Source organism: Triticum dicoccoides, chromosome 2B, assembly GCF_002162155.2.
Source record: "Triticum dicoccoides isolate Atlit2015 ecotype Zavitan chromosome 2B, WEW_v2.0, whole genome shotgun sequence".
In the NCBI taxonomy this organism is placed as follows: domain Eukaryota; kingdom Viridiplantae; phylum Streptophyta; class Magnoliopsida; order Poales; family Poaceae; genus Triticum; species Triticum dicoccoides.
The window spans coordinates 677,965,225-678,037,313 of NC_041383.1; the positions used below are offsets into that span (position 1 = coordinate 677,965,225).

Genomic DNA, 72,089 nt, shown 5'->3' on the forward strand with positions numbered 1-72,089 from the left:
GGTTTTACCTCCATCGAGAGGGCCCGAACCAGGGTAAAAACATCGTGTCCCTTGTCTCCTGTTACCATCCGCCTAGATGCACAGTTCGGGACCCCCTACCCGAGATCCGCCGGTTTTGACACCGACATTGGTGCTTTCATTGAGAGTTCCTCTGTGTCGTCACCTTTAGGCTCGATGGCTCCTTCGATCATCAACCACGACGCGGTCCAGGGTGAGACTTTTCTCCCCGGACAGATCTTCGTATTCGGCGGCTACGCACTGCGGGCCAACTCGCTTGGCCATCTGGAGCAGATCGAAAGCTACGCCCCTGGCCATCAGGTCAGGTTTGGAAGCTTAAATTACACGGCCGACATCCGCGGGGACTTGATCTTCGATGGATTCGAGCTACGGCCGAGCATGCCGCACTTTCCTAATGGGCATGATCTAACTCTGCCGCCGGACAGCGCCCAGAGTGCCGCTCGGGTGTCCGCTTCGATCATTAGCTCGGAGCCGACTGCGCTAGTCGGGGATGGACGGTTGGACGCCACCCCGGGAGCCGCAATCTCTACGGCGATAGAGCCAAATACCAGCCTAGTCCTTTGTAGGGCCCGTGACTCCAAGGTGCCGGACTCCACTCCAGACTCCGTACATTCCGCACCTCTTCCGATCGAACCCGATCGGGCTCCGGTCATGGAGTTCACCGCCGCGGACGTCTTTTAGCGCTAGCCCTTTGGCGATATCCTGGATTTACTAAAGTCTCTCTCCTTGTCAGGAGAGCCCTGGCCGGATTACGGTCAGCATGGTTGGGATACGGATGACGAAGAAATTCGAAGCCCACCCACCACCCACTACGTAGCCACTGTCGACGATTTAACAGACATGCTCGACTTCGACTCCGAAGACATCGACGGTATGGACGCCGATGAAGTAGACGACCAAGAACCAGCACCTATAGGGAACTGGAAAGCCACCTCGTCATATGACATATACATGGTGGACACCCCCAACGCAGGGGATGGCGATGAAAAAACGGAGGACGATCCCTCCAAGAAGCAACCCAAGCGCCGACGTCAGCGGCGCCGCTCTAAATCCCGCCAAAGTAAAAACGGCGATTCCGGCACCGGAGATAACAACACGCCGGACAGTGCCGAAGACAACCCCCTCTAGCAGGATTCAGTGCAGGAGGACGAAGGAGCCAGCCCTCATGAGAGAGCGAACGACAGAGAGGTCGAGGATGACAATTATATGCCTCCCTTCGAAGACGAGGCAAGCCTCGATGATGACGAATTCGTCGTGCCAGAGGATCCCGCCGAACAAGAGCGTTTCAAACACAGGCTTATGGCCACGGCAAGCAGCCTCAAGAAAAAACAGCAGCAGCTTAGAGCTGACCAAGACTTGCTAGCCGATAGATGGACCGAAGTCCTGGCGGCCGAAGAGTATAAACTCGAACGCCCCTCCAAGAGCTACCCAAAGCGCAGGCTGCTACCCCAACTTGAGGAGGAAGCAACTAAACCTACATCACCAGCGTACGATGCGCCCGATCGGCCACCCCGTGGCCATGACAGAGAGGCCTTCAGGCCCTCAACCCAAGCCGCACCCCGGCACCGCTCAAAAAATACCAGAGTGCGGGGAGACGCAATAGACCTGCAAGACATATTGGAGAATAAGGCAAGGCAAACAAGATCGATCTACGGATCGCGTGGGCACCCCGCCTCATGTGACGATAACCGTCACGTCGGATATGATAAATACGGCCAGGCTGAATACAACAGACCAAGCTCATCCGAGTTGCATCGTGATATAGCCCAGTATAGGGGCGCCGCACACCCACTATGCTTCACAAACGAAGTAATGGATCATCAAATCCCCGAGGGCTTTAAACCCGTAAACATCGAATCATACAATGGCACAACAGATCCCGCGGTATGGATCGAGGATTATCTCCTTCATATCCACATGGCCCGTGGTGATGATCTACACGCCATCAAATACCTCCCGCTCAAGCTTAAAGGACCAGCTCGACATTGGCTTAACAGCTTGCCAGCAGAGTCAATTAGTTGCTGGGAGGACCTGGAATCCGCATTCCTTGACAACTTCCAGGGCACTTATGTGCGACCACCAGACGTCGATGACCTAAGCCACATAATCCAGCAGCCAGAGGAATCGGCCAGACAATTCTGGACACGGTTCCTAACCAAGAAAAATCAAATAGTCGACTGTCCGGATGCCGAGGCCCTTGCAGCCTTCAGGCACAACATCCGAGACGAATGGCTTGCCCGGCACCTAGGACAGGAAAAGTCGAAATCTATGGCAGCCCTCACAACACTCATGACCCGCTTTTGTGCGGGAGAAGACAGCTGGCTAGCTTGTAGCAATAACATAACCAAGAGCCCTGGCAATTCGGATACCAAGGACAACAATGGCAGGTCACGTCGCAACAAGCACAAGCGCCATATTAACGGCGACAATACTGAAGATACGGCAGTCAATGCCGGATTCAGAGGCTCTAAACCCGGTCAGCGGAAGAGGCCATTCAAGAGAAACCCTCCGGGCCCATCCAGTTTAGACCGGATACTCGATCGCTCGTGCCAGATACACGGCACCCCCGAACAACCAGCCAACCACACCAACAGGGATTGTTGGGTGTTCAAGCAGGCAGGCAAGTTAAGTGCCGAAAACAGAGACAAGGGGCTGCATAGCGATGATGAGGAGGAGCCCCGGCCGCCGAACAACAGAGGACAGAAGGGATTCCCCCCGCAAGTGCGGACGATGAACATGATATACGCAACCCACATCCCCAAAAGGGAGCGGAAGCATGCTCGCAAGGACGTCTATGCGTTGGAGCCAGTCGCCCCAAAGTTCAACCCATGGTCCTCCTGCCCGATCACTTTTAATCGAAGGGACCACCCCACTAGCATCCGTCATGGCGGATTCGCCGCATTGGTCCTAGACCCAATTATCGACGGATTTCACCTCACCAAAGTCCTAATGGACGGCGGTAGCAGCCTGAACCTGCTTTATCAAGATACAATGCCAAAAATGGGTATAGATCCCTCAAGGATTAAACCCACAAAGACAACCTTTAAAGGCGTCATACCAGGTGTAGAAGCCAGTTGTACAGGCTTGGTTACACTCGAAGTGGTCTTCGGATCCCCGGATAATTTCCAAAGCGAAGAGTTAATCTTCGACATAGTCCCATTCCGTAGTGGTTATCACGCCCTGCTCGGATGAACCGCATTTGCAAAATTCAATGCGGTGCCGCACTACGCATATCTCAAGCTCAAGATGCCAGGCCCTAGCGGAGTCAGCACGGTAAATGGAAACACCGAACGCTCTCTCCGAACGGAGGAGCACACGGCGGCCCTGGCGGCGGAAGTACAGAGTAGCCTCTCAAGGCAATTCTCCCATCCAGGTGTTAAACGTCCAGACAACGTCAAGCGAGCCCGAAGTAACCTACAACAAAGCCGACTGGCACGTTCCGAGCAAGCATAGCAGTGTGGCCCCAACCCCAGCCCGCGCCAGATGGTGATATCAGTACCACGCGTACATAATTACGCTTTAGAAATACCATGGGCATAAGGGGAGGGTCACAACTACGGCACGCCCAGAATGCGGCTCAACCGCACGCAGGGGCTCCCTCTTCCGCCGTTTCCTTTTTTTATATACTTTCAGGACCCAACTATTCGGAAGGCCTGTCCGGCAATACACTCGCCGAACACACGATGCAACAGCCAGGGAGAGAACAAGCCGCGTCAAATGTCCAGGTGGTCTCTATAATGAGCTTAATACCTGTTTTACTTAAAGTCCCGCAGCTTGCCCCTGGAGGGGGAAATGTCAAATAATCCCATCTCTTGCTTATCGCACTATTTGTATCGTTCTGCTTTCATAGCAGCCCTTTTTTAATAAACAATACATAGCTCTTATCTATTATTGTACTCATCTATTTTTTATACAAATATGTTCAGTCATGACATTATGCAACCGTACACTTTGGTACGGCCAATACACCAGGGGCTTAAGCACCCCATAACATGGTATGAGAAGACCGAACACTCTCATGAGTGCGGCACCCCGAACTTATAGCACTATATGCATCGGCTCCGAATCATGTCTTTGGTCAATAGTTGAGTTTGCCCGGCTCCCATGTTTTGGTACCTTATGTTCCGCAATGTTGGCTAAGGTAGCTGAGGGAGTCCCGGATTAGGGGGTGTCCGGATAGCCGGACTACCATCATCGGCCGAACTATAATCGGCCGGACTATCATCATCATCGACCGGACTCCAAGACTATGAAGATACAAGATTGAAGACTTCGTCCCGTGTCCGGATGGGACTTCCCTTGGCATGGAAGGCAAGCTTGGCGATACGGATACATAGATCTCCTACTATTGTAACCGACTCTATGTAACCCTAGCCCTCTCCGGTGTCTATATAAACCAGATGGCTCTAGTCCGTAAGACACAACAACAACCATTACAATCATACCATAGGCTAGCTTCTAGGGTTTAGCCTCCTTGATCTCGTGGTAGATCCACTCTTGTAAACATCCACAATATCAATATCAATCAAGCAGGATGTAGGGTTTTACCTCCATCAAGAGGGCCCGAACCTGGGTAAAACATCGTGTCCCTTGTCTCCTATTACCATCCGCCTAGACGCACAGTTCGGGACCCCCTACCCGAGATCCGCCGGTTTTGACACCGACATTGGTGCTTTCATTGAGAGTTCCTCTGTGCCATCACCGATAGGAAGGATGCCTCTTCCCGTCTTCAAGGATGGCATCTTCGCCGATGGAGCCTTAGCTGCCGGCCAAACTATCCGGCTAGGAGGTTTTTTTATGACCGCCTGCCCGGCCACCGCTTCAACGATGACCTCTTGTGTCATCGAGAGCAATCCTCACGTCAACTCGGAATTCGCCGAGCAGTTAGATCCAGCAGAGCTCTCGTCTGTAAACGAACTCTTGGATCGGATCGCCGCCCTAGGAGTCGCTACAGACTACAATCGGATCGGGCTTAAAACCGATCTGAGAGAGATTAACTCTCCCCAGGTTACCCACCACATCACGGTGGTAGAGGAACATCGCGACGATCCTTCTCCCATATTGAAAACTAGTCGTGTCCGGGCTACCGAACCCTCCATGCCCGATTCCCGCGGAGGAGCGGATTCCGATCAAGCACTGAACATAAAGTCAGTCATCGGACCGGACTCGTTGGACAACATTCCACTTTCCAAGCTTCCAAATTCGGAAACTTCTCGGCCCTTGAGCCTCGAGATGGGCAGGGTCCCGGACTCAATTAGGCCCGCCCGTCCAGATATATGCGATCTATCTCTAATCCGGCAAGAGCCAGCCGAAACAATACATCATTACTGGGCCAGATTCCTCCTGGTCATGGACCGGATAAAGGACTGCCGAGAGGAAAACGCAATCTCGATCTTTTGCAACAATTTCACGGACAGGGGAATCTTGAACGTCGTCAGCTATCGTGAAATCACGCGTTTCGCCGACTTGGCATCCATAGTGCGAAAGTACTGTGCCATAGAAAGTTTCCGGAAAACCGAAGATAGGTTTTGGGATAATCCGGCCCCGAACATAGCCCCAGTCCGCAACAAAAGGGTGCATTACACTCAGGCACCAAGTACAAGAACCAGAAAACAGAAGCCCCTTAAAGGGAACGGAACCGTACTGGAGGGATGGCTCAGCAAACCCTGTACAATTCACAGTACCAAGGGCGCCACCCCAACACATAGCCTTCGTGCATGTTGGATATTACGGCAGGTGGCCAAAAGTGGCGAGGAGCTTCTAGCCCGCGAAACCACACCAACAATACCGGAACGGTATCAACCGTCTTCGAGACTTTCGCATCAAACAATATGCGGAAACGAACGATCCACAGTCTTGCCGAAGTCTACCAAGTAGCAACAACAAATCCTTGGAGCGACGCGGCCATCACCTTCAACACCAGCGACGAACCTAAATTCCGAATAGCCCGAGCACCAGCCGCATTGGTCCTCAGTCCAATAGTGGACGGCTTTCGACTTACCAAGGTACTCATGGATGGCGGCAGCGGATTGAACCTCATTTACGAGGAAACTCTTCAAAAAATGGAAATAGACTGGAGCCGCATTGAGCGAAGCAGCACAACCTTCAGAGGAATAATCCCTAGCCGGGAAGCACGCTGCACCGGAAAAATCACACTCGATGTGGTGTTCGGCTCGCCGGACAATTACAGGTCTGAAGAAATCACGTTCCAAGTGGCCCCGCTCAGCAGCGGATACCACGCTACATTAGGACGAGAGGCATTCATGATTTTCCAAGCCGTACCCCATTACGGGTACATGAAGCTCAAAATGCCTGGGCCCGGCGGGATAATCACTCTCGTTAGTGATCCGGACATAGCACTCCGCACCGAAAACAAAACAGGCGCATTAGCCCTGGAGGCACTATCCGAAGCCCTAGCGGCAGAGGAACTCACCGTGCTGCATGTTGTGGTGCACGGAGACGACGTGATACTCGATAAGAGATCCAAGTCCACCTCCTTTAAACCAGCGGACGAAATTATAAAATTCCAGGTCCACCCAACGGACCCGACAAAGACGGCCTCCATCGGGGCACAGTTGAACCCTGATGTAGACGCCGCGCTGCGAGAATTCCTTTGGGAAAATTGGGACATTTTCGCCTGGCATCCTTCAGATATGCCAGGAATCCCTCGCAGGCTGGCAGAGCATAGCCTAAACATCCTAAAAGGGTTCAAGCCAGTCAAACAGGCTCTTCGACGATTTTCCGAACCCAAAAGATAGGCAATGGGAGAAGAACTAGCCAAACTATTGGAAGCCGGATTCATCAGAGATATCAAACATCTGGATTGGCTAGCAAACCTGGTAATGGTACCAAAGAAGGAAAGATCCTGGCGCCTATGTGTCGATTTCAAAGACCTAAATAAAGCCTGCCCAAAGGATCCCTTCCCCCTCCCCCGCATCGACCAAATCATCGATGCCACTGCAGGGTACGATTCATTGTGCTTCCTGGACGCATACTCCGGCTATCATCAAATCAAGATGGCAGAAGCAGATCAAGCCGCAACGGTGTTCATTACTCCATATGGACCATTCTGCTTCAACACGATGCCCTTCGGACTTAAAAACACCGGCGCAACATATCAGCGCATGATTCAGACATGTCTGGCTACCCAGATCGGCAAAACAGTAGAGGCATACGTAGACGACGTAGTCGTCAAAACCAAACACATCGAAACTCTAGTAGACGACTTGAGGGTCACATTCGACAACCTCCGAGCATATGACATCAAGCTGAATCCGGAAAAATGCGTTTTCGGCGTACCAGCCAGAAAGCTCTTGGGCTTCATTGTATCCGGTAGAGGAATTGAAGCAAATCCGGCCAAGATCCGAGCCCTATCGCAGTTGGATATTCCAAAAAACCTCAAACAGATCCAGAAATTGACTGGATGCATGGCGGCTCTCAGCCGCTTTATCTCCCGCCTAGGAGAAAAGGCATTGCCCCTCTATCGCCTCCTCAGGCACACCGAACACTTCGAGTGGACGGATGCTGCCACTGCCGGACTCGAAGAAATAAAGGCCATATTGGCAACGAATCCGGTCCTGGCTACGCCCAACCTGGGCGAACCTATGTTGTTATACATCGCGGCAACACATCAAGTAGTAAGCGCGGTGCTTGTCGTAGAACGAGAGACAGAAGGGCATAAATTCCCTCTTCAAAAACCAGTGTACTACGTATCCACTGTTTTAACCCCCTGCAAGTCCCGTTACCCGCACTATCAAAAGATAGCGTATGCGGTGTTCATGGCATCCCGGAAGCTTCGACACTACTTTCAAGAGTGTTCGATAACATTGGCCTCTGAAGTACCCCTAAATGACATTATAAATAACCGCGACGCAACGGGCAGGATTGCAAAATGGGCCATTGAGCTCCTACCATTCGACATAACTTACAAACCCCGGCGAGCTATAAAGTCACAAGTTTTGGCTGACTTTGTCGCTGAGTGGACTGAAGCCGAACTCCCTAAAGAGTACGGCGCATACTCCAATTGGATTATGCATTTCGACGGCTCCAAAATGTTGGTCGGATTGGGGGCTGGCATCGTACTAACGTCCCCAACCGAGGATAGAGTCCAATACGTACTCCAGATAATGTACACGGACTCCAACAACGCAGCCGAATACGAGGCCCTCTTACATGGCCTCCGGATGGCAATCTCCATGGGCATCCAACGCTTAGAGGTGCGCGGGGACTCAAACCTCGCAATATCCCAAGTAAATGGAGACTTTGACGCCAAGGATCCAAAAATGGCAGCCTATCGCAACGCCGTCCTTAAAATGTCAGCTCGGTTCGAAGGACTTGAATTCCACCACGTAGCCAGAGATAATAACCAAGCGGCCGACGTATTGGCACGCATCGGCGCAAAACGTGACGTTGTCCCTCCAAATATCTTCCTAGAACGGCTGTTCAAGCCATCCGTACTATGGGAAGAGGAGTCCGGAAATAACAAACCGGAGGTAGCCGCAGAACAATCTGACATAACCGGCGATCCAGCCGACGAAACAACACCCTCAGCTCACGACATAATGGCAGTAATCGCCCCATGGACAGAGCCGTTCCTAGCCTACTTGCTTAGGCAGGAACTCCCCGAAGACCATAATGAGGCCCGCTGCATAGTCCGGCGATCTAAAGCCTACAAGGTCCATGAGGGAGAACTCTATAAGAAAAGCACAACCGGAGTCCTTCAAAGGTGTATCTCCGAAGAGGAAGGGCGAGACCTTCTGGCTGAAATTCACGCCGGACTAGGCGGACACCACGCCGCAGCCCGGGCCCTTGTAGGAAAGGCATTCCATACAGGATTTTATTGGCCGATGGCTCGGGCAGATGCTCAGCACTTAGTCTGAAGATGCATCGGTTGTCAGCTCTTTGCTAATCAGAGCCACATGCCACCCACCGCCCTCAAAACTATACCCATTACCTGGCCGTTTGTGGTCTGGGGGCTTGACATGGTTGGACCACTTAAAGGGGGAACCCACAAGAAAAGGTACCTATTGGTCATGGTGGATAAATTCACCAAATGGATAGAGGCCAAGCCAGTTAAAACGGCAGAGTCCGGACCAGTGATAGACTTTATATCTGGGGTAGTACACCGTTATGGTGTCCCCCACAGCATCATCACCGATAACGGCACGAACTTCACGGCCGATGAGGTTAAATCATGGTGCAAAAATAGGGGCATCAAGCTCGATTACGCTTCAGTCTATCATCCTCAAACCAACGGTCAAGTGGAACGAGCAAATGGTCTAATAATGAGCGGCATCAAACCCAGACTAGTGCGGTCCCTTACGAAATCTGACACGCACTGGCTAGAGGAGCTCGACTCCGTACTCTGGGGGCTGCGGACAACGCCTAACCGTACTACCGGATTCACACCATTTTTTATGGTATACGGCGCAGAAGCAGTTTTGCCCTGCGACATAATTCATGACTCACCTCGAGTGCGCATGTACGAAGAAAGAGAAGCCGAGTTGGATCGGCAGGACAGCTTGGACGCATTGGAGGAAGAACGCGACGTCGCCAAGGCTCGTTCCGCATTTTATCAGCAGCAGGCTCGAAGATACCAAAGCAGAGAAGTACGGGCCAAGACTTACAATGTTGGCGAACTGGTTCTACGCCAGCCGGACAAGAAAAAGGACAAGCTCAAGCCCAAATGGGAAGGCCCCTTCATCATCGATAAAGTCTTGACCGGCGGAGCGTACCGTCTACGAAATGCGTCGGATAACCGACTCGAGCCGAACCCATGGAACGCAGCCCGCCTCCGAAGATTCTATGCCTAGCGCCGGACTAAGAGTTCGTCCCTTTCCCCCCGTCCAATTTTTTTTACTTCAGCTGCCTTTTGTTTATCTTTTTCTTCCCAACCCTATTCATCAAAGCCTTAAAAGGCATACTTGCGCATCGTTCGCGCGCAATTGATGTGCTATCCGCACTCATTATACCTGGGGGCTTCTTTACCAGAAGCATAATTATAAGGGCTTCATGCCCAGCACATGTGTCAAGCCTCCACATGTACCTTTTATTCACCATTATATGCATCGATATGACCTAAGTTTTGGCCAAGCTGGGTTGCCTGGCTCCTGTGCTTACCCCTACGTTCCCGATTGTTCGGCTAGGAGGTAAAGGGAGCACCTCTGCGATTGTTACTACCGGGTCAGCCGGATGTGTAGCTCAGACTGGGTGAAGCCGAAAGCTAGCGTTCTTAAGGGAATATTTGGTCGGTGACTTAAAAGATGGTTTTTATCCACTTATTTATCTGCCCCCAGATGTTTTTTGTGCTTTTGTCGCAGTCCGGACATGCACTTTAGGGCATGCCACCCCCAGAGGAAAGGAACCCTTAACGGAACTATTCTCCCTGGAAGATGTTTCTTACTACCCATGTAATATAACATAACTAGTTGGGCACTTGTCTGATAAAGCACTAATGACCCCTACGCCTGGTCTCCATGCATACCCTGGTTGTTTCATAACCGAGAAGGTATTCGGACACACTCCAGACTCTAGGGTCCCGAGGTCGAAGCGAAAAGGTCGGCAAAGACAAACGATCTACAATCCGGCTAGAAGGCATTTTATATGTCATTTTATAATACATTGTCAAATCGACTGATTGTATTCTTCCTCAATCCCGTCTAACAGGTTGTCTAATTTACAGTCCTGTTGGGAAAATTCAGCGGCCAACTCTACTTGGCCGTATACTAAACTCACAGGGATCTCCTTCCCATCGGGCCCCACAGGTCCGACTTCGGCCATGTGGTTGGGATCCGCCTTCTTGTACCGCGTCTTTACCATGGCCCAGGCCTCCCTGGCACCTTGGCGGCAGGCCGAAATCTTCCATAAATGGAAGCGCTGCCGCACTCCCTGAAGCTTCTCCGCAAGCTCCCCAAGACCCTCGGGTAAGGAGAAGGCTGGCCATAAAGCCTGGATGACGCCGCTCATTGCCTGCCGAACTCGTTCGATCAGTTGCAACAATTCGGGAAGTTGATCACCCGTTGATACGGGCATCTCCTACGCAGGGCGACCTGTGAGCATACCTGCAGACATATTCTGTCAAATCGACTTCCCCGCCAAACTCTTCTTTTCAAAGGAGTTCGCTCAAGCACTTACTATAGATGCCGCGACGAAGCCACTGATTCTCCTTAACGGAGCCCGACAGCTCGGCCCGAACGCCTTTCAGCTCTTCTCCAAGCTGGGCATAGGCATCCTGGAGCTTGTTCCTTTCATGCTGCACCTTATGCAGCACCCTCTCGCCGGCCCTCAGTTGGCGCAGAAGTTCTTGCCTGTCCTGATCTTGTCCGACAGCACCTGCAACGTCATTTTTTAGACTTGCACAAAGGCCAAACACTACTTATCTTTCTAAAATAATGTGTTACCAGGAGAGGTCCCTGTGTTTCCTCCTGCGCTAGAGAGTGCGGCCTCAAGTTGGGACTTGCACTCCTGCAGCTCCTGAGACAGTTGGGTATTCTTCTCGATAAGATCCTATGTTTCATATGATCCTTAAATCAGTTAATATAACTACTTTAAGTCTCGGGGGCTACTGGCATATACAACTATTAAATTCTCTTACCCGTATGTCTTTTACATACTGCTCCGTGGCTCTGGTAAAACCATCTTGAGCAGCACGAAGGTGCGCGTCCCCCGCGTTAAAGGCATTCAACGCCTCGGGGGAGAAGCACGCGTCACGAAATACTGTCCGGCGGCGCCTGTGATTCATGGCACTCTCCACCTCAGACTTGGTGGCGGACAGTCTGTCGGCATCCTCCGTCGGAGGAACGTCCGGCTCGCGCCTTGCGTACGCCTCCCCCTCCAGACCAGGTGCTGGAGCCTGGCTGGTAGAGGTTGGATTGGCAACCTCCATGCCCGCAGTCCGGCGGGCGCTTTTTTCCCTACAAAAGTCATGAGCACTCAAATGCTTCCTAGGAACGTTGCTCTAAATAATGAATTGTGAGCTACACCTTTGTGGCGACGTTTCAGTCCGCGCCGCGCTCCTCTTCCGCTTACTGGTCCGAACTGGCGTTTGTTGGTTAGCCACCACGGGCTCGGCTTCTCGCCCTAGGGGCGCCTCCTGCACGGCGCCATCATATACGGTGGTCAAAAATAAGCAAGGAAGGAATGACGGTGTCAGGACTTCGGTCGCAATCACCTGGGAAGCCGGATATAGTCCGGGATAGTCGGCCGTGATGGCGACTAAGGCATTGTCCATGCTGAGCTGGTGGAACACCCCGTCGATTAGCTCCACCTTTATGTCTGGATCCTCTTCGGAGGCCGGATCCCGGGATCTCTCTGGATCCTCGAGTTGCGGAGCTGGACTTAGCATGTCCTCCACGATCCGGCGCAGTTCCTGCGTCGAAAGAAGAACACAATATAAGAAACTTAAGTTTCAAAAAGCATGGGTCGAGCACGCAGAGTGTTCGCTTACCCAAGGCCGGGGATTATTCATGGAGAACCCATTTAACGGGTTCATCCAAAGGAAATCCTCCTTCTCCCCCTTATACAGGCCGGACAGGATCGTCACCAGGTCTTCGACCGAATCCGGCCCTTTACGGCCATGACGGGTGGCATCGTCCTCCCCGTTGAAATCCCACATGGGGTGGCCCCTGTATTGTAGTGGCTGCACCCCCCGCATAATGCATGTTGCCATGACTCCAATCATGGTCAACCCGGAATGGGCCAGTAACCTTATTCGGCCCATCAAATAATGGACGCTCTTGTCTTCCTCCAGTTGGGGGATCCGCGGACGCCAACTAAGGCGTTTCTTCAGAGGAGCATTGCTGAACTCCGGGAGGCCGAGCCGAACAGGGTCCGGCAGCGGAGCGTCTTCTATATAAAACCATCCTGAAGGCCAGTCTTCGGACGCCTTCTTAGGGGTTCCGGATGGATATCCGGTCCCGGCAATACGCATATTTCGGCGCCGCCCACTTGATATATGGACCCCTCGTGAGAGCGGGGTACAAGGCAGAACAACCTCTTCCACAGCGCAAAATGGGGCTCGACGCCCAGGAATAGCTCGCAAAGAGCTACGTAACCCGCAATGTGCAGGATTGAGGCGGGCGTGAGGTGATGAAGCTGGAGTCCGTAGAACTCCAGGAGCCCGCGGAGGAATGGATGTACAGGAAATCCGAGCCCCCTTATCAGATAGGGGACGAAGCATACCCGCTCCCCTTTGTTGGGACTTGGGGTAACCTCCGCTTGCTTCCCACCTTTGTAGGTGGCCAGCCCGGCTCGAACCGGAACCATAAAGGCCGGAGGGAGATATCCCCCCGCTTGGAGCTTCACCAGCTCATTGTGCGGAACAAAGCATCTCCTCCAATCTCCTGGCAAAGGGCTGGGAGCGCGAGAAGAGGAGCCGCGTTGACGGTCCATGATGGAATGGATTCTTGGTCGAAAGCGCTCCGATGAGTATTTGCGGGAGGAAGATGGCGATTTGGATCTGGATTCTTGCCTCCCTTATAGGCAGATTATTCGCACAACTAGGGGGTAAAACATAAAAGACACCCTGGCTTTTCGCATTCGCGCGACGCGTGGAGAAAGGCCATTATTGGGCGTGGAAGCCAAGACGCGCAACATTGATGAGGAAGCCGGACACTGTTCGGCAGGTACGTAGAACTTGAAGGAGAACCCGCCTTGCAACGCCGAAGACTACACACACGCTGGACTTATCGTCATTGAAGCCTGGTTCGGGGGCTACTGAGGGAGTCCCGGATTAGGGGGTGTCCGGATAGCCGGACTACCATCATTGGCCGAACTATCATCGGCCGGACTATCATCATCATCGACCGGACTCCAAGACTATGAAGATACAAGACTGAAGACTTTGTCCCGTGTCCGGATGGGACTTTCCTTGGCATGGAAGGCAAGCTTGGCGATACGGATACGTAGATCTCCTACTATTGTAACCGACTCTATGTAACCCTAGACCTCTCCGGTGTCTATATAAACCGGATGGCTCTAGTCCGTAGGACACAACAACAACCATTACAATCATACCATAGGCTAGCTTCTAGGGTTTAGCCTCCTTGATCTCATGGTAGATCCACTCTTGTAAACATCCACAATATCAATATCAATCAAGTAGGACGTAGGGTTTTACGTCCATCAAGAGGGCCCGAACCTGGGTAAAACATCGTGTCCCTTGTCTCCTGTTACCATCCCCCTAGACGCACAGTTCGGGACCCCCTACCCGAGATCCGCCGGTTTTGACACCGACGGCAGCGCTGGGAGAACTACTGCGATTGTGCCCCAGTTGAGCTGGGTTAACACCTCAGTAGAGAAAGCTAAAACTGACTGTCATGATAGTGCGAGAGACCGGTCGCTGTTCGTGAGGTTTTTCGAGTCCTTAAAGACTTATGCCGCTTAGAGCGAGGAGCCGGACTTATCCGGCCTAGGCGTGGATAGCTCCCCGAACTCGGTCTTCCGAATACTAGGGGCTTCGCAGAAATTTAAAATTATAGAATTCTATGGCTAAGTGAGAGTGATAAAGCATTATAAGTCCGATGGCCTGGTTCGTTGTGCTGAGCGCCTCCCTAGATGGACCCAAGAATGGGAACAAGAGCGCTCAGGTTTATCCCGAACGCCCCAACACTCGTGGCATGGGGGTACAAGCCGACGACTTGCATCTCTCAGATTTGATAAATGGCCGCACAGAAGGTAATATTTTAAATTAACAAAGCGTTGCTTAACGCATATGAACAAAGTTTTCAGCGTACAGGATAACAGATGCGAGTCTACTCAAAAATTACATCTTTGGAGCATTCGTCTGCTATAAGGCGAGCACCCTTCAGGATGCCCTTATAATACATCTCGGGCGTGCGATACTCCTTGCCCGGCGGTGGCGCGTTCGTCAAAAGCTTCTCAGCGTCCAGCTTGCCCCAGTGCACTTTAGCATGGGCAAGGGCCCGACGGGCACCTTCGATACAGATGGAGCGCTTGATGACCTCAATCCACGGACACGCGTCCACCAGCCGCCGCACCAGACCAAAGTAGCTCCTAGGCATGGCTTCTCTAGGCCACAGCCGAACTATGAGGCCCTTCATGGCCTGTTCGGCCACCTTGTGGAGCTCGACCAGCTGCTTCAGCTGGTCGCTCAGGGGCACCAGATGTTCGGCCTCAGCATACTGAGACCAGAACACCTTTTCCGTCGAGCTCCCCTCTTTGGCTCGGTAGAATGCGGTAGCATCAGACACACTACGGGGTAGATCGGCGAACGCTCCTGGAGAGCTCCGGATTCGGGTAAGTAACAGATAATTTACTTTTATATTCTTGCTTTGCATAAAGAATGCCTTACCCGCCGCTATCTTCTTCATCGCCTCGATCTCCTGGAGGGCCTTCTGGGCTTCGGCCTTAGCGGTCTTGGCACTCTCAAGAGCCAAGGCGAGCTCGGACTCTCGAGTCTTCGAGTCACGCTCCAAACTCTCGTGTTTTCCACGAGAGCCTGGAGCTCTTGCCGCACCTCCGCCACCCGCGCCTCCTGCTTCTCTCGCTCGGTGCGCTCCAAGGCCACAATGTTTTCGGCTTTGGACACCGCTTCCTTTCAGGGTCGCCACCTCGGTCGTGGCCCCTGCAACATTTACGTTGGTCCTGTCATTATTTGCAACCAAGCATTTCTATATACATTTATATACAGTACTACATACCCTCCTTGTCCTCGAGCTGCTTCTTGGCACGGTCGAGCTCGTTCTCGGACCGCTCGAGGTTCTCCTTCAAGGCATTGACCTCCGCAGTCAGTGCGGCAGAGGTCAGCAGCGCAGCCTGCATTCCCATATTGACATATTTTTGTTAGACTCCTGCGTATATCTTTTTAGATCCTCAGCTCGGCTTTTCTTTCCGAACGCCGAACTGAGCATCAGGGGCTACTGTCTATGCGGTAACATTTTTATATGTTTTTGAACACATACCTCAAAGCCTGTTAACAGACTTGTACAGGCTTCTGTCAGCCCGCTCTTGGCGGACTGAACCTTCTGAATCACCGCACTCATAACAGTGCGGTGTTCCTCGTTGATGGAGGCGCCGTTAAGCACCTCCAACAAATTGTTCGGCGCCTCTGGATGGACGGAGGTCGCCGGCGTCATAGGCTTTCCCTTCTTATGAAGGTGCCGCCTGTCGTACTCTGGAGCCGTTGATGGCTCTGGAGCAGTGTCCGGGCCAGGGCCGGACTTGGATCCCTCTGGGGCTTTACCCCCTTTGGGCCTAGAGTCCGGGAGGTCGCCTTGTGGCGCCTCCAGGACCACCTCCTCCTGGTTTAGTCCCTTTCGGGACTCCACCTCGGCGTCGTCCGTAGGGACAGGGGAGGAGGCCGTCGGAAGTGAAGCACTATTCACATCTGACGAATCCAAGGAGCCGCCCGTTGAATCGTCGAGCTGAGCTCTGGGCGGACTGCACAATTAAATTTGGTGTCAGAAGCTACCGAATAATAAAGGAGCGCCATAAGTCATTCGGGTAACCGGACACTTACGATTTTGCCAGGGGCTTGACCCTGGATGGCCATTCCTCCCCGCCGTCTTCGGCATCGGAGGCGTAGTCCGGCAGAACGGTCTTCCCCTTCTTGGACCCTCCGGCCTCCCCAGTTGGGGCGGCCTTCCTTTTCTTTCCTTCCCCCGTTGGAGGGGGAGAGTCTTCTTATTCTTCCTCCTCCTCCTCCTCATAGGCGGAGGGTGCTTCGGGGTTGTTCGGCGATGAATCCGACACCACCAGGCGCCGAGAACTCTTTCGGGTCCCCGTGGCCTTCTTCTTGGCCTTCTTCTCCGGCACCACGTGAGGTGCCGGAACCAGCAGCTTCGTCAAGCGAGCGTCCGCTGGGTCTTCGGGCAAGGGAGACGGACAATTGATCTGTCCGGCCTTCTTCTGCCAGTCCTGTTAAAGAGATGGGGGTTTAGATCCCGCATAGAATCAAATCTATGAAAAACAAATACCTCGTAAAGGGAAAATTAAGCTCACCGCGCTGGCTTGGCGCCTGGCGCAGAATCCGCGATCCTCGGTGATGGGAGGGGAGACCTCGGAGCTCTTGAATAGCACCTTCCAGGCATCCTCGTGCTTTGTTTCGAAGAGCCGGGACAGGGTCTGGTGCTGGGCCGGGTCGAACTCCCACAAGCTGAAAGCCCGTCGTTGACACGGGAGAATCCGGCGGAAGAGCATGACCTGGACTACGGTGACAAGTTTAACCTTCCCGCCGATCAGGTCTTTGATGCGGGTTTGAAGTCCGGTCACTTCTGCCGAATTACCCCACAACAGGCCCGTCTCTTTCCAAGACGTGAGCCGTGTGGGGATGCCAGATCAGAATTCGGGGGCTGCTGCCCATTCAGGGTCACGCGACTCGGTGATATAGAACCACCCCAATTGCCACCCTTTGATGGTCTCTACGAAGGCGCCCTCGAGCCATGTAATGTTGTCTATCTTGCCTACCATGGCACCTCCGCACTCCGCTTGGCGGCCGCCCACAACCTTCGGCTTGACGTTGAAGATCTTCAGCCATAGGCAAAAGTGAGGTTGGATGCGGAGGAAGGCCTCGCACACGACGATAAAGGCCGAGATGTTGAGGATGAAGTTCGGGGCCAGATCGTGGAAGTCCAGGCCGTAGTAGAACATGAGCCCCTAGACGAACAGGTGAAGAGGAAAACCCAGTCCGCGGAGGAAATGGGGGAGAAATACAACCCTCTCATGGGGCCCAGGGGTGGGGATGAGTTGCCCCTCATCTGGAAGCCGGTGCGCGATGTCGTCAGACAGGTATCCAGCCTTCCTCAGCTTTTTGATTTGCCCCTCCGTGACGAAGGAGGCAATCCATCTACCTCCCGCTCCGGACATGATTGGAGAAGGTTGAGGTGGGAAGTGCGGTCTTGGGCGTTGGAGCTCGAGCGCGCAGGGACGAATAAGCAAAGGAGGAAGAAGGCGTAAATGGAAAGGGTGGATTCTTATCCCCTTATATGGGCGGCCGAAACTACGAGCCCCCACCAGTCTAATAAAACTTGCTTATCTCCCAAGCGCCGCGGTTAATGGCGCGGTTGGGTTACCCACGCCCGTATTTATGAGAATCCCGGAATAAGGGGACACGATCTCTGCTTTGACAAGACGTGCCAAGGAAACTGCCTCGCTAAACGCGCTGAGGTGGAACAGTAAAATGATTCGAATAAAGGCTTGGCCGTGGCGTGATGTCACGCTGCGGAGTACATCAGCAGATTAGATTTGTGCAAATATTATTCTCTCTACGGTGGCATGTGGAACTTATTTTGCAAAGCCGGACACTATCCTTGTGTTCAACATCTTCTATGAAGTATTCGGAGGAGGAACCCGCCTTGCAATGCCGAAGACAATTTGGGCGTCGGACCCGTCGTCATTGAAGCTTGGTTCAGGGGCTACTGAGGGAGTCTTGGATTAGGGGGTGTCCGGATGGTCGGACTATGACCTTTGGTCGGACTCCCGGACTATGAAGATACAAGATTGAAGACTCCGTCCCGTGTCCGGATGGGACTTTCCTTGGCATAGAAGGCAAGCTTGGCGATACGATATGAAGATCTCCTCCCATTGTAACCGACTCTGTGTAACCCTAGCCCTCTCCGGTGTCTATATAAACCGGAGAGTTTTAGTCCGTAGGACGAACAATAATCATACCATAGGCTAGCTTCTAGGGTTTAGCCTTTCTGATCTCGTGGTAGATCCACTCTTGTACTACCCATAACATCAATATTAATCAAGCAGGAGTAGGGTTTTACCTCCATCGAGAGGGCCCGAACCTGGGTAAAAACATCGTGTCCCCTGTCTCCTGTTACCATCCGCCTAGACGCACAGTTCGGGACCCCCTACCCGAGATCCACCGGTTTGGACACCGATAGTGATCGAAGCAACCATCCCTTGGCTTTGGCTTGGTGGTGCAGTAGGGGTAGTGCCACTTCTTGGTCTTGCGGTTGTAGAAGGAAGCAACTTCCCTTAGCCTTGATCTTCACCACCTCCTTGGCTGTGAAGGATGCGACGTTTCCCTTGTACACTTCTTCTCCAGAATCATACTATGCACATGAATGAGTTACATTAATACATTGTAGATTCATGGATACACTATGTCAAAGGAACTAAATGAACAATCTAAATTTCAAGTAGGCTTACCTCATATTCTTCATCATCACTTTCCTCTAGATCATATGGGTCGTACTGGGCCAGCTTCCTCTTACTACCCCCCCCCCCCCACCATCATCCTCCTGAACATACAATTACATCCATCACTAGTAAATACGGAAGCCAATTGAAAATTTAGATATGCTCACATGACATATTGATCATAGGGCTAATATACTCCCAATATACTATGATCATTGTTTTGCATTTTCCATTGTCATGCACACAAATTGAACGACAGAGCTAATATAACTACATATTGTGGACAAATTTATATACTAATGAATCAAGGGTTACTTTTGGTTATGACATTCAAATTTATATTGTGATTCATACAGTAGGATTGTGATTCTAAACATAACTAACTTCTTAATCAATGGATTCCATTTGGGCATATGACATTCAAAACCCCAATCTAAGTAGCATTCAAAAACAAATCTAATAGGGACCCAATCTAAGGCAACGAATCTGAGTAGCATTAAAAGCCCCAATCTGTGAGCACTAAAAACAAATCTAATAAGCATGCATCTGTTCACAACATCTAGCATTTTTGCAACGAATTTATCCAAATCTAAAAACCCCAATCATTGTAGCACCTAAAATCATAGTTCACGACATCTAGCATTTTTGCAACGAATTTATCCAACAAACCCTGGTCCAAAAACCCCCACACCCCAACCCATACAAAAAAACCCGGCCCATCCGTCAAACCAACTACTCTAACCATCTGAACTACCTTATGAATCACAATCTAACCAAAGCAACTAGGGAGCAACTAACTCTACAAGCTAAGCAAGTGCAAATACCTGCAGGTCCACGGCAGGCGGCGCATCGGGGGTATCGGGATGGACTGCGCCGCTCGACGCCGTCACCTTTTGCAGCGATGAGGAGGAGCCTGCCACATACACAGCGGTTGCAAGTTTCCCCGCACCGATGCGGACGCCGCCAACATCCGCGGTCATCGCGCCCTGACCCTGCAGCTCCACCACATCTCTGCCCGCTGCGCCGGTGTCGCCAGGAGCGTCGGCCATCTAATAGATGGAGGCGATGAAGGTAAGGAAGAGGATGTGATGAGGGAGAGCGAGACGGTGCGGTGGAGGCAGTGGAGGAGAGTGAGACGACACCGGTGGGGGAGAGGAAGACGATGCGACAGGGAGAGGATTTGGGGGGAAATGGTAGGGGCGATGGAGGTGGTTGCCCTTCTTTATATGACGAGACGTTTCGGGCATGTCCATGGATACATGCTACCCCACGACCGCGCACGCACGACCTCGTTCTTGCATGCACCCACGTATGCATGGCCCCACTCATCAGAGTTAACGGTCAAAGGCATTGACCCGACGGAAACGTCCGTTATGACCTATTCTGAGGGTTTCAGGCAAGGGAGTGGGGAAAGTGAGAAAAAATTAACCGAGTGGGGATGAATGAGTAGAGCTAAGGAACCAGGGGCACAGAAATAAAAAAACCTTTTCAATATAAGCGGTGGGATCAACTGGATCAACATTGTAAATAATGGTTTCTTCTTTAGCTTTTACCGGTTCTTTAATTTCTTCTTTAATTGGTGGGTGATATTTAAACCACTTCTCCTTAGGGAGATCAACATGAGTAGAAAAAGATTCACAGAAGGAAGCTACTATCTCAGAATCAAGTCCATATTTAGTGCTAAACTTTTGAAAAGCATCGATATTCATAAAAGATTTAACACAATCAAACTTAGGTTCAATATCTGACTCTTTACCTTTGTCGAGCTCCCAATCTTCAGAGTTGCGTTTAATTCTTTCTAAAATATCCCACCGGAATTCAATATTCTTCTTCAAAAGAACCAGTACAGGAAGTATCGAGCATGGATTGATCATTATGAGAAAGCCGAGCATAAAAATTCTGAATAATAATTTCTCTTGAGAGCTCATGATTGGGGTATGAATATAACATTGACTTAAGCCTCCCCAAGCTAGAGCTATACTTTCTCCTTCACGGGGCCAAAAATTATTTATATAATTCCGATCACGATAAACTAGATGCATAGGATAAAATTGCTGATGAAATTCCAATTTCAAACGGTTCCAGTTCCAAGATCCAATATCATCGCATAGCCTATACCATGTCAATGATTTTCCCTTCAAAGAAGGGAAAACCTTCTTAGTTTCATCTCCGGGCAAACCTGCAAGCTTAAATAATCCACAAATTTCATCCACATATATCAAGTGCATATCAGGATATTTGGTTCCATCTCCCACATAAGGATTAGCTAGCACTTGTTCTAACATACCTGAACGAATTTTATATTCAATATTTTCAGTAGGTGTAGTAGGTTGAGGGGCAACTAATTGTGGTTCTGTTCGAGGTGAAGATACCCCGAACAAACCCCTCAAAGGATTGTTTTCCATAGTAGCAAGTGACAATAAATTTCAGCACGTAGTAATAATGTTTCCTTACCAATTTCCACTTACCAAGAGCGCTTCACTCCCTGGCAACGGTGCCAGAAAATAGCCTTGATAACCTACAAGTATATGGGGTCAATTGTAGCCTTTTCGATAAGTAAGAGTGTCGAACCCAACAAGGAGTAGAAGGAAATGACAAGTGGTTTTCAACAAGGTATTGTCTGCAAGTGCTAAAATTATAAGTAGCGGAGTGGTTTGATAGCAAGATAATTTGTAACGAGCAAGTAATGATAGTAGTAGCAAAACTGCAGCAAGGTAGAACAATCCTTTTGAGGCAAAGGACAGGCCAAAACGGTTTCTTATGATAAACAAAGTGTTCTTGAGGGTACACAGAAATTTCATCTAGTCACTTTCATCATGTTGGCTTAATTCGTGTCCGGTACTTTGATAATTTGATATGTGGGTGGACCGGTGCTTAGGTGTTGTTCTTACTGAACAAACCTCCTACTTATGATTAACTCTCTCGCAAGCACCTGCAACTACGAGAAAAGTATTAAGAATAAATTCTAACCATAGCATTAAACTTTTGGGTCCAACCGGTCCCTTACAGAATAGCGCATAAACTGGGGTTTAAGCTTTTGTCACTCTCGCAACCCACCATCTAATAAATACTCCACAATGCATTCCCTTAGGCCCAAATATGGTGAAGTGTCATGTAGTCGACGTTCACATGACACCACTAAGAGAATGGCAACATACATATCATCAAAATATCGAACACATATCAAGTTCACATGATTACTTGCAACATGATTTCTCCCATGACCTCAAGAACGAAAGTAACTACTCACAAATGATAAACATGCTCAAGATCAGAGGGGTATTAAATAGCATAATGGATCTGAACATATAATCTTCCACCAAATAAATAATATAGTAATCAACTACAAGATGTAATCAACACTACTGGTCACCCACAAGCACCAATCTATAGTTTTGATACAAATATTAAACACAACAGATGAACTAGGGTTTGAGAGGAGTTGGTGCTATGAATATGTTGATGAAGATAGCCCTCCTCAAGATGGGAGAGTTGTTGGTGATGATGATGACGATGATTTCCCCTTTCGGGAGGGGAGTTCCCCTGGTGGAATCGCTCCACCGGAGGGCAAAATTGCTCCTGCCCAAGTTCCGCCTCGAGGCGGCGGCGCTTCGTCCTGAATGTCCTCTCCTGATTTTTTTTCTAGGTCAAAATGACTTATATACCAGAAGATGGGAACCGGAGGTGGGTTGAGGAGGGCAGCACCCACCAGGGCGCGCCTGGGCCTCCTGGCACGCCCAGGTGGGTTGTGCCCACCTGGTGGCCCTCCTCTAGTACTTACTTGCTCCAATATTTATTATATATTCCATAAAAATTCCTCGAGGAGTTTCAGCTCATTTAGAGTTGTGCAGAATAGATAGCTTGACGTAGATTTTTTAGGCCCAGATTTCCAGCTGCCGAAATTCTCCCCCTTGGTGCATACCTTGCATCTTATGAGGGAAAAGGCATTAGAATTACTCCAAAGAGCATTATTATACAATAAAACAACATAAATAACAGTAGGAAAAGCATGATGCAAAAATGATGTATCAGACATCAAGTTTGGTTCTTTGGTAGAGTTCAAGATATGGTTGTGTGACTACACCATTAGGAACCATAGCTGTTTGTTGTTGATCATTCCAATCAAAATGTTCGATACACAGTCAAATGCGACCAAGAAGATTGCCCTTGGAGGGTCCGTGGTAGAAAAATCAAAGAAACCGGGCAATGGGTGTTGAAGAGTTGCGTTGCCACTCACACGTGTGTACCCCCGACAAGGTCGACCGGAGCAAAGGACACAGTCAACTCACGTCTGAGTATCTAGGCTACAAATTTTTGAATCAAATAGCACATGATTCAACCATCAAGGTCAAGTTTCTCATGACTTTGATTGAGGAACTGATACGTCCATTTTGCATCATGTTTTCCTACTGTTATTGATGTTGTTTTACTATATAATAATGCTTTTTGGAGTAATTGTAATGCATTTTCTCTCATAGTATGCAAGGTATGCACAAAGGGGGAGAATTCTCACAGCTGGAAATCTGGACCTGAAAAAGCTACGTCAAGCTACCTATTCTGCACAACTCCAAATGAGCTAAAACTTCCCGAGGATTTTTTTATGGAATATTTAAGAATTATTGGAGCAAATAAGTACCATAGGGGGGCCACTAGGTGGGCACAACCCACCTGGGCATGCCAGGAGGCCCAAGCGCGCCCTGGTGGGTGATGCCCTCCTCGGCCCACCTCCGATGCCCATCTTCTGGTATATAAGTCATTTTGACCTAGAAAAAATCATAGGAGGACTTTCGGGACGAAGTGTCGCTGCCTCGAGGCGGAACTTGGGCAGGAACACTTTTGCCCTCCGTAGAGCGATTCCGCCGAGGGAACTTCCCTCGCGGAGGGGGAAACCATCGTCATCATCATCACCAATAACTCTTCCATCTTGGGGAGGGCTATCTTCATCAACATCTTCAACAGCACCAACTCCTCTCAAACCCTAGTTCATCTCTTGTGTTCACTCTTTGTATCAAAACTATAGATTGGTGCTTGTGGCTGACTAGTAGTGTTGATTACATCTTGTAGTTGATTACTATATGGTTTATTTGGTGGAAGATTATATGTTCAGATCCATTAAGCTATTTAATACCCCTCTGATCTTGAGCATGATTATCATTTGTGAGTAGTTACTTTCATTCTTGAGGTCACGGGAGAAATCATGTTGCAAGTAATCATGTGAACTTGATATGTGTTCGATATTTTTGATGATATGTATGGTGTCATTCTCTTAGTGGTGTCATGTGAACATCGACTACATGACACTTCACCATATTTGGGCCTAAGGGAATGCATTGCGGAGTAGTTATTATATGGTGGGTTGTGAGAGTGACAGAAGCTTAAACCCCAGTTTATGCGCTATTCTGTAAGGGACCGATTGGATCCAAAAGTTTAATGCTATGGTTAGAATTTATTCTTAATACTTTTCTCATAGTTGCGGATGCTTGCGAGAGGGTTAATCATAAGTAGGAGTTTTGTTCAAGTAAGAACAGCACCTAAGAACCGGTCCACCCACATATCAAATTATCAAAGTACCGAACACAAATTAAGCCAACATGATGAAAGTGACTAGATGAAATTCCCGTGTACCCTCAAGAACACTTTGCTTATCATAAGAAACCGTTTTGGCCTGTCCTTTGCCTCAAAAGGATTGGGCTACCTTGCTGCACTTTTGTTACTACTATTATTACTTGCTCATTACAAATTATCTTGCTATCAAACTACTCCGCTACTTACAATTTTAGCACTTGCAGACATTACCTTGCTGAAAACCACTTGTCATTTCCTTCTGCTCCTCGTTGGGTTTGACACTCTTACTTATCGAAAAGGCTACAATTGACCCCATATACTTGTGGGTCATCAGAAACTATTCGGACCCGGTCAAGTATGGGAAGGCATGGATGGCCAAGGCAAACACTATTAGGATATTGCATGGTGACTATGAGGGCGCATATAACATTCTGCCAAAGATGTTGGCAGCCATTGCTCATCGGAACCCAGGCATGCACCATCGTGTTGAGTCAATTGACAGAGTGTTTTGTCATGCCTTCTGGAGCTTTGGACAATGTATCGAGGCATTCACGTATTGTCGGCCACTCTTGTCTGTAGATGGTACATTCTTTACCAGTAAATACAAGGGCACATTGATGGTGGCGATGGTCCACTCGTCAAATGATAACATGTTGCCGGTGGCATTTGCCTTGGTGCCTTCGGAGCACGATGACAATTGGGAGTGGTTCATGGAGCATGTGAGGACAAAGGTGATTGGCAAGAGAGAGGTATGCATTATATCGGGTCGCCATCATGGGATTCTCGAAGTAATAGATGTTGATATTGTAGGTCTTCCAAAGCTACAACATGGTTGGTGCATGAGACACTTTGTCGCGAACTTTTACCGGGCATGCAAGAGCAAGGAGGTTCGCAAAGACCTTACCCATGTTTGCGTTGCATTCAACATTGACACATTCAAAAGCTGATATGATAAACTCCTCAAGGCGTTGGAGAAGAACAAAGGGGGGAAAGAATTCTTGATTAGGCATGAGCCGGATAAAGAAAAGTGGTCACGCTCTTACGATGAAGGAGGTATGCGATATGGAGACATGGCAAGCAACATGTTGGAATGCTTCAACAATGTGTTGAAGGGTGTCCGTTCCTTGCCGGTGACCGCAATACTCAAGTACACTTTCATCAAGCTCAGCGAGTACTTCCTAAAGCATTCCAAAAGCACGGCCAAGTGGATTGGCAAAAAGATGGAATATCCATTGAAGGTTCAGGATTGGTTGTTGCATCAAGCGCACAAGTCTTCCCATCAACAAGTGATCAAATACAATGAAAAAGAAATGATCTATCAAATCAATAAGCCGGGTGGGACAACAAGGGACAGTGTGTCCTATGGTGGACTTGCGTACGAGGTGCACATCAAAAACCGGTGGTGCCAGTGTGAGATGCCACACAAGTATCATTGGGTGTTCTCGCATTTGATGACCGCAACACGGGCGAGATACTTGCCTGTATCCGATGGTACAATGGTGCAGTTGCACGAGTTCACATTGGAATGAACGAGGTTGACGTGGGTGCCTCGGTTTAATCCTTTTCTTGATCCGTCGTAGTGGCCTGAGTATGATGGCCCACACATTGTGCCTGATCCCGCACTCATGGTGCCTATGAGGGGAAGAAGAAGAAAGAAGAGGTTCAAGAGTAACATGGATGATCTAGCTGGATACAGCGGAATGAAGCAATTTGGTAGTGGTCATTTCATGGAGGCACCGGACACCAACAATTGTGGAGAATGCAACGAGACGAGACACAACATTAGGATATGCACAAAAAGACCTAGAACCAACACGAGCACTAGTCAAACACGTGGTGGTAGAGGAGGTTTCGCCAGCACATGAGGAGGAAGGACTAGTCTTGGAGGGGGCCTGGAGGAACGACTAGTCTTGGAGGGGTTCGTGGAGGAAGGACTAGTCTTAGAGGGGGCCGTGGAGGACAGACGAGAGGTGGTGGTCGTGGATCTGGTGGTTCTAGGACATGTCGGGTTGATAGAGGAAGGCCTATCGATGTGTTGCTAAATCGGTATGGTTGAAATAATGTGAATTGTACTACTTGTCTCCTTCCATGTCAATTTGTTGATATATTTGCTTAACATCTTTAATTGTTTGTTTCTTTACATGTCAATGTGTTCATATGTTTGACTTATCATCTTTAATTGTTGTAAGCATGGCTTCACCCGGTTCCATGACGAGGCCACCTGTGCTAACCAAGAAGACATGCCGAACAAGTGGGAGAACGCATCTTTGGACAAGGTGAAGGAGAAAGATGTGAAAATCCCACCATGTTGGTGTGGAGATGTTTGCAAGGTGAAGGTTTCCACCGACCGAAAGAAGTCATGGACGGAGGGAAGGAGATATTTTGTATGCCCCAACTATGCCCAAGATCATGCGCTTCCAACTAACCCCTATGACCAACCGTCGGTATGTCTTAAAAGTAACATGTTGCTTTCAAATTTGTGTGGGCACTAACGAATTTTGTGTATGCAGTCATCGCCTCCCCTATGCAAGTACTTCACATGGATAGATCATGAAGTGCCAGATGTCCAAAAGGACCAATATCAAGATTATCTTAGGCGTCAACGGCGGTTCAAAGAATCGCTTCGAAGAGGTTTGGAGGAGGAGCGTCGTTAGAAGGAGAGGTTGGAGCGAAAGAAACAAGAGGTGGAGAGGGCCTTCGCTTCGGTGGACTCGTCATGTAACCGGATGAAGCCATGCCACATTTATCATGAACTATCTAGTACTAAGGCAAGAAGCCATGTGTCATGAACTACCTCGTAGACCTAAATTTGACATTTGTAATGAATTTGTCGTCAGAACTATCTCGTAGACCAACGTTTGTCTGGAATTTCTTTGTTATTGTCATGAATTTCTATGATAAACTGTTGTGCGTTGTGTGATATCAACAAAAAATAGAGTGTGTGCTCTGATTTTTAACCTACCGCCAGAGGCCCTGGCGGTAGGGTGTAGGACCCTACCGCAAGACTATCTGGCGGTAGGGTGTCCCCTTCAAATTTAGTTTGTTGTAACAGACCTAGAGGTTTTTTTGTCGGTAGGGTTGGCTAGCCTACCCCCAGACCCCCAGCGGTAGGGTGCCAACCCCCTCAATTAGTTGTTGTGACAGACATGGGGTTTTTCGGTAGGGTTGGCTAGCCTACCACCACACACCCCGATGGTAGGGTGCCAACCCCCTCAATTAGTTGATGTGATGGACATGGTTTTTTTTGGTAGGGTTGGCTAGCCTACTGCCAGGCCTCCCGACGGTACGGTGCCAACTGAAGGAAATATGCCTTAGAGGCAATAATAAAGTTATTATGTATTTCCTTAATTCATGATAAATGTTTATCATTCATGTTAGAATTGTATTAACCAGAAACTTAGTACATGTGTGAATACATAGACAAAGCATATAGTCCCTAGTATGCCTCTACTTGACTAGCTCGTTAATCAAAGATGGTTATGTTTCCTAACCATAGACATGTGTTGTCATTTGATGAACGGGATCACATCATCAGGAGAATGATGTGATGGACATGACCCATCCGTTAGCTTAGCATTATGATAGTGTTAGTTTCATTGCTACTGCTTTCTTCGTGACTCATACAAGTTTCCTCAGACTATGAGATTATGCAACTCCCAAATACCGGAGGAACACTTTGTGTGCTACCAAATGACACAACATAAATGGGTGATTATAAAGGTGCTCTACAGGTGTCTCCGAAGGTGTTTGTTGGGTTGACATAGATCGAGATTAGGATTTGTCACTCCATGTTTCGAAGAGGTATCTCTGGGCCCTCACGGTAATACTCATCACTATAAGCCTTGCAAGCATTGTAACTAATGAGTTAGTTGCGGGATGAAGTATTATGGAATGAGTAAAGAGACTTGCCGGTAATGATATTGAACTAGGTATTGAGATACCGACGATCGAATCTTGGGAAAGTAACATACTGATGACAAAGGGAACAACGTATGTTGTTATGCGGTTTGACCGATAAAGATCTTCATAGAATATGTAGGAACCAATATGAGCATCCAGGTTCTGCTATTGGTTATTGACTAGAGACGTGTCTCGGTCATGTCTACATAGTTCTCGAACCCATAGGGTCCGCACGCTTAACGTTCGATGACGATTGGTATTATGAGTTTATGTGATATGATGTACCGAAGGTTGTCCGGAGTCCCGGATGTGATCACGGACAAGATGAGGAGTCTCAAAATGGTAGAGACATAAAGATTGATATATTGGCCGACTATATTCGGACACCGGAAGTGTTCCGGAGAAGTTTCGGATAAAACCGAAGTGCCGGAGGGTTACCGGAACCCCCTGGGAAGTAATGGGCCTTAGTGGGCCTATAGGGGAGAGAGAGGGACGCACCAGGAGGTGGCGCCCTGATAACCCAAAAGTATACAGGATAGTTGTAGCCTCTTTCGATAAGTAAGAGTGTCGAACCCAACGAGGAGCTAAAGGTAGAACAAATACTCTCTCAAGTCCTATCGGCCACTGATACGACTCTAGCACGCTTGACGTTCGCTTTACCTAGAACAAGTATGAAACTAGAAGTACTTTGTAGGTGTGATAGGATAGGAGATAACCCGCAAGTATACGGGATAGTTGTAGCCTCTTTCGATAAGTAAGAGTGTCGAACCCAACGAGGAGCTAAAGGTAGAACAAATATTCTCTCAAGCCCTATCTGGCACTGATACGACTCTATGCACGCTTAGTATTCGCTTTACCTAGAACAAGTATGAAACTAGAAGTACTTTGTAGGTGTGATAGGATAGGTTTGCAAGATAATAAAGAACACGTAAATATAAACTAGGGGCTTGTTTAGATAAAGAAGCAAGAAAGTAAATATAGCGAGTGTGGAAAAGTGGTGGTAGGAGTTGTGAAATTGTCCCTAAGCAATTGACTACGTTACTAGACCGGTAATCACTATTGCAATTCTATTTGAGGTAGAGGCATAAGATAACATACTTTCTCTTCTTGGATCATATGCACTTATGATTGGAACTCTAGCAAGCATCCGCAACTACTAAAGATTCATTAAGGTAAAACCCAACCATAGCATTAAAGCATCAAGTCTCCTTTATCCCATACGCAACAATCCCCTTACTCGGGTTTGTGTTTAAGTCACTCACGCAACCCACTATAAGCGAATCATGAACGCATTGCAACACCCTACAGCGGGAATCCCTCACGCTTGCGTGACACGGAGGGCACCATAAGACAGCACCAATAATAAAACATGCAACTCAAACAAATCATAGCAATTCATCAATCACCGATAGGACAATGGAAATCTACTCAGACATCATAGGATGGTAACACATCATTGGATAATAATATGAAGCATAAAGCACCATGTTCAAGTAGAGGGTACAGCGGAATGCGGGAGAGTGGACCGCTGGATATAGAAGGGGGAAGGTGATGGAGATGTTGGTGAAGATGACGGCGGTGTTGGTGAAGATCGCGGTGATGATGATGGCCCCCGGCAGCGCTCCGGCGCCACCGGAAGCAAGGGGGAGGGAGGCCCCCTTCTTATTCTTCTTCCTTGACCTCCTCCCTAGATGGGAGAAGGGTTTCCCCTCTGGTCCTTGGCTCCCATGGCTTAGGAGGGGCGACAGCCCCTCCGAGATTGGATCTATCTCTCTGTTTCTGCGTTCCCTGATTCTGCCCTTCACCGTTTCCTTTATATCTGGAGATCCGTAACTCCGATTAGGGTGAATCTTTCGCCCAGATCTTTCTCGTAAAATTAGCTTTCTTGCGGCAAAAGAAGAGCATCAACCGCCTTACGGGTGGCCCACGAGAGCCCAGGCCGCGCCTAGGGGGGAGGGCGCGCCCCCCTATCTCATGGCCACCCCGGACACCGTTTCGCGTTGATTCTTCCTCCGAAAAATTCCAAATATTCCAAAATAATTCTCTATCCATTTTTATCCCGTTTGGATTCCGTTTGATATGGGTTTCCTGTGAAACATAAAATATGCAACAGACAGGAACTGGCACTGGGCACTGGATTAATATGTTAGTCCCAAAAAATAGTATAAAAAGTTGCCAAAAGTATATGAAAGTTGAATAATATTGGCATGGAACAATCAAAAATTATAGATACGACGGAGACGTATCACGCCCCCTCCCCCCAAGGGGAGTCCGAATAGGACAAGGGGAGGGGGGGCGCGGCCCCTCTTTCCCTCTCCCTCTCCCTCTCCTTCCTTCTCCTAGTTGGACTAGGAAAGGCGGGAACCAACTCCTACTTGGAGTAGGACACCCCCCCTTGGGTGCACCCCTTGTGGCCGGCCAGCCCCCTCCTCTCCTCCTTTATATACGGGGCAGGGGGCACCCCATAGACACACAAGTTGATTTTTTAGCCGTGTGCGGTGCCCCCCTCCACAGATTTCCACCTCGGTCATATCGTCGTAGTGCTTAGGTGAAGCCCTGTGCCGGTAACTTCATCATCACCATCACCACGCCGTTGTGCTGACGAAACTCTCCCTCGACCTCAGCTGGATCTATAGTTTGTGGGACGTCACCGAGCTGAATGTGTGCAGATCACGGAGGTGTCGTACCTTCGGTTCTAGATCGGTCGAATCGTGAAGATGTACGACTACATCAACCGTGTTGTCATAACGCTTCCGCTTTCAGTCTATGTGGGTACGTAGACAACACTCTCCCCTCTCGTTGATATGAATCACCTAGAGATAGATCTGGCATGATCGTAGGAAAATTTTGAAATTACCGCGTTCCCCAATAGTGGCATCCGAGCCAGGTCTATGCGTAGATGTTATATGCACGAGTAGAACACAAAGAGTTATGGGCAATAATAGTCATACTACTTACCATCATGTCATACTTTGATATGATGGTATTGTTGGATGAAGCGGCTCAGACCGACATTACGTGTACGCTTACGCGAGACTGGTTCTACCGACGTGCTTCACCCATAGGTGGCTTGTGAGTGTCTGTTTCTCCAACTTTAATTGAATCGAGTGTGGCTACGCCCGGTCCTTGTTGAAGGTTAAAACATCACACTTGACAAAAAATTATTGTAGGTTTGATGCGTAGGTAAGAACGGTTCTTGCTAGATGCCCGTAGCAGCCACGTAAAACTTGCAACAACAAAGTAGAGGACGTCTAACTTGTTTTTGCAGGGCTTGTTGTGATGTGATATGGTCAAGGCATGATGTGATATAAACTGTTGTATGAGATGATCATGTTTTGTAACAAAGTTATCGGCAACTGGCAGGAGCCATATGGTTATCGCTTTATTGTATGCAATGCAATCGCCATGTAATTGTTTTACTTTATCACTAAGCGGTAGCGATAGTCGTAGTAACAATAGTTGGCGAGACGACAACGATGCTATGATGGAGATCAAGGTGTCATGTCGGTGATGATGGAGATCATGATGATGCTTCGGTGATGGAGATCATGAGCACAAGACGATGATGGCCATATCATGTCACATATTTTGATTGCATGTGATGTTTATCCTTTATGCATCTTATTTTGCTTAGAACATCGGTAGCATTATAAGATGATCCCTTACTAAATTCCAAGGTACAAGTGTTCTCCCTGAGTATGCACCATTGCTATAGTTCGTCATGCCGAGACACCACGTGATGATCTGGTGTGATAAGCTCTACGTTCACATACAACGGGTGCAAGCCAGTTTTGCACACGCAGAATACTCGGGTTAAACTTGACAAGCCTAGCATATGCAGATATGGCCTCGGAACACTTAGACCAAAAGGTCGAGCATGAGTCATATAGTAGATATGATCAACATTGTGATGTTCAGCATTGAAAACTACTCTATATCACGTGATGATCGGACATGGTTTAGTTGATTTGGATCACGTGATCACTTAGATGATTAGAGGGATGTCTATCTAAGTGGGAGTTCTTAAGTAATATGATTAATTGAACTTTAATTTATCATGAACTTAGCACCTGATAGTATTTTGCATGTCTATGTTGTTGTAGATCAATGGCTCGTGCTACCGTTCCTTTGAATTTTAATGCGTTCCTAGAGAAAGCTAAGTTGAAAGATGATGGCAGCAACTACACGGACTGGGTCCGTAACTTGAGGATTATCCTCATTGCTGCACAGAAGAATTATGTGTTGGAAGCACCGTTGGGTGCCAGGCCTGCTGTAGATGCTACTGATGACGTTAAGAACGTTTGGCAGAGCAAAGCTGATGACTACTCAATAGTTCAGTGTGCCATGATTTACGGCTTAGAACCGAGACTTCAATAACATTTTGAATGTCATGGAGCATATGAGATGTTCCAGGAGTTGAAGTTAATATTTCAAGCAAATGCCCGGATTGAGAGATATGAAGTCTCCAATAAGTTCTACAACTGCAAAATGGAGGAGAATAGTTCTGTCAGTGAACACATACTCAGAATGTTTGGGTACCATAACCACTTGACTCAACTGGGAGTTAATCTTCTTGATGATAGTGTCATTGATAGAGTTCTTCAATCACTGCCACCAAGCTATAAAGGCTTCGTGATGAACTATAATATGCAAGGGATGAACAAGACTATTCCCGAGCTCTTCGCAATGCTAAAGGTTGCAGAGGTAGAAATCAAAAAGGAGCATCAAGTGTTGATGGTCAACAAGACCACTAGTTTCAAGAAAAAGGGCAAAGGAAAGAAGGGGAACGTCAGGAAGAACGGCAAAAAAGGTTGCTGCTCAAGAGAAGAAACCCAAGTGTGGACCTAAGCCTGAAACTGAGTGCTTCTACTGCAAAGGGACTGGTCATTGGATGTGGAACTGCCCCAAGTATTTGGCGGATAAGAAGGATGGTAAAGTGAAGGTATATTTGATATACATGTTATTGATGTGTACTTAACTAATGCTCGCAGTAGCGCCTGGGTATTTGATACTAGTTCTGGTTCTCATATTTGCAACTCGAAACAGGGGCTACGGATTAAAGGAAGATTGGCTAAGGACGAGGTGACGATGCGCGTGGGAAATGGTTCCAAAGTCGATGTGATCGCGGTAGGCACACTACCTCTACATCTACCTTCGGGATTAGTTTTAGACCTAAATAATTGCTATTTGGTGCCAGCATTGAGCATGAACATTATATCTGGATCTTGTTTGATGTGAGACGGTTATTCATTTAAATCAGAGAATAATGGTTGTTCTATTTATATGAGTAATATCTTTTATGGTCATGCACCCTTGATGGGTGGTCTATTTTTCTTGAATCTCGATAGTAGTGATACACATATTCATAGTATTGAAGCCAAAAGATATAAGTTCAATAATGATAGTGCAACTTATTTGTGGCACTGCCGTTTGGGTTATATCGGTGTAAAGCGCATGAAGAAACTCCATGCTGATGGACTTTTGGAATCACTTGATTATGAATCACTTGGTGCTTGCGAACCGTGCCTTATGGGAAAGATGGCTAAAACTCCGTTCTCCGGAACAATGGAACGAGCTACTGACTTGTTGGAAATAATACATACCAATGTATGTGGTCCAATGAGTGTTGAGGCTCGTGGTGGGTATCGTTATTTTCTTACCTTCACAAATGATTTGAGCAGATATGGTTATGTGTACTTAATTAAACATAAGTCTGAAACATTTGAAAAGTTCAAAGAATTTCATAGTGAAGTGGAAAATCATCATAACAAGAAAATAAAGTTTCTACGATCTGATCGTGGAGGAGAATATTTGAGTTACGAGTTTGGTCTTCATTTGAAACAACATGGGATAGTTTCACAATTAACTCCACCTAGAACACCATAGTTAAATGGGGTGTCCGAACGCCGTAACCGTACTTTATTGGATATGGTGTGATCTATGATGTCTCTTACTAATTTACCGCTATATTTTGGGGGTTATGCTTTAGAGACGGCTGCATTCACTTTAAATAGGGCACCATCAAAATCCTTTGAGACGACGCCTTATGAACTGTGGTTTAGCAAGAAACAAAAGTTGTCATTTCTTAAAGTTTGGGCTGCGATGCTTATGTGAAAAAGTTTCAACCTAATAAGCTCGAACCCAAATCGGAGAAGTGCGTCTTCATAGAACACCCAAAGGAAACTGTTGGGTACACCTTCTATCACAGATCTGAAGGCAAAATCTTTGTTGCTAAGAATGGATCCTTTATAGAGAAGGAGTTTCTCTCGAAAGAAGTGAGTGGGAGGAAAATAGAACTTGATGAGGTAGTTATACCTTCTCCCTTATTGGAAAGTAGTTCATCACAGAAATCAGTTCCCGTGATTCCTACACCAATTAGTGAGGAAGCTAATGGTGATGATCATGAAACTTCAGATCAAGTTACTACCGAACCTCGTAGGTATTCCAGAGTAAGATCAGCACCAGAGTGGTACGGTAATCCTATTCTGGAAGTCATGTTACTAGACCATGATGAACCTACGAACTATGAGGAAGCGATGAAGAGCCCAGATTCCGCGAAATGGCTTGAGGCCATGAAATCTGAGATGGGATCCATGTATGAGAACAAAGTGTGGACTTTGGTGGACTTGCCCAATGATCGGCAATCCATAAAAAATAAAAGGCTCTTTAAGAAGAATACCGACGCAGACGGTAATGTTACTGTTTACAAAGCTCGACTTGTTGCGAAAGGTTTTTGACAAGTTCAAGGAGTTGACTACGATAAGAGTTTCTCACCTGTAGCGATGCTTAAGTCTGTCCGAATCATGTTAGCAATTGCTGCATTTTATGATTATGAAATTTGGCAAATGGATGTCAAAATTGCATTCCTGAATGGATTTCTGGAAGAAGAGTTGTATATGATGAAACCAGAAGGTTTTGCCGATCCAAAGGGTGTTAACAAAGTGTGCAAGCTCCAGCGATCCATTTATGGACTAGTGCAAGCCTCTCGGAGTTGGAATAAATGCTTTGATAGTGTGATCAAAGCATATGGTTTTATACAGACTTTTGGAGAAGCCTGTATTTACAAGAAAGTGAGTGGGAGCGCTGTAGCATTTCTGATATTATATGTGGATGACATATTGTTGATCGAAAATGATGTAGAATTTCTGGATAGCATAAAGGGATACCTGAATAAGAGTTTTTCTATGAAAGACCTTGGACAAGCTGGTTACATATTGGGCGTCAAGATCTACAGAGATAGATCAAGACGCTTAATTGGACTTTCACAAAGCACATACCTTGATAAAGTTTTGAAGAAGTTCAAAATGGATCAGTCAAAGAAAGGGTTCTTGCCTGTTTTACAAGGTGTGAAGTTGAGTCAGACTCAATGCCCAACCACTGCAGAAGATAGAGAGAAAATGAAAGTCATTCCCTATGCTTCAGCCATAGGTTCTATCATGTATGCAATGCTGTGTACCAGACCTGATGTATGTCTTGCTATAAGCATAGCAGGGAGGTACCAAAGTAATCCGGAGTGGAGCACTGGACAACGGTCAAGAACATCCTGAAATACCTGAAAAGGACTAAGGATATGTTTCTTGTTTATGGAGGTGAAAAGAGCTCGTCGTAAACAGTTACGTCGATGCAAGCTTTAACACTGATCCGGATGACTCTAAGTCGCAAACCGGCTACGTATTTTTATTGAATGGAGGAGCTGTCAGTTGGTGCAGTTCCAAGAAGTGCGTCGTGGCGGGATCTACATGTGAAGCGGAGTACATTGCTGCTTCAGAAGTAGCAAATGAAGGAGTTTGGATAAAGGGGTTCTCTGATCTAGGTGTCATACCTAGTGCATCGGGTCCAATGAAAATCTTTTATGACAATACTGGTGCAATTGCCTTGGCAAAGGAATCCAGATTTCCCAAGAGAACCAAACACATCAAGAGACGCTTCAATTCCATCAGTCATCAAGTGTCGGAGGGGGAAATAGAGATTTGCAAGATACACACGGATCTGAATGTTGCAGACCCATTGACTAAGCCTCTTCCACGAGCAAAACATGATCAACACCAAAGCTCCATGGGTGTTAGAATCACTACTATGTAATCTAGATTATTAACTCAAGTGCAAGTGGGAGACTGAAGGAAATGTGCCCTAGAGGCAATAATAAAGTTATTATTTATTTCCGTAATTCATGATAAATGTTTATTATTCATGCTAGAATTGTATTAACCGGAAAGTTAGTACATGTGTGAATACATAGACGAAGCATATAGTCCCTAGTATGCCTCTACTTGACTAGCTCGTTATTCAAAGATGGTTATGTTTCCTAACCATAGACATGTGTTGTCATTTGATGAATGGGATCACATCATTAGGAGAATGATGTGATGGACATGACCCATCTGTTAGCTTAGCATTATGATCATGTTAGTTTCATTGCTACTGCTTTCTCCATGACTCATACAAGTTCCTCAGACTATGAGATTATGCAACTCCCGAATACCAGAGGAACACTTTGTGTGCTACCAAACGTCACAACGTAAATGGGTGATTATAAAGGTGCTCTACAGGTGTCTCCGAAGGTGTTTGTTGGGTTGGCATAGATCGAGATTAGGATTTGTCACTCCATGTTTCAGAGAGGTATCTCTGGCCCTCTCGGTAATACTCATCACTATAAGCCTTGCAAGCATTGTAACTAATGAGTTAGTTGCGGGGTGAAGTATTACGGAACGAGTAAAGAGACTTGCCGGTATCGAGATTGAACTAGGTATTGAGATACCAATGATCGAATCTTGGGCAAGTAACATACCGATGACAAAGGGAACAATGTATGTTGTTATGCGGTTTGACCGATAAAGATCTTCGTAGAATATGTAGGAACCAATATGAGCATCCAGGTTCTGTTATTAGTTATTGACTGGAGACGTGTCTCGGTCATGTCTACATAGTTCTCGAACCCGTAGGGTCCGCACGCTTAACGTTCGATGACGATTGGTATTATGAGTTTATGTGATATGATGTACCGAAGGTTGTTCAGAGTCCCAGATGTGATCACGGACATGATGAGGAGTCTCGAAATGGTCGAGACATAAAGATTGAATACTGGACGACTATATTCGGACATCGAAAGTGTTTCGGAGAAGTTTCGGATAAAACCGGAGTGCTAGAGGGTTACCGGAACCCCCCGGGAAGTAATGGGCCTTAGTGGGCCTATAGGGGAGAGAGAGGGCCACACCAGGAGGTGCCCCCCCCCCAAGGGGAGTCCGAATAGGACAAGGGGAGGGGCGCGGCCCCTTGCTACGTCTCGAGCTTGCGTTGGTTTTCCTTGAAGAGGAGAGGGTGATGCAGCAATAGTATCGTACGTATTTCCCTTAGTTTTTGAGAACCAAGGTATCAATCCAGTAGGAGGCTCCTCAACAAGTCCCACAAACCTACACAAACAAACAAAGAACTCGCAACCAACGCGACAAAGGGGTTGTCAATCCCTTCACGGGCACTTGCGAAAGTGAGATCTGGTAGAGATAGTATGATAAGATAAATATATTGTTGGTATTTTATAATATAGATGCAGAAAATAAAGATGCAAATAAAAGTAGATTGAAAGCAAATATGATAAGAGATAGACCCGGGGGCCATAGGTTTCACTAGAGGTTTCTCTCGAGAGCATAAGTATTACGGTGGGTGAACAAATTACTGTCGAGCAATTGATAGAAAAGCGAATAATTATGACGTTATCTAGGCATGATCATGTATATAGGCATCACATCCATAACAAGTAGACCAACTCCTGCCTACATCTACTACTATTACTCCACACATCGACCGCTATCCAGCATGCATCTAGAGTATTAAGTTCATAAAGAACGGAGTAACGCATTAAGCAAGATGACATGGTGTAGAGGGATAAACTCAAGCAATATGATATAAACCCCATCTTGTTATCCTCGATGGCAACAATACAATAAGAGTCTTGCAACCCTTTCTGTCACTGGATAAGAACACCGCAAGATTGAACCCAAAGCTAAGCACTTCACCCATGGCAAGAAAGATCAATCTAGTAGGCCAAACCAAACCGATAGTTCGAAGAGACTTGCCAAGATAACTCAATCATACATAAAAGAATTCAGAGAAGATTCAATTATTATCCATAGATAAATCTGATCATAAACCCACAATTCATTGGATCTCGACAAACACACCACAAAAAGAGATTACATCGAATAGATCTCCACAAGAGAGGGGGAGAACATTGTATTGAGATCCAAAAAGAGAGAAGAAGCCATCTAGCTAATAACTATGGACCCGTAGGTCTGTGGTAAACTACTCACAACTCATCGGAGAGGCAAGGATGTTGATGTAGAAGCCCTCCATGGTCGATTCCCCCTCCGCCAGAGTGCCGGTGAAGGCTTGAAGATGAGATCTCGCGGATACAGAAGGTGACGGTGCTGGAAATTTGTTTTGTCCTGCCCCTGGATGTTTTCGGGGTATGTAGGCTTATATAGGAGGAAGAAGTACGTCGGTGGACGCCCGAGGGGCCCACGAGACAGGGGGCGCGCCCTACAGGGGGGGCGCCCTCCTATCTCGTGGGAGCCTCGGCTACTTCTTGACTTGCACTCCAAGTCCTCTGGATCACGTTCGTTCCAAAAATCACGCTCTCGAAGGTTTCATTCCGTTTGGACTCCGTTTGATATTCCTTTTCTTTGAAATATTGAAATAGGCAAAAAAAACAGCAATACGGGCTGGGCCTCCGGTTAGTAGGTTTGTCCCAAAAATGATATAAATGTGTAAAATAAATCCCATAAACATCCAAAAGGGGTAATATAATAGCATGGAACAATAAAAAATTATAGATACGTTGGAGACGTATCAAGCATCCCCAAGCTTAATTCCTGCTCGTCCTCGAGTAGGTAAATGATAAAAAAGAATTTTTGATGTGGAATGCTACCTAGCATAATTCTCAATGTAATTTTCTTTATTGTGGCATGAATGGTCAGATCCAAATGATTCAAAATAAAAGTTCATATTGATAAAAGAAATAGTAACACTTCAAGCATACTAATCAAAGTAATCATGTCTTCTCAAAATAACATGGCAAAAGATAGTTCATCCCTACAAAATCATATAGTTAGGCTATGCTTCATTTTCGTCACACAAAGATGTTCCCAACTTCTATACCCCCGATGACAAGCCAAGCAATTGTTTCATACTTAAATAATCTCAAACTTTTTCAACCTTCACGCAATACATGAGCGTGAGCCATGGATATAGCACTATGGGTGGAATAGAATATGATGATGGGGATTGTGTGGAGAAGACAAAAAAGGAGAAAGTCTCACATTGACGAGGATAATCAACGGGCTATGGAGATGCCCATCAATTGATGTCAACATGATGAGTAGGGATTGCCATGCAACGGATGCACTAGAGCTATAAATGAATGCTCAACAAAAGAAAACTAGTGGGTGTGCATCCAACTTGCTTGCTCACGAAGACCTAGGGCATTTGAGGAAGCCCATCATAGGAATATACAAGCCAAGTTCTATAATGAAAAATTTCCACTAGTATGAAAAAGACAACTTATGAGACTCACTATATGAAAAACATGGTGCTACTTTGAAGCACAATATATGAGACTCACTACATGAAGAACAAGGTGCTACTTTGAAGCATAAGTGTGGAAAAAGAGATAGTAGCATTGCCCTTTTTGTTTATTTTCTTTCTTTTTTTTTCTTTTTTTCTTTTCTTTTTTTCTTCTTTTTTTGGGCCTTCTTTTGGCCTTTCTTCTTTTTTTCTTTGGGCAATGCTCTAGAAATGATGATCATCACACTTCTATTGATTACAACATATGAATTACAACTCGAAAATAGAACAAAATATGACTCTATATGAATGCCTCCGACGGTGTACCGGGATGGTGCAATGAATCAAGAGTGACATGTACGAAAAATAATGCATGGTGGCTTTGCCACAAATATGATGTCAACTACATGATCATGCAATGGCAATATGACAAAAGTAATGTATGTCATGATGATAAACGGAACAGTGGAAAGTTGCATGGCAATATATCTCGGAATAGCTATGGAAATGCCATAATAGGTAGGTATGGTGGCTGTTTTGAGGAAGATATAAGGAGGTTTATGTGTGATAGAGTGTATCGTATCACGGGGTTTGGATGCACCGGCGAAGTTTGCACCAACTCTCAAGGTGAGAAAGGGCAATGCACGGTACCGAAGAGGCTAGCAATGGCGGAAAGGTAAAAGTGCGTATAATCCATGGACTCATCATTAGTCAAAAGAACTCATATACTTATTGCAAAAATTTAGAAGTCATCAAAAACCAAGTACTACGCGCATGCTCCTAGGGGGATAGATTGGTAGGAAAAGACCATCGCTCGTCCCCGACCACCACTCATAAGCATGAGAGACTAGCAATTTCTATAAAATCAAGTCACCACTGTGCTCTAAAAGATATAAGTGAAGCACTAGAGCAAAAACTATCAAGCTCAAAAGATATAAGTGAAGCACATAGAGTATTGTAGCAAATTCTACACAAATAGGCTTCTCTAAAAAGGTGTGTACAACAAGGATGATTGTGGTAAACTGTAGGATCTTGAAGTATGTCTAGAGGGGGTGATTATACTACTTGACCAATTAAAAACTTAACCTTTTCCCAATTTTAGTCTTTGGCAGATTTTAGCTATCTTAGCACAAGTCAAGCAATCTTCACACAATTCAAGCAAGCATGCAAAGAGTATATGAGCAGCGGAAAGTAAAGCATGCAACTTGCAAGAATGTAAAGGGAAGGGTTTGGAGATTTCAAACGCAATTTGGAGACACGGTGATTTTTGAGCCATGGTTCCGATAGGTGGTGCTATCGTACATCCACGTTGATGGAGACTTCAACCCACGAAGGGTAACGGTTGCGCGAGTCCACAGAGGGCTCCACCCACGAAGGGTCCACGAAGAAGCAACCTTGTCTATCCCACCATGGCCGTCGCCCACGAAGGACTTGCCTCACTAGCGGTAGATCTTCACGAAGTAGGCGATCTCCTTGCCCTTACAAACTCCTTGGTTCAACTCCACAATCTTGTCGGAGGCTCCCAAGTGACACCTAGCCAATCTAGGAGACACCACTCTCCAAGAAGTAACAAATGGTGTGTTGATGATGAACTCCTTGCTCTTGTGCTTCAAATGATAGTCTCCCCAACACTCAACTCTCTCTCATGGGATTTGGATCTGGTGAAAAGAAGATTTGAGTGGAAAGCAACTTGGGGAAGGCTAGAGATTAAGATTCATATGGTAGGAATGGAATGTCTTGGCCTCAACACATGAGTAGGTGGTTCTCTCTTAAAAATGGTAAGTTGCAAGTGTAGGTTTGTTCTGATGGCTCTCTCCACGAATGAAGAGGAGGTGGAGGGGTATATATAGCCTCCACATAAAATCTAACTGTTACACACAATTTACCAAACTCGGTTAGACCGAATCAACAAACTCGGTTAGACCGATTTAGTAAACCTAGTGACCGTTAGTGATTTTCGGTGGGACCGACATGCAACTCGGTAGGACCGATGTGGTTAGGGTTAGGGCATAACATAATCTCGGTGAGACCGATTTTGGTAATAAGCTAACCAGAGAGTTGGTCAGGTAAACTCGGTGGGACCGATTCGCTCTTTTCGGTGGGACCGAAATGTTAAAGGGAAACAGAGAGTTTACATTGCAATCTCGGTGGGACCGATCGCTCACTTCGGTTAGACCGAAACGTTACGAAGGGAAACAGAGAGATTACAATCCCATCTCGGTGAGATCGAGATCCCTATCGGTGAGACCGATTTGCCTAGGGTTTGTGGCAGTGGCTATGACATCTGAACTCGGTGGCGCCGGATAGAAAGAATCGGTGGGGCCGAGTTTGACTTTAGGTTTAGGTCATATGAGGATATAGAAAGTAGTTGAGGGTTTTTGGAGCATATCACTAAGCACTTGAAGCAAGAAACTCATTAAGCAACACCTCATCCCTCCTTGATAGTATTGGCTTTTCCTATAGACTCAATGTGATCTTGGATCACTAAAATTTAAAATGTAGAGTCTTGAGCTTTTGAGCTTGAGCCAATCCTTTTATCCTTAGTATTTTGAGGGATCCACTTTCCTCATCCATGCCATGCCATTCATTGAGCTTTTCCTGAAATATTTGTCTTGGAAAGGTATTAGCTCAATGAGCTATATGTTGTTAGGAATTACCAGAACCACCTAGGGATAGTTGCACTTTCATAAACTAAAAAGCAAAGACAAATATAATACACGACCCTCCAAGCAAAACACATATCATGTGGTGAATACAAATATAGCTCCAAGTAAAGTTACCAATGAACGAAGACGAAAGAGGGGATGCCTTCCCGGGGCATCCCCAAGCTTAGGCTTTTGGCTATCCTTGAATATCTTGGGGTGCCTTGGGCATCCCCAAGCTTAGGATCTTGCCACCCTTTATTCCATAGTTCATAAAAGCTTTACCCAAAACTTGAAAACTTCACAACACAAAACTCAACAGGAAATCTTATAAGCTCCGTTAGTGAAAGAAAACAAAACCACCACTTAAGGTACTGTAATGAACTCATTCTTTATTTATTTTGGTGTTAAACCTACTGTATTCCAACTTCTCTATGGTTTATAAACTATTTTACTAGCCATAGATGCATCAAAATAAGCAAACAACACACGAAAAAACAGAATCTTTCAAAAACAAAACAGTCTGTAGCAATCTGTAACTAACACAAAGTTCTGGAACTCTAAAAATCCTACCAAAATTGGACGTACTGGAAAATTTGTTTGTTGATCATTATCAAAAATAATCAATGCAAAAGCACGTTTCTGTGATTTATTGATTTTTTTCTCGTGAGCGTAAAGTTTCTGTTTTTCAGCAGAATCAAATCAACTATCATCATAGTTTATCCTATAGGTTCTACTTGGCACAAACACTAAATAAAACATAAAAACGCATCTAAACAGAAAGTAGATGCACAATTTATTACTAAACAGGAAGAAAAACAAAAAACACAAAGAAAATTGGGTTGCCTCCCAACTAGCGCTATCGTTTAACGCCCCTAGCTAGGCATAAAAGCAAGGATAGATCTAACGAATGCCATCTTTGGCACTTGATTCATAAGTAGCCCGCATGATAGACTCATAAGGTAATTTGACTTTCTTTCTTGGAAAGTTCTCCATGCCTTTCTTTAATGGAAATTGGAATCTAATATTCCCTTCCTTCATATCAATAATCGCACCAATCGTTCTAAGGAAATGTCTACCAAGAATAATAGGGAAAGAAAGATTGCAATCTTATCAAGAACGATAAAATCCACGAGCACCAAATTTCTATTTGCAACAATAAGACATCATTGATCCTTCCCATTGGCTTTTTAATGGTGGAATCCGCAAGGTGCAAATTTAAAGAGCAATCATCAAGATCATGGAAACCTAGAATATCACGTAAAGTTTTCGGAATCGTGGAAACACTAGCACCCAAATCACACAAAGCAATACACTCAAAATCTTTAATTTTAATCTTTATAGTAGGTTCCCACTCATCATTAAGTTTTCTAGGTATATAAACTTCCAAATTAAGTTTTTCATCAAAAGATTGCATCAAGGCATCAATAATGTGTTTGGTAAAAGCTTTGTTTTGTCTATAAGCATGTGGAGAATTAACAATGGATTGCAACAAGTAAATACAACCTTCTAAAGAACAATTATCACAATCAAATTCCTTGAAATTTGAGATAGTGGGTTCAATGCTATTTAAAGTTGTGACTTCTCCAATCTTACTTTTACCAAAATTAGCATCAAGATCTAAAAACTCTGAATTCTGGGGACGCCTTCTAGGCAAAGTTGATTCATCATCAGTCCCATAATTATCAAAATTCATATTGCAAAACATAGATCTAATAGGAGACGCATCATTATTTTCATGGAAACTAGAAGAACACGCTTTTATAAAGCTATCTTTCTTAGCACACAATCTAGCGGTTCTTTCCTTGCACCCTTCAATGGAAATTCTCATTGCTTTGAGAGACTCATTAATATCATGCTTAGGAGGAGAGGATCCAATTTTAAGAGAATCAACATCAAGCGAAAGTCTATTAATGTTCCTAGCCAAAGCATCAACTTTGAGCAATTTTTCTTCAAGCAAAGCATTAAAATTCTTTTGAGAAATCATAAATTTTTTCACACTATTCTCAAAATCAGAGGGCATCTTATTGAAATTACCACAATAATTATTGTAGGAATTTCCATAATTATTAGAGGAATTACTAGGGAACAGTCTAGCATTAAAGTTTCCTCTATAAGCATTGTTTCCAAAATTATTCCTACCAACAAAATTCACATTTATAGATTCATTATTATTCTCAATCAAGGAAGACAAAGGCATATCATTGGGATCAAAAGGAGTGTTTTTAGTAGCAAACAATTTCATAAGTTCATCCATCTTTCCACTCAAAACATTGATTTCTTCTATAGCATGCACTTTTTTACTAGAAGATCTTTCAGTGTGCCATTGAGAATAATTAGCCATAATATTATCAAGAAGTTTTGTAGCATCACCCAACGTGATTTCCATAAACGTGCCTCCCGCGGCCGAATCTAAGAGATTTCTAGAAGCAAAGTTCAAACCGGCCTAAAAATTTTGTATGATCATCTATAAATTCAAACCATGAGTAGGGCAATTGCGAAGCATCAATTTCATTCTTTCCCAAGATTGGGCAACATGCTCATGATCAAGTTGTTTAAAATTCATAATATCGTTCCTAAGAGTGATGATCTTAGCGGAAGGAAAATACTTAGAGATAAAAGCATCTTTGCACTTGAGAAGCAAAGAGAACATTGGGACGATTTCGTGACCTTCAAGGATTCAGAAATATCTAAGGAACGGTCGATGAAAAACAAGGCAAATGCCGCAAGAAAGACGTAGTTCCATAGGCTGGGTCCAGGTGGCTACGCGCTGGCATTGCCTAAGTGGGATAAGTCTGAGCAAGAGATGGAGGATGCAGGGGTCACTCCGGTTACCCGGCACTGGCCCCCCAGGTGCAGAACTTGGTTCTATGCGCATGGGGGAGCGTTGGACCCGAAGACAGGCGGAGTTTCACGGAAGGCAAGTCTAAAAGGAGCCAAACAAAATATAATTGACGCAATAGATGAAGCTCGAAGGGGGGTGTTCACGCCCAACAGAGAGAACAACGAGCTTATGCGCGCCCTGGGAAATCCTGAACACCCAGGAAGAACACGAGGCATGGGCGTTATTCCCTGGTATGAGGGCTTTTCAGAATGGAACGAGGACTACAGGAGCCGTGCAAGAAGGAAGATGGAGGAGGAGAAGAAAAGGAAGCTGGAGGAGGAGCAGAGGAAGCAGGACGCATAATCCCTTCAAGGCGTAGAAGCAAGGCACGCGGACCTGGCACTCAAATTCCAGCAGCAGCAACAGCAGATTGACTCACTTAGCCAGGAAAGGGGGTCTCAGCAGCGGCAGCAGCAAGCGGATGATCGTCCAGCATTGGATAGCACCCTCCCATCCATGCCGAGAAGCAGCGTTGGTTCTGCCCCGGGCGACACACTGCTGGATAAATACCCTGTGGATGACATCATAGAGAACACTAACTGCGATCTACACTCCAAAATGAAGAACATATCCATGAAGGTGGCGGACGGCGTTGCTTTTCCAGTTACCCCCGAAGCAACCTACAATTGCATCCCGATTCCAGAGGGCTATGCTCGTGTCATGGTTGATGAAGTGGTGGACCCATATTCGGGGCTAACGCTTGACATTCCTGGAGGTGAAGACGAGCGCACACTCGGAGAGGCCATACATCGTATCATCCTATGGAGAAAGGATTGCATAATCTTTCGAAGTCCACCGACACCGCGTCGTCTGCCGACTCCTCGAAGTACGCCACTGAGTCAACAGACTCCCGCTCCTCCAAGTCCACGAACGCGTGAGATGACTCCTCCTCGAAGTCCGCCACCTCCTCCAAGTCCCCGAACGCGTGAGCTGACTCCTCCGATTTCAAGCTCGGCACAGCGTCATGCCACTTCTCCGGTTGCAAGTCCGGCACCGTGTCAGGCCACACCTCCTGCTTCAAGTCCGGCACATCATCAGGCCACTTCTCCTGGTCCAACTCCACGTCAGCCGTCTCCGCCGTCTCAGCAATCGCAGAAGAGACATCCCGCGGCTTTGGTGTGTAGCGGTATGAGTCGAGGTAGTTCAGGAAGTACAGGCGAAGGCAAGCGATATAAATATGGTCCAAGCCTCGCTCCTCTTCCTCAGAGGCCTTACGACATGACTAAGGAGCAAAACACAGCCATAGTGCAAGCCCAAGTGGACGCCCATTTTGGACCGAAACCGGCACCGCCGCCAAAGGAGAAAGTGCCTGAGAAAGTAATTGACCACTTCATTCGTATGGCTAGAGAACCAGCTCCCAAGCCTGTTGACTCGGACTATGAGCGCCAAATCAGGAAGGCACATCGAGCATGACTACAGAAGGAAGCGAGCTCAAGCTCGATCCAGAACTATTTCAGTTATTTAATCAAGACGCACTCGACAAGTCTATCGTCAGTTGCTATTGTCTGTAAGTGATTTCTTTCTGTTATTTAAGTCTCAAGCTAGTTATGTAGTGATAATTTTGATCAATCATTACATGTAATTATCCTCACTATATTCTTTTTCTGTGGTATTATATGCAGGATGAAGATGTATGAAATGAAAAAAGCTGGACGCTATGGCGTTGGGTTCATTGACCCAAATACCATTAATCAGGACATATGGGAGATTGAACATTGTAAAGCTGCTGTAGAGGAAAGCATGATAGAGTTCTTGAAGCGCCTCAATACCTTCGAAGATATACTACTTCCTTACGACTTCCTGTGAGTCACACTGTCTTGTACTACAAATTCTGTTTTTGCTTACTAGCTAGCTAGATGTTAATAATTAAATGTATACCGTTTACGGTAGTTAATTAATTTTATGCACATGCCCGCTTAATTAAGACATGCAAACGTGTGCGTATGCAGTTGGCACTGGGTCTTGGTAGACATTAAAGTTGAGGAAGGAAAAGTTGAATTACTGGACTCACTAACTAAAGAAGATAAAGACTTCACCATCGTGAAGGGGATAGTCAACAGGTAATTTTAATCATTATTAACTATTAGTTCCTGATATGAACTATTTAATAACCCCTTTATTAATTTTCTTTGCCGGCGGGCAGGGCATGGGCAAAGTTCATCGCGGTGACTCCAGGAGAATGGCCAAAAAAGTTGTTTTGGCGTCGACCCAAGGTAAGTAATTAAGTAGTACTAGCTAGCTACCATCTCTTTAATTCTTGTTTCAATATCATTAATTAATTATTATGCTTGATTAATCATTATCTGATTCAATTCCATTCTCGTAAAGGCCCTGAGGCAGACGAAAGGGAATAATCTGTGTGCATACTACGTTTGCGAGAACATTCGCATGATGACGTGCGAAAGGAGCAGATTTGATAGACAGGACTGGGTATGTTTTTGTCAGAACACTATTCACACCATTATCGATATCTAGTCACACAACTAACACACATGCATATTGATCTCCTTCTTAACAGTTCAGATCGGTGCGGGATAAGCTCCTACCATCAGACCGCATACAAGCACTTCAAGAGGAAATAGCCGGATTTTTGCTCGACCAGGTCATAGATCCGAAAGAAGAATACTATTACCCGCTACCGCCCCCTTGAACCACTTGTCATCGTGCTCCAAAGGCACCAAGGCAAAATGTAGTAGAAATTGTATATGTATATACATGTGTATATGTGTGAATAGTTAATGGCGTTGGTTGTGAGATATTCGATGATATATATATACATATATATATATATGTGGTTCTACGTACGAGAAAATCTATTTAATATATATGCATAACGTGTACAATTTGTAGTATCGTGAAATACCAGCAAACAAAAAAGAATTAAATGGAAAATAAAGCCAAATTGAAAACACAAAATTAAAGCAAAAATTAAAAAAAAACACCCAAACATTTAGTACCGGTTGGTGTTACCAACCGGTACTAATGTCCTACACGCACACGGGCCTGGCTCGTGCCACGTGTTTGTACTTTAGCGCAGGTTCGTGACGAACCGGTACTAAAGGGGGGGGGGCCTTTAGTCCCCACTCTTTAGTGCTGGTTCGCCAACCGACACTAAAGGCTGTCACGAACCGGCACTAAAGTCCGGTTCTGCACTAGTGTAAACGGATCGGATAATGCCTTTACCATATCCTTTACCATATTTTTTTGTTGGATTCGGAGCGGATCGGATAATGACAGGATGCGGATTCGAATACGAATTATATCGGACTACGGATTCGGAGCGGAAGCGGAGCGGACTCAGGCTGAAAACGGATAAAAAAAAGCTATGTACATATTTTCCATAATATCTATCATGATCTATGCAAAGAAGGACAATATATAAGTAACCAATAAATTTTACTCATCAATGAAATTAATAGCTTACACGTTGCAGCAAGCAAGACATTAGACATATAGTGTTCTCTAGTCTATAATAAAAATCTATTTAAATATTAGGTAAATGAGCTTGTACAATATGTGTTCTCAAGTCAGTTGGCCATGCTTGTACGTACATGTGATGTGTACAGTCGTACCATGGGGCTATTAGGGTTGGGGTTATATGATATTTATATGTGATGATTTTAATCAGTGGCCTAATTGGGTATTTGGGCTTGTCGAGTGGACCACATTTATCGGATAATCCTATTTGATAACACAGGATAATCTGCAAAAAATACTGGATAATCCACATCCGTCGGATATTATCGATACCGTATCCACTACCACATTCATCGGATGTTCGGTTGACCAAAATCCGTAGCCGTCAGATTTGTGAAAGTGCATACCGTATCCTTAAAAACGGATGCGGATGTGGATTCGAAACGGAAATTATCCGTACCATTTACATCCCTATATACGGGGGAGGGAGCACCCCATAGACACACAAGTTGATTGTTTAGCCGTGTGCGGTGTCCCCCTCCACAGATTTCCACCTCGGTCATATTGTCGTAGTGCTTAGGCGAAGCCCTGCGCCGGTAACTTCATCATCACCATCACCACGTCGTCGTGCTGACGAAACTCTCCCTCGACCTCAGCTGGATCTAGAGTTCATGGGACGTCACCAAGCTAAACGTGTGCATATCACGGAGGTGCCGTACTTTCGATGCTAGGATCGGTCGGATCGTGAAGACGTACGACTACATCAACCGTGTTGTCATAACGCTTCCACTTTCGGTCGACAAGGGTAAGTAGACAACACTCTCCCTTCTCGTTGCTATGCATCACCTAGAGATAGATCTTGCGTGATCATAGGAAAAATTTGAAATTACTGCGTTCCCCAACACGAACCCCCCTCAGTTAGTTGTTGTGACCGATCTAGGTTTTTGTCGGTAGGGTTGGCTAGCCTACCGCCAAACCCCCTGGCGGTAGGGTGCCAACCCCCTCAAAACAGAGTTATTTCACCCTTTTTTTACAAACTTATATGAACTAACATCCACAAATGATATTCAGAAATAATTAAGTAGCAAGGACATACATAACTCACCATAGTTCATTACATCCATAAATGACACTTGTTCAAATGAATTAAAACATCTACTGGTTTGAATGATATGGGTTCAAATTACAAGCTCAAGCTCGAGCATACATTTTCTACACCGAAAAATAGCTCTAAAACGTATAAGGCGTACAATTTGTTCGTCACGCTCATGATTAGGCTTCAGTACAAAGTCCACGGATCCCGCCCAATTCTCCAACACACCATTCGTTTCGCGGAACCAGCCCCATCGAGCACGGCAGTCCGGATTCTCTGACACGCCTTGTGTGATTGCCCATCCAATGACCTGTCCAGGTTTTGTCAAGTTCAGCTCCCGGAATTCTTCTCTGCTGACAGAGAACCCAATCTCCATTGCCAAAGCGTGTCTGGAAGCAGATTCCAGCTCCTAGAGCTCATGAAGTATCTTTTTTTTTCTTTCACAAGCCTCCGAAAAACTTTTTTGTCCTTACCATCACAAGGTTCCTCGATAATGTAATACTCCCTCCGTTCCTAAATATAAGTCTTTGTAGAGATTCCACTAGGTGGACTACATACGGAGCAAAATGAATGAATCTAAACTTAAAATGTATCTATATACATCCGTATGCGGTTTATAGTGGAATCTCTACAAAGACTTACATTTAGGAACGGAGGGAGTACTTGCTAAAATCCATCATGGCCGCATTTAAATCATCACAACTCTTTAACCATGCTTGAAGCTCCCTCGTCATACCATGCTGTCGCTCCGCTACAATCTTCTCACACGCTACCGCCAGACTCATAGCTGCAATGTCCATCCTACATGAATATACGGGTTTAAGATGACAATCAACAAAATATGGTAGGTGTTAGTAGCCTACCGCCAGGGTCTGTGCCGGTAGGCCCCTTTGCCACGTCAATTGCAGCTGACGGACGTTACGCTCCGTCCCGTCACCTACCGCCAGGGACCCCGGCGGTAGGGTGTAGGGGGCTACCGCCAGGACCCCTGGTGGTAGGCAAAAGGGTTAGATTCAAAAAATAAAAATCAAACGGGTCAGATCTCGGAATTAGACCAGAAAAGGGTAAAAAAAAGGGAAACGTTTCCAGCCGGGGCGCCGGCTGAAACGTTCCGCCGGTCGCACACACGCGCGCCACACGCTCGGTCCCACGCGTCTAGAAATAGCTTCTCTTTCTTATCTTCTTTCTCCACCGGTCGCATCTCATCTCCGTTCTGGCTACTCTCTCCCCTTTCTGTGTCTGCGCCATGCTCCCCCCTCCTCCCATCAGCAAACCACGGTGGGGACCTCCCAAAATAGATCATCGTGTGGCGGTGCCTTGCTGCTGCAAGCTCCATGACCGGATTCATCTGCTGGGCGCAGGCCATGGCCGGATTCAAAGCCATCTAGGAAGGGGGTATTTTTTGCGCCATGGACAAGCTGCTAGGGGCGTCAATGGTGAGGTTTGTTGGGGGCGCCTCCTGCCAAAGCTACAAGCTGCTGGCGTCCACCATGGGTGCTGGAACCGGCCACCGTGGGTGCTACAAGCTGTCGGCATCGTTGCTGGAACCTGCAGCAGGAGGAGCTACAACCGGCAACCTCGTTTGCTACCAACGACACCACAATATGCTGGAACTGGCCAACTGTTTTGCTGCAACCGGCATGGGGCACTGCCATGACGACGAACTGCGACGCAAAGTTTGCTGCAACCAGCAAACTAGAAGCTGGAACTGATGGAATTTTTTGCTACATCGGAGAAAAAAGCTTCAACCATGGAAAAGGGCTACGACCGGCGTAGAGGAAAGGTTCAAACGTGGAGAAAAGCTTCAACCAGCATCAAGAAAAGCTTCAACCCGTGTGAAAAAGAGCTTTGAAAAAAGCTTCAACCATACAGCAAAAAAGCTTCAACCGGTGTAAAAAAAAGCTTCCACCGTGAATCTTCAAAAACCGGCGCCGCCGGCTGACGATGGTATGAGTGGCGACATCGGGAGCTATGGCCGGCGGTGTGGTGTTGCTGCGACGGGCGTGTTACGACGGCGGCGAATAGTTGCTACAAGGACAGAGGCATCATGCGTTCTACAAATGGCGGACGTTACAACGAGGGCGACAACTGGATGCAGCGGCGGCGCCCTGCTGGAACCGGCAGGGAAGGCGAGTGGCGGCGAGCCGGCGGGGAAGGCGAGTGTCGGCGAATCGGCGACACTTCAAGGTGGGGGCGCTCTCGTAACCATGGCAATCAAGGTTGTTAGGAACGTCAATGGCAGAAGAGAGATTTTTCTCTGCGTCGTTGAAAGAGTAACAGGTAGACGACGATTCGTTTTTTAATTCAATCGTACGGTATGAATTGTTTTAATCATGCGGCTGGCAGTGGACCGGCCGAAAGTTTCGGCCGGCACGCCGGCGCGTAGTACTCGCCGTAAAAAAACATGAAATTTTGCCCACTCTCGAGCTCTTAAACCCTTCTTGCCCCTTCTGGCGCCGCCGCCGCCGCCATCACCGCAAAACCCTAGCTCCGACTACCCCGCCGCCGACGCGCAACGCCATGGCTCTGTCGCAGGGGCCCAAGAAGAACTACCGCTGCGACCGCTCTCTGCAGCAGTTCTACACGGGCGGGCCGTTCGCCGTCGGGCGCGGCCCCCGCGGCGAAGGCGAGGGCGAGGGCGACGCCGAGACGTTCCTCGCGTGCGCCTGCGGCAGCTAGCTGCGCGTGGTGTCGGCCGCCGACGCCTCCGCCATCGGGGAGCCCATCGACGGCGACTCGGAGGCCGTCACGGGGATCGCGCTGTCCCCCGACTCCAGACTCCTCTTTGCTGCTGGCCACAGCAAGCTTATTAGGGTCTGGGACCTCGCGTCCCGCACCTGCATCCGCAGCTGGAAGGTACTTTTCTGATCTTCATGTGTTCTGTGGCGCTTAACTGTGTTGCCTCCTATCTGAAATGTTGCATCCTAATGCTAATCGCATCCTAATCCTAATGCCTACTATTAAGGAGCTCCTCGCTCCCAATTTGATCGGTGAAACTAATAAGAAAGGGTGCTCAGGTGCAATTTTTAGCGCATGTGGAATCAAGCATAGTGTATCAATTTTATGCGCATGTGAAATTGAGCATACGCTGGCACTCTTGTGTGCATATGAATTCAAATAGGGTGGTGAATGAATGGATGCCCGATCACCTTCTCAGATATCTCATGAATCAAGAGATACTAAAGCGCCGTGGAAAAATCAGGAAACAGCAGTGGACCAACCCATGCTCTTCACCCGAGATATTCACACAAAACTGGTAGCTTGCTCCAGGAATTCTAAAAGCTGCACCTTCTTATGGAAACGCATAATAGCTAGTTCTGGAAAATTTACCTAGCTTGTGTTGTTGGAAGTAATAAAAAAATGTTGCAAGCAGGTGCTAGACTCTCAGGGAGCTTCACCTCCTGATACCTGACAGTCTGTTAATTGATGCTTTGCATCACAGTGTTATAAGGCATGCATATTAATATGATAAATCTAGCTTTTGCTACATCTTGCATGAATGGCTGTGCATCAATTCCTGTTTCGTAGTGGTGACAGCAGTGACAGAATGGAGGATTTTCATATATAAATGTTAACATCTTCCATAACTATATGTTTCATTTGAGTATATTAGTATTGCCTTCCTTTTGTTCCTCAATATTGACATCCAAGGTATGCTCATTTGTTTTTTTATATGTCGTACAGGGACATGATGGTCCTGTTATGGCCATGGCATGCCATGCCTCTGGTGGGTTGCTTGCAACTGCTGGAGCAGACAAGAAGGTGTGCGTGTGGGATGTGGATGGTGGATTTTGCACACATTTCTTTAGAGGTCATACAGGTGTTGTGACAACCATAATGTTCCACAAAGATCCAAAGCGCCTTCTGGTGAGTGTGATTTTGGAGATAAATTACTTAAGTGAACAGGGTCAATTGAAATCGAACTTTTTTCTTGTTGGTGCAAGTAACTCAGTATTAGCCCCACTGAGCTGTTGTTGGTTTTAGTGATATATCCTTTTATTTTTCTATGTATTCGCGGTATTTACAGCCTCATTATTTTTTCGATGTCTAGTTATTTTCAGGAAGTGATGATGGCACAGTGCGCGTTTGGAACCTTGAAAGCAAAAAATGCATTGCTGTGCTTAACGCACATTTTTCAACAGTGACTTCATTGGCATTATCAGAAGATGGGCTAACATTGCTCAGTGCAGGGAGGGATAAGGTATAGCAGAAGGATTGAAATCTGGCTTAAATTCCTCCTATGTTTATAAGTTGATTTTTCATATTTCTATGCGTGCTAGCTTATACTTTGATGATGCATGAGTACCATTGGTTTGTAATTGCTTGACACTGGAAAAGTTGGGGTTTGAAATTGATTGCAACAGTCATAAAATAAATGATCTTCATGGCCTTGTGGGGGATGGGGCTAGTTACGATCATGCTTTTTATTTGTCTAGACTAGATACTTTTGCATGGCTAGCATTCCGATATTCACCAGTATATAAATTGTAAATTTGTAATGCATATTTCTGTCCTGAGCCACCAACAATTTGAGTGGATGAAACGTTAGGTTGTGAATGTGTGGGATCTTCGGAAGTATGCCTCAAAGAAGACAATACCAGCATATGAAATGATAGAAGGTGTTTCCTTCATTGGACCAGGGAGTGGCATCTTGGCTTGTTTGGGTGCCGAAGCGGCAAAGTTGAAGGAAAAAACTGATGGTTACTTTCTTACGGTTGGTGAACGCGGAATCGTGCGCATATGGTGCTTGGAAAGGTACATTGATCTTGCATATACAGTTCTTAAATGCTTCACTCATGTCCATCTAGAATGCATTTCTCAATTGCTTTTCTGGTCATTCCACAGCGCTGTCTGCATGTTTGAGCAGCAGTCATCTGATGTAACCATCAACTCAGAAAACGAGGAATCTAGAAGGGGCTTTACGGCTACTATTATGTTGCCAGATGATCAAGGAATTCTATGTGTTACCGCTGATCAACAATTTTTGTTCTATTCTTGTACAAGAACTGATGAAGGGACATTCCAGTTGAACCTATATAAACGCCTAATAGGTTATAATGACGAGATTCTTGATTTGAAGTTCGTTGGGGAAGAGGAACAATATCTTGCTGTTGCCACCAACTTGGAGCAGGTGCGTGAATAATTTTATATTACAGTTCTTGTGGACTTCCTGTAACCAATTTCTCACACCATTTCCTTCATTTGCAGGTCCGCGTTTATGACGTTGCATCAATGTCATGTTCTTATGTGCTGGCGGGCCACACTGAAATTGTTGTTTGCCTTGACACTTGTGTCTCTGCTTCTGGGAAGACACTTGTTGTAACTGGGAGCAAAGATAATACTGTAAGTGTCATTTCCTGCCTAAAGATATTGCTGAATTAACATACATTTTTTGTGGGTTAACTGTTATTACTCCTTTGTCATTTTCCCCATTTTGGATGTAACATTTGGTATCTCACAGGTAAGATTGTGGGATATGGAAAAGAGAAGCTGTATTGGTACTGGCAAAGGCAATCTAGGAGCTATTGGTTGTGTTGCTTTCTCAAAGAAGTCGAAGAACTTTTTTGTTAGTGGCAGCAGGTTAGTTTGAAAATCATAACTGTTCCATTTCAGAGCTGAGTGATATTTTTTTCCTCAGTGATCAATCGTGACTCTTCTTCTAGACGTATGACAGTCTTGAGAACTGTTGAGATGCCACGTCTTGGTTGGGTTTTGCATGTCTATGGGCCGGTGGGTGTTCTAAGGAAATTGACTTTGCCTTTTGATATCGATTTATTGTATGTAGCAGTGTAGGCATTGAACAGCCCAACTAGTCAACTAGCCATGGGAATGCATGTAGGCAACTCGTGACCTTCTTGGTGATTTGTTCATCGGTTCTAGAGAACCTCACTAGTTTTACTTGTGGATGCAAACATGTCGAATTGAACCAACGCTCAAGTCCAAATTCTGGAATGAGTGGAACTATTCAACACTTCCAGTCTTTCTTCACCGCAGTTTCTTACAAGAATGATACTTCCCTTGTCCATTTCCCTCTATCCGTTATTGCTAATGTTCTTCTAAAATAAGTTTGCCTTATCATTAGTGACCGAACCATCAAGGTTTGGACCTGGGATGATACACTCATTGATGCTGGCGGTGAAGTTCCTCTCAAAGCAAAGGCTGGTGTAGCTGCACATGATAAAGATATTAATTCTCTGTCTGTCTCACCTAATGACGGCCTTGTTTGCAGTGGTTCGGAGGTGAGATTGAGTATATGCTACTTATCTTGAAGACTCTTTTGACTTGCCTCATTGAACTGTCAGATCTCATTACCATGATTCTGTAGGACCGAACTGCAAGCATATGGAAACTCCCTAACCTAGTGTCCTCTGTTGTCCTTAAAGGGCATAAAAGAGGCATTTGGTCAGTTGAGTTTTCCCCTGTTGAACAATGTGTCATAACATCATCTGGCGACAAAACTGTCAAAATATGGCATGTTGCTGATGGCTCATGCCTGAAGACATTCGAGGGTCATACGTCAAGTGTTTTAAGAGCTTCATTCCTTTCACGTGGAACTCAGTTTGTTTCTTGTGGTAATAAGAAATAAGCACGTTTTATTGTATTTTTTGGGGTGTTGGGTGGTGTAACTCGGTTGACTCTTGTTGTGACGTCCTTACTGTAGGAAGTGATGGTCTAGTGAAGCTATGGACGATAAAAATGAATGAGTGCATTGCTACGTATGACAAGCACGATGGGAAGGTGTGCTATCTGGCTCTGCCTTGTTTATCATCTGTAATGCGAGCTCAGTAGATCATCCACATTTTTTTATATTGTAGAACATAGTTTTTTCTGTATATGTTGAAAGTCTTTATGGGGCATTTTTGGCAGCTAAAACACTATGCATTGAATTCCTGTACCGGTATTCAAGAGAATTGAGTGATGAACCTACTTGTGTTCAGTGAAACAGAAATTGCTGGTGTTCTGTTTCATTCTAGAGCAGTGTGATAATGTGGCATTTGGCTGTGTGATTCATTAGCCTCGCCAGTTGCCATCATTTTTGTGTGCTAATTTGCGACTTGCTTAGCTTTATTAACCAGTTCATCTCTGATAATATGTATGATTTTATGAAAACTTTCTAATATCCGCCTTATTATCTAACATAAACTTTGGAAAGTTAGTTCACTAGTAAATTTTAAATACCATTCGTAGGCAATACAGGTTTTTTTTCCCCTTGCTCAATGCTTAGTAAGGGTTCCCCAACTGATTGTCAATTATTCAACAGGTTTGGGCATTGGCTGTTGGCAAGAAAACTGAAATGCTTGCTACTGGTGGAACTGATTCTGATCTTAACCTTTGGCACGATTGCACGATGGAAGATAAGCAGGAAGATTTCCTTAAGAAGGCAAGTGCAATATTCTACTATACTTTCAGGATAAAGCTATGGATGCGAGATCTTGTCTTTGTTTAATTTCTTGGGCAAACAACACCGAATTCATTCTTTTTTCCAGAATATAACAACACTGGAGACATGATCTTTACAATGGCTCCTTGGATCGGTGTGCAATACTTATCTGCATTTTTTATTGTTGCAGGAGGAGGAAGTTTTAAGAGGCCAGGAATTGGAAAATGCAGTGTCAGATTCTGACTATACAAGAGCAATACAACTCGCATTTGAGCTTAGAAGACCACGCAGGCTTCTTGAGTTATTCTCACAGCTTTGCAGGTAGTCATCTTTGAAGGAGGTCACTTTGCTTTTCTTGTATATAAATTTGATATATTGTTGTCTCTACAGGAAAGCTGATCCAGAGGACCCTATAGAAAAGGCCCTTCTTGGTCTCCCAAAGGAAGGGCTTCGCGTGCTTCTTGAGTATATACGTGAATGGAATACAAAGCCCAAGTTTTGTCATGTTGCACAGTTTGTGCTTTTTCGGGTGTTGAGGAGCTTGCCTCCCACTGATATCCTGGAGGTACTTTACCTTTTTCTTTTTGAAGAGTTGTATTGAAGAGCACATTGATAATCTGTGACAAACTGTTACCCTTTTCCTGAGACATCTCATTTGTTTGTGCAGATAAAAGGCATCAGTGAGCTCCTCGAGGGCCTTATTCCATATTCGCAAAGACACTTCAGCAGAGTCGACAGACTTGTACGCAGCACATTTTTGCTGGACTACACCTTGACCCGGATGTCTGTCGTAGACCCAGACGTAGATGCGGGCACAACCAAAGATGTTACAAACGACACGTCAATGGACAATGTTGAGATCGTGCCGGCAGAGCCTGCACTAGACCCCGGAGAAGTCGAGCAAGAAGAGAAAATCCAGCAAAACAAGCCAATCAAGCAAGAAAAGTAGCAAGAAGGTGAAGGCTTCTTCCAACGGGGACAGTAAAGCTGTTTCTGTCGAGGCGTAAACAGTTGACACTGGCCGGGCCTCTCTTCGCGCCACCAATTTTGTAGCTGCTGTTGTATCTGCCGAATCACATTTATTTTGCTTCATGACAGACACTGTACAGAATGTATTCTTTGGCGAGTCGAAAAGACATGCTTGCTTCAGGCGTGTACGAGCGATCTGTTTCAGTTTTCTGATGGAGTCCACAGCCAAGCTTTTAGTTTCAGAAATTGTTGCAGGCCACCTTATCCGCTTGCTTGGTTTGCCTTGATTGTCTTCCACGGCGGCTGTGCGCCCCCCAGCCATAAAGCCGCTTGTTCCACTTGCAATTGTTGGATCTGCGATCTGGACGCCGTTATGCATGCTTCATAATTCCCGTCCTAGTCACCTTTTGTGTGGCTGAGTGGGGAGTGTGGTGTAACAATTGTGTCCCACGTTTTGCAAGTTGTGATATAATATTCCATAGCAGTCGTGTAACGTAAACCTTTTGGGGGAAAAGCATCTTATGTTTAGTTGTCATCGCCTTTCGGTTGTCCCCGGTGACGAGTTTAATCGCCGGTAAAACGGCGGTGCTTTCAGTTCGGCAGAAGGAGGTGTTGATGCTGCCAGAATAAGGATATTGGTGTGCGAATTTCGCAGGACTTCGACAGAAGCTGCTTGTAATAAACCTATCAACGTCCGGTGTGATTCAGGAATGTGACGTTTAGATATGCCAGACAACAACCGATGGTCCCTCCTGGCTTCGTAAACACTCAACGTCGCCAGCTTAACCCCAAAGATAGGTTCTTCCACCGGCAATTCAGCATATGCCATCCGGGGTCTTTCACAGAAAAGAGAGCTGAGATCACATCCATTCAGGATGCTTGGACGTTATGTCAAGCCCACGACGTAACTTACAAACATGTGCAACTGTTGAGCCTAGTTTGTACATGTTACCCTACGCTAAAATGAACATCGATCGCACCAAAAGAGATGCGATTTGTGTGGCATACAGGAATCCCCTGCTCAACGAACCAAGAAACACCACATGTGACATGCCCACACAAGATATGGGGTCCCAAATCCGAATTTGCTTCCATTAAAAGGAAAATTTGAACTTGAAAACACGAGTTAATTACACGAAACCACCACATCGAGGGCTGGGTCTGCAGAAACCACCGGTTCACGAATTTGTGACAAATAGCCCCGGTATATAGGTAATCTCGTTACATAAAATACTTATCGACGGTTATGGCGTTTTGATGATGTTTATGACAGGTGGATCCCGCTTTTGCGGACGTGGAGTAACAGCTGCCCCTAGACAATGTTAGACGGCAACACAGGAGACGAGCCGTTCTTGTCTCCCTTCCTTTCTCGCTTTCTCGTTCCCTCTCCGCGTCTCACCTCATTTCACTCTCTCTCTCTCTCTCTCTCTCTCTATATATATATATATATATATATATATATACTATGGCAACGATGAAACCTACCGACACAGAGGCGCAGGAGGTAGTGGAAACGGCAGAGACTCTGAGCCACCGAAGGAGGTTTGCGGGAGCTCAAACCCTACGCAGTTGGCGTAGGCCCCGAAGCCGCAACTGTCGCTATAATACATGGTGTCATGTGCTCTACCTCAAGCGGTCAAGGTGACTCCTACAGGGAGCCACCACTTGGCCTTGGCATTCGGCGGCGTCGAGTGTTTGTATTCGAAAACGTAGCCCTATCCGCGTGCCTGCTGTCAATTTGCATTCTAGGGTTAGGGTTTAACCAAATTGGGGGAAAATTATGGATTTTTTTGAATTACCTGCTAATACACACCTTGCAAAGTATATGAACCTTCGAATTATGTATCCAATTTGAAAAAAAATCACCTCATATATTAATTAAATAAACGAGTTACTACAATCGTTCATTACAGACTTCACCACACAGGGTGGAACATTATTAACAAGGACACCATCTGATCTATTATCAAAGCTAAACTTTGCAATTTGATGAGTCACCACGTTGGCCAATCGATTAACATTGGAAACTTTAAAATTATTTATAATCTTTGATATACTCATCAGTTCTTCAAATCGACCAGAGAGGACCTGTCAAATTTTCCATTTGCAAGAGTCGCAGCCACAAAACGCAACCAGTCTCTGAATGGGATTATGGGGAGTGATACCTATACAAAGGCATGCAAGGCAAACCAGAAGTTCCGCTTCCTCCACACTTGTACAACGTACAATGAGATCCCATGAGGAGATGATAACCTTACCATACGCGTCCCTGACCATCATCCCAACACTTGCAGCACTAATGCTCTCCAGGAAGTTTGCATCGACATTGACCGTGATGTAATCAGAAGGTAGGGGTTGCCAGTTCACCTGAGTCTTCAGAGGAGCGGGATCATTTCTTAATTCCTAACACTACTTTACCTTTACTATTCAAATCCATCACAAGACAGGAGTGACATGATACAAAGGACGACCAGTAATTAGCTACAAAGCTAGCGGAGGCTGAAATGGATTCCTTTCCTTTACCAAAAATCAAATCATTCCTCAAATGTCGCGCGTGCCAAAAAAATGAAAATAATTTGTTCGTACATGAAAGTGCGTTAAGTCGACTAGAGGGGAGGTGAATAGGCAATTTTTACAAATTCATCACTGAGGAATTTCTAGGTGAAGAAATTCCTAAGTAACGACACACTAGCAGCGGAATAAGTACTCAGGTATAAGCATAACAGAGCAACAATACAATCATCATGATAAAATGAAAACAAGCACAAAATACAGATAGCGTGAAAACAGGATAAGCAGGCTGAAGACAATGTGACTGAAGAAATTGGATTGAGGAAATAGAGAAAGTCTTCAGTCAAAGTCTTCAAACAGAAATGATCAGGTTCATCAACACATGAATGAGGAAATGAAAGGGGTTGAGGAAATAGAACCAGTAGGCTTGGTGAAGACAATGATTTGGTAGACCAGTTCCAACTGCCATGACAGTTGTACTCTGGTTGGAGCGGCTGAGTATTTAAACTCGAGAGCACACAGTCCCGGACACATAGTCCTCACCGTATTCTCCTTGAGCTAAGATCACACAGACCTCGCCCAACACTCGTGGTAAGTCTTCACAAGTGACTTCCAAACCTTCACAGACTTGGTCACTCGGCGATTCACAATTCCTCTTGGATGCTCAGACCATGACGCCTAACCGTCCGGAGGATACACAGTCCTCAAAGGTAACAAATATCGGTTCCACACAGGAACAATCTCTTCAGTGATGCTCAATCACTTTGGGTTTGGGTTTGGGTTTGGGATTTGGGTTTTCCTCACTTGATGATTTTCGCTCAGAGTCCTCGGAGGATAGGATGCTCTCAAATGACAAGTGTCAGTTTCTCTCGGAGCAGCCAATCAGCTAGTGGTTTGTAGGGGCGACTATTTATAGCCTAGGGAGCAGCCCGACATGATAAGACATAAATGCCCTTCAAGGATATGACCATTACGTGGTAGGATATTTTGGACAACTGGCGCGTAGCACAGCAACGGTCAGATTTGATGTTCGAATTCCTCAGGGCTATCATGTTCCTCACTGTGTAGGCAATCCGCACTGGCGAATTCCTAACTCCTCAGTCAGAACAAATTCCTCAGAGACCAGAAGATCTTCGTCTCTGTCACTGAAGAAATTGACTGAATTGATATGAGATTTCCAATGGCTTCACTCGAAAGGATTGGGTAGGTGTAGGATTTTGAGATGAGCATCACTTGGAAATCAACTTCCTTAGTATTACCTCGACCCCCTTTAACATTACGGTGTTTCCTATGACTTAAAAAAGAGAAAATGAAACTACGAAAACAAAAGTCTTCACGCTTCATAATCCTCGCATGAATATCCAAGTCTTCAAGGTCGCACCAATTTCATCACTTTCAAAGTCTTCAGGAGAACCAAAGTCTTCAGCTGAAGACATTCATTTTTAGGGGTCGACTTTCACTGTAAATATCAAACTCCTCATTGACTTATAAAGCCTGTGTACACTCACAAACATATTAGTCCCTTAACCTATAAGTCTTCAATACACCAAAATCACTAAGGGGCACTAGATGCACTTACAATCTCCCCCTTTTTGGTGATTGATGACAATATAGGTTAAGTTTTCAACGGGGATAAACATATGAATTGAAAGTGCTCAATATTGAGGAATTTGATTGCAAGATATAGAAGAACTCCCCTTGAAGATGTGCATAGTGAGGAATTTGCTTTTGAAGCAATGCACATTTGAAGAGTAGAATCATGGAGATCTCCCCCTATATCTTGTAATTCATACACGCATTTATCATATCGAATGAGGAATTTAAAATGCATGATGAAAATATGGTGACTGATGTAATTCAGCATGCGTGCATAGCATATATGAGGAAATAGCATGCAGAAAAACAGAGCAAAAGAATCAGGTCACCACCGGACTTAAGTTTACAACTCAATCAACAAACACTTCAGAAGAGCGAGAGTTGCAACTTAACAAAAAACGCCCATATAGATAGACCCGCTTGAAGACTAACTCAAATTTCTCCCCCTTTGTCATCAAATGACCAAAAGGGACGAAAAATGAGGACTAACGCCCCTGAAGAATATCATTATGAGGTTGATGGAGGAGCGCCAGTGTTGTTGGGGTCGGTTGTTGGAGTAGGGCCTGCCGCAGTGTAGTCCAAGTCTTCATTTTCATCGGTCCCGCACGATGAAGAATATGAGCTGGGCACCAAGGGAGGAATTTTGACTTTCTTGAATTTCTTCGCCGGAGGCTTAGACCAGCTGAAGTCCTGCTTGAAGCCCATCTGCTTGAGATCCTCATCACCATAGAGATGAGTCAGAACAGCCCAGGTGCGGTCAAAAACTTCATTGGGGTAGTAATGGTTCTTCTTCACTGAATTATAGGTAGCAGTCATGTTGTGAAGAATTGAACCAAACCGACGCACCCATTTATGGTTGCGATCGACCTTCTGATGAAGACTGAGGAGAAGCTCATGATCAGCCATCACCCTTGGAGCTGTGGCTTGAGGACTTTGCTTTGAGGCATTGGCGGCAGAATCATGAGTGGCAGAGTCATCATTGGTGGAATACGATGCAGCTTTGCGGAACTGTCCATCCAATGGATGAATGCCCTCATCAACAATTGCAGTGGCCTTGCCCTTTTCATCAGCCGAGGAATATGTCCGCATGAGGACTTCAATAGGGGACAAGTAACTGCCATGGTTGAGTGAGTTAGCCTTGTAATTGATTGAAGACCTTGATCTGAGGAATCTCATAATCCAGAGAGCATAAGGCTTCAATTCAAAGGGAGATAGTGCAACATTTGCCATAGTCTGCATGAAGAAGTCATGGTAGTTTATTGGGATACCATGCATGATATTGAATAGCAGGTTCTTCATGATGTCAATGACTTCTTCATCATTTGAGTCATGGCCTTTTATTGGACTCAATGTCTTGGTCAAAATGCGATAGACAGTCTGAGGCACATATAGCAATTCCTTCACAAGGAATTTGGTCCTTGGGGCTTGACCGGGCTTCAATGGCTTCATCAGTACTTGCATGTAGTGATCAGACAGCTCAGGTTCATGATAAATACGACTGTCACCTTCAAGGGGAGGACTGACAGGCAGGGCATGAAGTAATTCAGAGGCCGGTGCTTTGAAATGAGTGTTCTCTGTCATCCAGTCCAACACCCAAGAGTTGACATCTTCAATAGTTCCGGTGATGTGCAGCATCGCATAGAGCTGAAGAATGAGTTCTTCATTCCAATCACATATGTCTATGCAAAATTTGAGCAGTCTAGCGTCATGAAGAACACTGAGCATTGGTGTGAAGCACGGTAGTGATTCCATGTCCACGTGAGGAATATGTGCATGATCGAAGATTTTGTCCTTATCAAAAAGCAGTGAAGAATAGAAGTTTGCTTGGCTGGCAGTACAGAAACGCTTCCTTCTAAGACGAGTAGAGTCATAAGGGTTGTAGTCGGTGAAGAACACATGCTCATGGAAGAAGTCATTAGCCTTTAATTTTGGCCTCTTCGAGAATGGATTCTTCGGCTTTGGCTGAGGAGTATCAGTCAATTGCAGCACAACCTCAGGAATCTCAATCTCTGGAGCCGCAGACTGAGGACTTTCAGTTTCTGCTTCAGTAGCAGGCTGGGTCTCCATTTCTTCAGCAACTTTGTCATCAGCACTAGTGGCTGGAATTTCTTCAGGAATGGAAGGCGTAGGGAGAATTTCATCAGATCCCATTTGAACTTCAGTAGGTAATGGGAATTAAGAAATTTATTGCAGTGGCGTGAACAAGGGAGAGTTGGGGTGCTGACTTTCCCAAAAGTCATCATTCATCATAGGTGTGGTGCTCCCAATGTCCACGTCTTCATCTTCTTCCATTTCTTCAACGCCCGCCTCTTCAGCTGTGAACTGAGGCATTGGCGATGATACCAGTGGGGTTGAAGTGACATTGTCAACTTCAAATTCTTCATCCATCTGCTCCGTCGAAGCAGTAGAAGGATTTTCTTCATCAGATTCACTTGGAATCACATAATCTTCACCAAAAGGAATGAGTTCCTTTGATGGCATGCTTGAGAGAGGAACAACATCAATTGGATTTTCAAGTGAGCTGGTCAAAATCTTCGCCTTCTTGGGAGCAGAAGATTCTGAGGAAGCAGATGCTTTCCTTTTTTTTTCAGAGCAGCTCGCTCCGCAGCCTTTGTTTTCTTAACTTCCAAAGCAGAAGGAAGAATTGGACTTGGTGTTGGCGTTGGTGCAGGAGGAGCAGAGAAATTGGGGCAATTTCTTTAGGCACAACTGATGCAGTTGTCCTGTCTTGTTCAGATTCTGCAGGAGTAGCTTCAGATGCTTCAGCTGGCCTGACTTGTTCTTCAGGTGCAACACTAGTGGTTGCCCTGGCAATTTCTTTAGCGGCAGAAATTTCTTCAGCCCTGGTGCTTGCAGTTTCATCAGCAGCTTGATTTTCTTCAGCGGTGCTGTCATGTTTTTTAGTTTGCTGAGCATATGCTTCAGTCTGAGGAATTTCAATGTACGTCGGATCAGCAACATTGGAAGTGAGTCCTTTCACCATTTTGATGAATCTAACTTTGGCTCCCAGCTATTCTGCCTTGTAGGCGTCAAATTCATCACTGAGCTTTTTGATCTCAGATTGCAGAGCGATGAGTTGTTCAGGTGAGAGCGTGAGCATGTTGTCCTTCAGATAATGTTGTTTCTTGTACTGGGCTTTCTTCACAGTCCTGGCTTGCTCATATTTCCATTTCTCTTCAGAGATGAAAGCTGTCAACATGTGACTTTGACCAAGTGTGAGGTTTAACTCTGGCAAAGGAGTGTTTGAGTCATTGTGCCAGAGGTCAATGAAATCCAGGATCTTCTTCGGATCCAGTAGGAGGGGCACAACGCTGCCCTTGGCTCTAGCGGCCCTTTGCTGTCTATTTTTGATGATTTCGGCCAATTCTTCATCATCAACTTCATCATCATCAGATGGTACTTGGAAGGCAACTTGCTTCTTGTGAGGACTTGGTCTAGTGCCTCGTCCTGCAGTGGCCTTGGTCTTTAGCAAAGTGGGGCTTTTTGAAGAGAGAGGAGGAGCTAAAGAACTTGCATAAGCTCCTGAGGCAATTGAGATGCCTGTTGTCGTTTGGCACGTGGCAAGATACACTAGTGCCGAGGACTTTGCCGGAGGAGCTGAGGGTTTTGCAACCGGAGGAACTAGAGTAGCTTGAGGGATTTGCCGTGAGGGCACATATGAGCTTGGCCGTGAGGGCATTGCTGAGCTTGGATGTTTGCGAGCAGGCTTCTTGGGCATAGCCTTCTTGCTTGTGGTAGCCTCAGTAGCGGTAGCAGCAGAAGCTTCATTGAATTTCCTCACTGCTTCTTTGGCCTGTTTGGCCAACTTGGCTTGCCGCTTGGCCCATTCACCAGCATAATCCTCACCACGTTTTATGCTTGTGGGATCAGCTCTTTGGCCAGGTGCCAATGGAGGTCTTGGGCAAGGAAGGTTTAGAGCGAATTTCTTCATATATTTTGGAGTAAAATCTATACTCCCTCCATTCCCGTGCCCATCTTCGTTCAATTTTCTGTATGTGCACCTTGCGCTCATTCTTTGTTTCCTTCCCATGAGTTGCCTCATTAGGCGTGCAATACCCTGCATAAATGTCAGTAGGGATCTCAAAAGCATGTTGACTTCCAATTTCTTTCCTCCCTTTTGAGGTCTTTTGCCATCTGCCATTTTCTTCAGCTGAGGAATTTGAACTATTGAGTTCTCTGAAGAAGTATGCAGCTTTTCTTCGAGGAATGCTGCAAATGAGTTAAGTTGATGAGAACCTAGTGATTCAGCAGCAGACATGTGTACCTGTGAACAGAGTATAGGTGCGAAGAATTTGGAGAGGTCATATGTGTTCTCAGAAGTTTTTGCAAAACGGAACGAGTTTGAGGAAATTGACCAAATATGTCTTGAAGAATTTCACTAAGCGTTCCTTGACTTAGGTTCCAGAGTTGTATGGATTGTGAAATTCACACAATTGAGGAATCTTGAGGAAAAACGTCACTTAGAGAAACAGATCAAGAACAAATGATTGTGCGAGGTGTTTAGAGTGTGGAAGTTGAAGAATAAACACCTTTTGAAGATTTTATGGAAATCACCAGATTCAATCAAAGGCAGTAAAAGTAACTTTTAATCACCCTTGACAAAGAACATGACGAACTGGGAGCGTAGATTTAGAAGTTCGTCAGTCCAGATCTTCCACGCCCTAACTTGGCAGAGGAAGACATCTACGGTGGCGGCGGAGTGAAGATTTCCGCGGCTGGCGCGAGTATGACGGCGACGAGGTCGAGGTAGTGAAGCTCTTCCTCACCGGCGACGATGAAGGTAGCGGCGGCACTAGGTCTTGAGAGCTCGAGCGAGGGGAGTGAGATCGAGCGGGGTAAATGCAGTCTGAGGAGGGTGAGGGGTATTTATAGCCGCAGTAAAAAAACACTCGCCCGAGGAAAATGGACGAATGTGCCCCTGACCCTTCTCATCCTAGCGACATGTGTCACCCACGTACAGTGTGGTGGAGCTCGTGTAAGATCATGGGTGAATAGATAACCCTTATCGTGGGATGTGTAACGGTTTGAGCGGCAAAAGCCGAAAATCCAGATAAGAATTTGTAAAGTTTCGTTCGCAATTTCTTCAGCTGAAAAGGACACAGTGAAGATTTTGAACGGGTTTCAAATAGAACGCACATGAATAATTTGTGAACAGACTAGGTTGAGTTTAGCATAGAGGGCAAAGGGTCCGATCACATTCACTTAGCAGAAAAAATCAACTTGAAGAATTAGCAATAAGTGAATGAAGAACAATGACGGACAGAGAAAATACTTTGAAAAGTTGAAGAATTTGAAAAACTGAGGAATTTAAAAAATGACACACTCAAATTGAAGATTTTCAACTTTGGTTGGTGGCGTAACCCACCGTATAAGAATGATGATTTTAGACACCACGTACAATTGTCGTACGGTTCTGAGAATCAAATACTTCATTAATTTCTTCACACTTAGAGGGTTAGTCTTCATTGATTGAAGAAAAACATTACTTCGTGTGTTGCACATCTAAGTCATCAAGTTTGCATAAGTGTTAGGATGTGTGTCCTTTTCAAAGAACATTCGAAGATTCTAAGATATTTAGCTCACACCGCAACTTGCTAAATCTCTTCTCATCCAAGTGTTGGTGTGTGAGCTAGATATCGAAGAATATGCTTCACAACCTTATGGTTTGATTCCTTCGGTGTAGCTTGAAATCGGGCACACATGCAAACACTAAGCATAATATCCAGCCTAGATGCACATAGGTACGATAAGGAGCCAATCATGGAGCCGTATACCTTTTTATCAAAGTCTTTACCATTTTCATCAGTGCATAGATGGCCATTTGTGGGCATAGGGATTTTGACGCCGTTGCAATCTTGCATGCCGAATTTCCTCAATACATCCTTGAGGTATTTCTCCTGAGATATGATATGAATATGCCATTGTATTGTTGACGAATTTGAAGACCTAAAAAGAATTTCAATTCTCCCATCATAGACATGTGATATTCTTCACTCATCATATAGGCAAATTCGTCACTATAACGTTGGTTAGTACAACCAAAGATAATATCATCAACATATATTTGGCACACGAATAATTCATCATCATATGCTTTGGTGAAAAGAGTTGGATCAAGTGAACCGGGTTTGAAGAATTTCTTCATGAGGAATTCCTTCGGTGGGTCATACCACGCCCTAGGTGCTTGCTTGAGGCCATAGAGGGCCTTGTTGAGTCTGTAGACGTGATCTAGAAATTTTGGATCCTCAAAACCTGGTGGTTGAGCAACATATACTTCTTTCTCAAGCTTACCATTGAGGAATGCACTTTTCACATCCATTTGATGTAAGATGATATTATGATGGTTAGCGTAATCAAGTAATATGCGAATAGCTTCAAGTCTAGCAACAGGAGCAAAAGTTTCATCGAAATCAATTCCTTCAACCTGTGTGTATCCTTGAGCTATAATATGAGCCTTATTCCTCACCATAAGGCCATTTTCATCTTGTTTGTTGTGGTAGATCCATTTGGTACCAATGATGTTGTGCTTGCGTTGGTCTGGTCGCTTGACAAGCTCCCACACATTGTTGAGCTCGAATTGATGCAATTCATCTTACATGAATTGAATCCACTCAGATTCCATGAATGCTCCATCAACTTTAGTGGGCTCTGTGATAGAGACAAACGCAAAATGCCCACAAAAGTTAGATAAATGTGAAGCTTTTGAGCGCGTGAGAGGACCTGGTGCGTTGACGTCATCGACGATCTTCTCGATCTGCACTTCGTTTGTAACGCAAGGATGTGCGGGTTGACAATTTTGCTTAGGCCCAAGAATTTCTTTAGGACCAGTTTCTTCAGCAGGACCAGTGTGATTTTCTTCATGATCCGGAATGACTTCTTCAGCAGATTCTTCGGTAGGGATGATATCCTTAGTAGCTTTGAACTTGATGGATTCCTCACGTGACATTTCATCTAGCACATGAGGTAGGTGCTCTCTGTGCGAGCCATTAGTTTCATTGAACTGCACATCTACAGTTTCAACAATCTTGTGATGATTGATGTTGAAGACTCTGTAGGTGTGTGAGTCCTTTCCGTAACCAAGCATAAAACCCTCATGTGCTTTCGGTGCAAATTTAGAGTGATGGTGAGGATCTCTAATCCAGCATTTAGCACCGAAGACTTTAAAACAACTTACAATGGGTTTCTTGTCTGTGAGGAGTTCGTATGAGGTCTTTTGGAAGAATTTGTGAAGATATACCCTGTTGATGATGTGGCATGCAGTATCAATGGCTTCAGGCCAAAAGGGCTGAGGTCTCTTGTATTCATCAAGCATGGTGTGAGCCATCTCAACAAGAGTTCTGTTCTTGCACTCCACGACGCCATTCTGCTGAGGAGTATAGGGAGCAGATAACTCGTGAGTAATACCAAGTATATCAAGATATTCATCAAGACCAGCGTTCTTGAACTTAGTTCCATTATCGCTCCTAATATGCTTGATCTTCACACCGAAGTTAGTAGAAGCTCTTGAAGAAAATCGTCTGAAGACTTCCTGCACTTCATTTTTTTAAGTGATGATATGCACCCATGTGTAACGAGAATAGTCATCAACTATGACAAAGCCATATAATGATGCAGAACTAGAGAATGTGGCATAATGAGTAGGGCCAAAGAGATCCATATGAAGTAATTCAAAGGGACAAGACGTGGTCATGATAGTCTTTGAGGGATGCTTGGCTCTGGTGATCTTTCCAGCCTCACAAGCCCCACAAAGATGATCTTTGAGGAATTTGACACCCTCGATGCCAATGACATGCTTCTTCTTCGCGCGTGTATGCAAGTTCCTCATCCCAGCATGACCAAGTCGTCAATGCCATATCCAGCATTCTGAAGCTTTTGCAAGTAGACATGTGGCAGGCTGTGGTCTTGCATAGAAATTAACAATATACAAGTCTCATTTCCTACAACCTTCGAAGACTTTGGAATTGTCAGATTCCATCAGCACAATGCAATGATATTTGCCAAAGACAACAACTATATCAAGATCACAAAGCATTAACACAGACATGAGGTTGAATCCTAAGGACTCGACAAGCATGACTTTGTCCATGTGTCTATTCTTTGAGACCGCAACCTTACCTAGACCCAATACCTTGCTTTTGCCTTTGTCAGCGTAGGTGATATGCTTCAGATGAGATGGTGACAAATTAGTGTCCATCAACAAGTTCCCATCACCGGTCATGTGGTTTGTATATCCACTATCGAGGACCCACTCAGTAGCTTTAGGTTGTTCATCCTTCAGATGAATTAGTGCAACTTACAAACCCATATACTTCATCAGTGAAGAATATGATATCAATTTCATCAACAACAATAGTAATATGAGGACGTGAGAAATGAGGGATTCATTTCTTCATGATTAGCCTGCGTCCATTCAAGCACATTCAGGTCTCCGGCAAATTCTTCAGACGATTAAGTTCGTCTGGAGACCTAACCCTGCATAAGAGATTAGTTTTTTTGTTCACCACCCACATCTGGAGGGGTGGAAAAGAATTCATCATTCTGCGAGATCCATAAGAAAAAGATGACATTGAAGCCAGTGCACTTCATTTCACAGAAGAGTGGTTAGGATAAGCATATGAATAAGGAGAGAAATTCTTCGAGGACTTATGAACATAATGGTTTGAAGAACAGTGCACATATTCATGGCCTTTAGACTTTCCCTGCGAAACAGAAGTGTTAGCACGATGATGTTCATATGAGGATTTTAATCCACGTGAAGAATTAGATCCATATGAAGAATTTGGTCCATATGAAGAATTTAATTTGGGGTTCCTTTTCTTCATGGGTGGTGTCATGATGACATTCACCTGAAGATTTTCAAGGCACCTTTTGGGGACCCAGATTTTCTTCATAGGGGGGCCATTCTTGTAGTCAGTTCCAACATATCGAGCAAATACTTCACCATTCTGATTCTTGAACAATTTATAGTTGGAGTCAAATGACTCTTTAGAAGAATATGAAGAATCACAAGTAAACCCATATAAAGTGTATGGATCTACAGGAGGTCCTTTTGCAGCAACCCATGAGGTTTTGCGATACTGCTCAGGTTTCCAGTAAGTCCCATCAGCATTGAGTTTCCTCTCAAAGGCAATACCCTCTTTCCTAGGGTTCCTATTCAAGATCTGCTTTTTAAGCACATCACAAAGAGTCTGATGCCATTTGAGACTTTTGTAAATGCCTATCTGTAAGTGCATCTAGTGCCACCCCTAGTTGGTTTTGGAGTATTGACGACAAAGTTGGTTGAGGGACTAATGCGTTTGTGAGAATTGCAGGATAACGCAGGTTGTGTCCCTCATTGATTCGGTTTACCTACCGGAGATGACCCCTAAAAATGTATGAAGACATTGAAGACAATGGTGGTATGTGAAGATATTCACATTGAAGACTATGACATGAGAAGACATTGAG

The 72,089-nt window shown here is 45.7% G+C and overlaps 1 pseudogene; it reads left to right on the plus strand.

The window, feature by feature from the left end:
* Positions 1 to 52,645: 52,645 nt before the first annotated feature.
* On the plus strand, positions 52,646 to 58,779 carry LOC119365557 (annotated as a pseudogene).
* The last annotated feature ends 13,310 nt before the right edge of the window (positions 58,780 to 72,089 follow it).